The sequence below is a fragment of the Phragmites australis genome, chromosome 9, assembly GCF_958298935.1.
Source record: "Phragmites australis chromosome 9, lpPhrAust1.1, whole genome shotgun sequence".
NCBI lineage: Eukaryota > Viridiplantae > Streptophyta > Magnoliopsida > Poales > Poaceae > Phragmites > Phragmites australis.
Genome location: NC_084929.1, coordinates 26,186,690 through 26,258,778, shown reverse-complemented (window position 1 = coordinate 26,258,778; position 72,089 = coordinate 26,186,690). Strand labels below are relative to the sequence as shown.

At 44.0% G+C, this 72,089-nt stretch overlaps 2 protein-coding genes across 6 annotated transcripts; one reads left to right on the top strand and one right to left on the bottom strand.

Moving 5' to 3' along the window:
- Window positions 1–37,536: 37,536 nt before the first annotated feature.
- Window positions 37,537–42,547, top strand: LOC133928921 (putative UDP-glucuronate:xylan alpha-glucuronosyltransferase 3). Of its 3 annotated transcripts, XM_062375448.1 has the most exons (5): window positions 37,537–37,768; window positions 38,312–38,473; window positions 40,186–40,383; window positions 40,493–41,130; window positions 41,300–42,547. In XM_062375448.1, exons 2-5 carry the CDS (start codon window positions 38,433–38,435, stop codon window positions 42,325–42,327), a joined length of 1,905 nt encoding a protein of 634 aa, XP_062231432.1. In that variant the 5' UTR covers window positions 37,537–37,768; window positions 38,312–38,432; the 3' UTR covers window positions 42,328–42,547. The 3 variants fall into 3 exon arrangements, with proteins under 3 accessions (XP_062231432.1, XP_062231433.1, XP_062231431.1); XM_062375449.1 differs by lacking the exons at window positions 37,537–37,768; window positions 38,312–38,473 and adding an exon at window positions 38,989–39,306; XM_062375447.1 differs by lacking the exons at window positions 37,537–37,768; window positions 38,312–38,473 and adding an exon at window positions 39,338–39,727.
- Window positions 42,548–42,947: 400 nt separating this feature from the next.
- Window positions 42,948–47,679, bottom strand: LOC133928918 (protein trichome berefringence-like 7). 3 transcript variants are annotated; one of them, XR_009911543.1, is made up of 5 exons: window positions 46,388–47,679; window positions 45,358–45,516; window positions 43,965–44,242; window positions 43,480–43,699; window positions 42,948–43,351 (listed from the first exon to the last, which is right to left on the bottom strand). XR_009911543.1 is itself a non-coding variant. In XM_062375445.1 (4 exons), exons 1-4 carry the CDS (start codon window positions 47,230–47,232, stop codon window positions 43,329–43,331), a joined length of 1,305 nt encoding a protein of 434 aa, XP_062231429.1. In that variant the 5' UTR covers window positions 47,233–47,676; the 3' UTR covers window positions 42,948–43,328. The 3 variants fall into 3 exon arrangements, 2 of the variants coding, with proteins under 2 accessions (XP_062231429.1, XP_062231430.1); XM_062375445.1 differs by lacking the exon at window positions 43,480–43,699 and having other exon boundaries at window positions 46,388–47,676; XM_062375446.1 differs by lacking the exon at window positions 42,948–43,351 and having other exon boundaries at window positions 43,695–43,835.
- Window positions 47,680–72,089: the final 24,410 nt, after the last annotated feature.

Below are 72,089 nucleotides of genomic sequence, written 5' to 3'. Positions count from 1 at the left end.
AACTTGGTTTCTCATCCCCAATGACACACCACATTACCAGCTAGCTACCACTAGCATCAACATAAATGCGAGTGTACTAAGGTCAAACATCCTCTGCTGCTGCTGCAAGAACAATTTAGTCGACCGTATTGCAGAGAAATTCAAACCACAAGAATCTAAGGTAGATGTTGTACACATTTGTTTTGTTTGTGTGTGGGGGTGGGGGTGGGGAGGGCAACAAACTATTAGAAATAGCAAGTTGTATTCCATGATGGTGATCATAGGTCATTATATATATATGTACATGTGAGAAATATGCACATAACCCCTTATAATATGAGGATATTATACAGACACAATATATCTCTAACACTCGCCTCAAACTCATGGTAGGGCACACACACTCAGTTTGAAGAGATAGAATCTGTGTTGAGCTGTACTCTGTGCCTTTTGAAGAAATCAGTCAACTAAAGTTATGAAGGAACATACTAAAGATCAATTACCTCATCTTGTACATGTGCCCGCGTGTAAGAAGCATCAATACCAATATGCTTGGTGAGTTCATGTTTCACCAGATCTTGAGCAATACTGATGGCACATGTACTATTGGAGAAAGAGGAGTATGTGCAGAAGATGAAACACCAAAATCCTCAAGTAACCACTAAAACTAATTGAACTTCGCTATCAACAAAACCATGAGAGAAACACCAAGTAAAACACAGTAGGCAGAAAGAGACTGGTGATCAGAGAGATCACTAGCAACTTAGACCCTACAGTGGAACGAGAAATTGCGATATGCCTTTTAGTCATCCAACCAATGAGAGAAACACCAAGGAAAACATAATAGGCAGAAAGAGACTAGCGATCAGAGATATCACTAGCTCAAGTAGCATCAGAATATGCAAGGAGTTGTAAGAAGTTGGAACATGGAAAAAAATATGGCGAGAGATAGTCCCACGAAGATAGCGCAAAACACGAAGAAGATAAATATAGTGGAGCTGAGTGGGAGCAGAGACGAACTGGTTGAGAATGTGCACTGCATGAGAAATGTCAGGATGAGTGACACCAAGGTAAACAAGACTCCCAAGAAGATGATGGTAGAGTGTGGGATCCGAAAGAGTCTCAACATCAGTCAAACGAAGATAAAGGTTAAGGTCCATGGTAGAGAAGCATGATCAAGAAGATCCTGAATATACTTATCTAGGGACAGAAACAAACCCTCAAGTGAAGAAGAAATCTCAATCCCAAGAAAGTAACGAAGCGGACCTAGATCGGATATAAGAAATTGCTTATTGAGATGAGCCTTCACAAAGAAAATATCATCAGAATCATCTCTTGTAATGATTATATCGTCACAAGAGAAGAAAAGTCTGACCATGAGACAAAGTGTGGACAAAAAGCGCAGAATCATGAGCACTAGGAAAAAAAGAGAAAAACTAGTAGCTATGATCATAGAAGAAAAATGCTCAAAACAGGAACAAGGGGCTTGCTTAAGGCCATAAAGAAAGCAATGGAGATGACAAACTATGCCATCATGAGCAGAATATCTTTGTGCATCAGTGATCGGTCTGGCGGTGGGCGAAATAGGCCAGCAATGGGCAGAGCAGTCCGTTTATGGGCTAAGCAGTCTAGCGGTGGGCAAAGTAGTCCAGCGGGTGGAACGGGGAGGTGAGGCAGTGTTGGATCTACAAAACGTAAGCTGGCTGGTAAGGTTCCGCCCCGGGATGATCAAGAAATATAATGGAAGTACAAATCCTGTTAAGTTTCTCCAGACCTACACCACAACCATCCAGGTGGCTGGTGGGGACGAGAAGGTAATGGCGAATTATCTCTCTACAACCCTTGAAGGGGTAGCCATGACATGGTTGACCAATTTATTGCCAGGGACAATCTATTCATGGGAGCAGCTTTGCAATGTGTTCGCCCAGCACGAAAAAGTGATCTCTACCATTGAGAGTAGATGGGGGATGAAACCTTGCGCGAGTTCATATGCCGCTTCAGCAATACTAGGAATACCATCAAGGTGGATAAGAATCCTCAGTCATTACCGTGTCTTACTTGTCTTTCTTCCTTACTTGTCTTCAGATTTTCTTTTTCTGCCTTACTTGTCTTTCTGCACATCCTCATGCCCGACAAATGGGGTAAGTCGCTTCTTGGATACTTCATCCCAAACGTGCACCCAGGGCAACGAAAAGTTTGTCTTGACCCAAGGGCAATATGAGTTTCCTTTACTTTAAAGATGTTTTTACTATCTAGACTGCCTACCTAGAATTTCTATTTCCGAGTAGACAGTCGGGGGCTTAATAATTACTAGGTGCTGGAAACCGAAAACAACATATTGTGTACCCTCTGAAAGCAGATTCCAATAAGAAGAGAAGAATTGTTGCGTTGCAAACTCGGGGTTGTGAAAAGGTTGCTTATCGCATTCCATGGGTGACTAGGGGCTACGACGCCTCCCAATCAAGCGGACCGAATGCTATCAAAATAGTCTAGCACGATATGCTACCAAAATAGTCTAGCACGAAGTACTCCCATCAAGCATAGAGAAAATTTAAGTTCCTAATTAAACTAACAAACTCTACCAAGTGTTTTTACAAACTACAGGGTAAAAGTAAAAGAACTACCCGGCGAAGGTGAAGGAGAGACTTCCCTAACTCTCCTGCCCAATGAGAGGTTAAGGTTAGCGACTCCCCAGCTCCCGGCTGAACTCGCCAGTGTAGTAGCTCAAGATCATTGGCTGCTCCCTCTGACCGCCCTCGCTGAAATAACACGAGGATGGAGAGGATGAAGCGATGGGTTTCTTGCCATCTTTAACGGAGACACTGCCCGATGTCCCCCTTTTCTCCGCCTCGTCCCCTTCTTCTTCTTTCGCTATTTCTGCCTCTAGAAGATCCCAGTCCACCTCATCTTGAACTGGAGATGCTGGGGACTTGCCGTCTTCAACAGGGACACCGCGATTCACCACTTTCTTCTCACCCTCCTCATCGGAGGAGACGTCAACAACCTCCACCACTAATCCAGATTTGTTGGGAGATGATGGAAGGGTGAAGGGTGTGTGCTTAGGGGAAAAAGGTGAGTAGGCGGGAGAAGAAGGCGTGTACTCAAGAGAAGGAGGAGGATTCATAATTGAACTCAAGTTTGATGCAGCCGAAATCCGGCACCCGAAGGTTTATATAGATCAATGGGTCAGGAAGCGAGACACCTTACCTCCCGAGCATTAATTCCTAGCGCGGCTGCATTTTGAGTCACGCCCAAGTGACGCTCGATCATCAAGACTACATCTTTTCACCTGACCGACGTGGATAAAGAGGCAAACTTCGGTGTAGTCATTTACTCGCTAGGTTTTCCAGTGCATGGGGGGCGATCAAAAGGATGGAATGATGATTCCGTCGTATTCATGACAGAGAATCTTTTTCACTACCACACAAATTTTCCACTACCACGATTCAATTTTCGAGCCTAGCCAACGACGAGTCATATCTCCCTTGTACTTGGCAAGGACGCAATAATTGTTTGGGCCAACTAGAAAACCTACCCAGATGGGACAAAGAATCTAGTACTCTCTTGAGAACTCAGAGGCATCCAGAATCGTGAGTATGTGATCTAAGAACCTAGGAAATCTGGTTAAATGTTTCATCCTAATAAAAAATCCGAGTCTACTCAATGACATGATTAAATAAAAAGCTTATCTTTGCTAGCTATATATTTGAACCGTTGAAACCTCATTTCACGTACTGATGGAGAGATTGACAGTGAATAAACCATATCCAAGTACCATAGGGTTTCCCTTAATTTTTGGGGCATACACTATGTAAGAAATCATCAAAGTAGATAAGTCATTAGTGATTGCTGCTCAGTATGCGTCACTAATGCACTATTAGTAACTAGTTAAATGATGACCCGTCACTAATGTGTGACCCGGGTTGGGACTCATCTAAGATCCGTCACTAATGAGGAGTCATTAGTGACGACAAGGGAACAACTCGTCACTAAAAATATTAGTGATGGGTCACCTCAAAACCCGTCACTAATGATAGAGTTATTAGTGACGGGTAGAGAGAGCACACTCATTAGTGACGGGTGACCTCAAAGGTCATCACTAATGATAGAGTCATTAGTGACGAGTACAGAAAGCACACTCATTAGTAACGGGTGATCTCAAAGCTCGTAACTAATGATGAAGTCATTAGTGATAGGTAGAGAGAGCACACTCATTAGTGACGGGTTACCTAAAGGACCGTCACTACTAATGGTTGACTCATTAGTGATGGGCATTTAGGTGACCCGTCACTAATGACTTGTCAAATCTCGAGTCATAGCTGGTCGGGTAAAAAATTCATAACTTTTTTATACTAACTCAGATATGGAAAAACTTTATATGAAAATTGTAGCCCTCATCTACAACTTTGTAGTTGATCACTTTTTTATTTGAAGCCATGTAGATACACAAATAAATATATAAATACTATCAAAGGAACCACACATATGGCCACAAATTAAAGTACTGGGTCTAGTGTAAAACTAGTAGAAATCATTGAAAAAGACACACATAGGGTCACAAAATTGAAAATTGCAAATTTTAAGATTTGTATCATGCGTTTGGTAACTCGGATTGATGAAACGTCTGCGTAGCACTAACTTTCAGATTTGGCACTATATCTCCAAAAAATTTCAGGCAAATCGGAAAAGGTTAATTTTCGACGAAAAACTTCAAAGGTCCTATTGAGGGTCTTCTTAGACTTTTTTGTGGTCAAGAAAGGAACATGTCTTAAGACCTGTATTGTTTTTGGATGCGTCTCCTCGTTAACTTTGAAAGTAGAGGTCAAACGTCGAAATCAGACTCTGTATGCAAAAGTTATGGCTGTTTTACTAAACACTACACGAGTTGGACACAAACTTTTTCATACGGAGTCAGATGGATACAAACTTTATATGAACATTATAGAACTCTTCGAGATCTACAACTTTATAGTTGACAAATTTTTCATTTAAGATAATTTAGATGTTCAAATAGCCATTCAAACGTTCAATTAGAAGATGTCAGAAGGATTGATTTTGCTATTATACTCAACAACGAATGGCAGGTGAGATGGTTAGAGAGGTCACGGGCACGGAGCTCACTTCTAAGGTCATGAGTTCGAGTCCTAGAATCGTGTGACTTGTGAATGGTCGGGTGCGGTCGGGTGAGCAATGACTTGTCGGGTGCTTGGTCGGGTGTCAAATTTTTTTCAGACCAAAACTTATTTTTCTTTTTTTTTTGTTTTCTAAAACACATATTGGTGACGGGTCAAATCTAGACCCATCACTAATAATTGTCATTAGTGACTGGTCGGATCTAGACCCGTCACTAACATGTAGTCATTAATGACGGGTCGGGTCCAGACCCGTCACTAATGACTCTACATTAGTGACGTGTTAAGAGGGACGGATAAAACACCCGTCACTAATGAGAGTTATCACTCGTCACTAATGTGGATTTCTCAGGTGGTGATATATTTATCTCTAGAAAGGGGATCTCTAGAAGAAATGAAATCACCTGTAAATACCCAAGACATCTCATAATAGGGAAGATTTATCTCTAAGAATAGAAACGAGGAGTCTTGATGACGTATGATACCTCCATATATATATTCATTGTGAAGCCTATTACGGAGCTAAGGGGCCCTAAGGAGGACCCGAAGCCCAAACAAGTCAAAAGAAGCCAACAAAAATTAAGGAGAAAGTCGTTAACTAGATTTAGATATATCTAGGCTAACTACAGCCTATTGTAATAGGCTCAGATCAATATAAGATAAATATAACGTAGAGTTATTATTCTTTAGGAGGTCCAAACCTGTCTAAAAATCTATTTATGTTGCCTTATGATTCATCTACTTCAAACATCCTCTATTTTTTCAACAAATTCGTTAGATTGACGATTAACTAATCGTCGATAGGGCCGATGAGCAACGTTGAGAATCTTCTTCGGGTGTATGCACCAATAATGATAGCGACCAAGGAGATGAAATTGGCGGGGAGAGAAGCTGACAAGGAAAATTTTGGGTTTAGATCGAGCTGCTACGTCTTGGAGAAAACTTATTTCTAATATCATATTAGAAATAGTAACTTGTATTTTACAATGAGCAATATGCAAATAATCTATTATAACATGAGTATATTACAGAGAGACACTATATCTCTAACACAAACTACCGAAGGACAAAACATGGGTTAAAAAAACTGAAGGACAAAACAAAATACGAATCAGTAATCACATAGCAGTTGGTGCACAGTTGTGGGCACCGGCAGGCTCATAATCTAGAAGAAAAAAAAAAATCAATGGCCAAACAACATGTTGTGGTTGCTAAAGATGCCTGGCCAGCGATACTACGATAAGAGCGCCATGCACGCACATAATGACACAAATATATCAGATGGCCTCACCAAACAAGAAATGGAGTTGGAAAAAAAAATGACATTTTTTATCGTTGAAAAATCTATGTTCATGTGATTTGTGTTATCTACAACTGTAATCTTTATATGATATCTTGCGTCGGAGTTGTGTTTATTCTGCTTTTTAAAATGGCGATAAGCACTGCTTCAGTGCTTCTCATCATGCTTCAATCGCATGGCCCTTTCCAGACCCTTTCCCTCATCCTCCAACCACCACCAATATGCAGTAGTAATGCACAATAATAATAGGATGTTGATCTCTTTTGGTTAGTGATGGAAGTACTGCTGGCCATTCAGGAAAAAAAAGTACTAAATTCTTGTGATGGAATATCCTACATGCTGTGCAACGCTAGCCAGTAGCCACTGTGCTTGGGTACTCGTCAGTTGGTGCCGCAATTGCTTCTGGACAAATAGAAATTCAATCCCGGGGATATTAGTCACATCATACCAGCATATTAGTGATGTTGTTATGACTTTTTGTTATGAGAAAGGGACTGATGGTATCGACAGTTGGTGTGACAATGACAGGCCGGTACTCGTAATTTCTTTTCCGCCAGCATTTCCCTTATATATAGGAGAAATTTTCTAGCTGTGTATTAATTTTTTTGAAAATGAACTAATAGTGTGTGATTATATTGAATTACTAAGCATGCGGTCAATATCATTTAGAAAATTTCTTATGAATTACTCTATCCATTCCCTTTTATATATCATTTTAGCCTTTGGTATAAAGAATAAGGTAGCAATTAATTCTTCCATCTATGACATGTTTCATCTCTATCGATTTCTCCCACCTTGAGTGAATAGTACATAATCTACTAATCATTCATATTCATTTAGCTAAAACTCCACTTTTCAATAGCTTTAATATGGTCTCTTTAATAAACGCCACCTTGAAAACCGAAAAACAACATCCACTGGAGAACAAAATCAAACTCTTAAAACGACATCGATTTATTTGAGAATGGAGGAAGTAACAGTATGTGATTATATTGAATTTTGTATTTTTAGTATAGTGCCTAAAAAAACTTCTTTTGAATTATTTCCATCAAATTGCAAGCATATGCAAGAAAAATAAAAAGAACACAAAGTTTTATAAAGAAAGAGGAGGAAAAGTATTCAATCCCAATTCCCAAGTCTCCATCAGATCAACAGTTCCGAACATGATACCAGCTTGAGTAGTTAGCATACATTCATGGCATGAATGGAACAATCCACCTTCCATGATGATGTGCACAATCTTGAAAGAATGTATCGAGGGAGATAGATATACTGCACTTTATGAAACATGCATAGCAGATCATGCATCCTACTATTAAAGTTGTAGCATAGGGAAGTTGCTCTTGTGTTCCTATCATGTGTTCTCCCTTTTGCCAATGTCGATTCTTCTTCTGAGTTAACACTTCCACTACTATAAAACCATGTTTATATGGCGGCTCATCACTATCGGTTTCTAATGGATCGGCAGTGATGTGGCATCACTGTCTCGATTTATAAGCCATGCGGGAAGAATCAGTCATCGTGGCTTATGAACCAGCAGTGATAAGTGTCATCACTGCCGGTCGATAGATTGAGCCGGTAGTGATACCTTGCTCCCTCATCACTGCTGGCTTAATCCACTAACTGACGGTGATAGCATAACATCACTGCCGGCTGGTTAAATGAGCCAGCAGTGATACCCCCTTCCCCACCTTCTCTAAGCTCGAGCTAACAGATTGTTCAATCAGAACTTTCTCTCCCCCTCACAACTCTCACATGGCAGCACCCACTTCATTCCTTCTCTCTCTTTGATTCCCCCACCACTCAAGCTCATTTTTGCTCAAGAGGAAGGTCTACATGAGATCTCTCTAGCTATCCAAACAAAATCCCTTCTTTCCTCTCCAATTGCTCATTTGTCTTTTCTTCATTTTTTGGGCAAGTGAACCCTAGATTTTTCCCAAACACCAAGCAAGTTTCTAGAAGCCTCTTGAATTCAAGTAAGTTGAAATTCCTAAGTTAAATCCTATATTTAGCATTTTAACTCAAAATGGTACCTTAAAAACCAAAGTTAATCTTATCCATATATTGATTTTTAATGAATTAGAAAATATCGCCATGATATTTAGGTATGTAGCAAGATCCAATTGTATTTTTGATATTTTATTTAATTAGCAAGCTCTAGTATAGAAACTTTATGTTTGAGATGGCACCAACAAATAGTCATCTGAAGCGGACGTGAAAGCATGCAAAAGTTGGCTCCTCCAACCTGGGCCAATTGCCGGTAGGAGATGACGAGATAATTTATTTGTTGGTGATCACAAAATCTTCTAGATGTTACGAATTTGGATTTACAATAATGATATAATTGTAGATAGATAGAAGATGGATGTACGATGCGAGCCGTGTGAGCGCAAAGTACAAGAATGACGTGGATTCTTTCCTGTTACAAGCCGTGCCATACAAGTCAAATACACAGTCACAATACATGTGATATCCATGCATCGATTGCGAGAACAAGAAGCAGTTTTCCACCACAGAGCAGATACATTCCCACTTGATGCCAAGGGGCTTTATGCCTGATTATACTCATTGGACTGAGCATGATGAAGCTGAGATTATACAGTAAGGGCAATACATTGGCAGAGAAAACAACTTGTGCACCGATATGCCAGCTGACGAATACACCGATATGCCGCCTGCCGGAGATACGTTGGTCGATGATGATCTAGAGGAGATCTTGGCCGACGCTGACTCCGACGCTGACGCCGATGAACTAGAGCAGATGTTGCGTGATGGGGAGGGGAACTTCACCAATGAAAGGGAGTTTCAAAAGTTCCAACGTATGGTAGAGGACTTTAAAACACCGCTATTCTTGGGCTACGAGAAGGAACACACAAAGTTACGTACCGTGCTTTCACTGCTACAATTGAAGGCAAGCAACAGGTGGTCTGATACAAGCTTCACAGAGTTATTACTGTTCTTGCAAAAATTTCTTCTAAAGGGAAATGTGCTGCCAGAAAACACGTACCAGGCCAAGCAAGTTATGTGCTCATTAGGGTTGGAAGTGTAGAAAATACATGCATTTACAAACGATTGCATGTTGTATTGCAGAGAGCATGCAGACTTGGAAGCATATGTCTTCTATGGTGCATCACGGTATAAGCGTGAACATGATGATATCAATGGTGAAGGAAAGAATAAAAGGCCTCCCATCATGGTGATGTGGTATTTTCCTATAGTCCTCCGTTTGGAGCGTTTATTCATGAACAAAAGGTATGTCGAACTGATGCGATGACACGCCGAGGAGTGCAACGATGATGGAGTGTTGAGACACCCTGCTAATTCTATGCAGTGGAGAAACATCGATAGGAAATAGAAGGATCCATTTGCAGAAGATGTGAGGAATATAAGAATTGGGTTGAGTATGGATGGGATGAATACATTCGGCAACATGAGCAGTAGTCATAGCACTTGGATTATGACTCTATGTATCTACAACCTTCCTCCTTGGTTGTGTATGAAGCGGAAGTACATTATGATGCCAGTACTGAAACCAGGGCCGAGGCAACCTGACAATGATATTGATGTCTACATGAAACCTTTAATGGAAGATCTTGTAATATTGTGGAACGATGGTGTGCAGGTATGGGATGTATACAAATGAGCGAACTTCACCCTACGCGTAATGCTGTTCGTAACAAACCATGATTGGACAACCCTTGGCAACCTATCGAGCCAGACTATCAAAGGCTATTGTACATGCATGCATTGTTTGGATAAAATAGAGAGCTTGTGGATGAAGAATAGCCGAAAAATGATGTATCTAGCTTATCGTAAATTTCTTCACAAGGATCACCCATACGACGACAACATGAGAGATTTTGATGGGAAAGTTGAGACTCGATTACCTCCTAAGCATCGCACTGGGAGACATGTATATGAGATGGTAAAGGGACTTAGGGTTATCCTTGAAAAGGGACACAGGAGTACACCGATTTCGAAATCTAATCTCATAGCTCCTATGGTAAAAAAGAAATCTATTTTTATGACTTAGCTTATTGGTCGGATTTGGTGGTTTGACTCGCAATCGATGTCATGCATATTGAGAAGAACGTATGTGATAACTTGATTGGTACGTTACTAGACATACCTGGCAAAACAGATGATACACTCCAAGCACGGATGACCTAAAATGTTTGAAACTCAGACATGATCTACATCCCGAAGATATGGAAGAAGGCAAAAAATATCTTGGTCCCGCTAGCTACAGTCTGAGCAAGGCGGAGAAAATTGTAATGTGCAAATGCTTGTATTGAATCAAAGTTACATCCGGTTACTCCACCAATATAAAGAGACTAGTAAACATGAAAGATTTGAAATTAACTGGCATGAAGTCTCATGATTGTCATGACACAGATGCTTCCAATTAAAATTAGAGATATTCTGTCACTGAAAGTCCGAAACCCACTCATAAAACTGTGTTCATTCTTCAACACGATATCACAAAAGGCCATCAATCCGACCAAGTTAGATAAGCTGTAGGAAGACATTGTCGAGACTCTATCCCAGCTTGAGGTGTTGTTCCCTCCATCAATTTTTGATATCATGGTTCATCTCATTGTTCACATTCTAAAAGAGATATGGATTCTTGGCCCTGTGTTTCTGATCAGATGTACTCTTTCGAGAGGTTCGTGGGAGTTATGCAGAAATATGTTCGTAACCAAAATCGACCAGAAGGCTGCATGGCCAAGGGTTGGGGAACCGATGAGGTCATTGATTTCTACGTCGACTACATAAATCTTAAATCGATTGGTGTGCATGTATCTCTCTATGAGGGGAGACTATAGGGGAAAGGGACAATATGTGCAAACTTATTCCGCACTAAGGACCCTGTTTCATTGACATAAGCACATTTCATAGTTCTTCAACAATCAGTTGTAGTGGATCCATATATCGGAGAACATCAGAAGATGCTACGCACCAGAAACCCAGGGAAGTCTGATGTTTGGATCGCGCGAGAGCATCAAGATCATTTTGGTGCCTAGTTAAGTAGACAGGTGATGTATAAGCAGATAGAATGTGCTCAGTTAACTGTGTTGGCTCATGGACTGTCAACTACAATCCTCACATTCTGAGGATATGACATTAATGGCTATACATTTTATACGAGAGCTCAGGATAATAAGAGCGTCAACTAAAATAGTAGCATCCGTTTAAATGCCTACGACTGGAATGGAAATAGAAAGACCTACTATAGATTCATAGAGGAGATCTAGGATCTCAACTATGAAGTGTTAAAGGTTTCTCTTTTCCAGTGCTAATGGATCAGACTCACAGGGGGTGTGATCGACAAGTACGGTATGAATACAGTGGACTAAAAACTCGTTGGATACAGAGAAGAACCATTCATACTTGCGAATGATGTTATACAAGGCTTCTATGTAAAGGACCTGGACCCAGCTAACAAGGAAGAGCTCCACGTGGTTCTTCTAGGAAAAAAAAGGATTGTCGGAGTGGAGAATGTTGTTGACAAGGAACACTACAATCAATTTAACACGCTACCTCCTTTTAGAGAGGACGTCGATCTAGGTCCCATGGAAGACACCGACGAACCTCCCTATGTACGTCGTGATCATAATGAAGAGCGAATCGTTAAGATAAAGTAGCTAAATTGTATTAATTACTATGTATGAATTTATTTTAGATGCAATTATACCTCACTTTTGTAATGGAAGCTTCAATTTATAGTTTATGGTGGAAGATGTCTTTATTATTGAGCATATTGGTTTTTATTTTTAATAATGAATTAGCAATAGCACAAGCTAGCACTATTGCTATGTATTACTATTTTTTATTTTTAATGAATTACCTATAGTTATGAGCATATTTATTTTAAATTTTTAATGATTTCAAATATTTGTCGATGAAATTAAGATATATGTGAAGCTCCAATTATATTTTTTTAATTAATTAGCAAGCCCTAATATAGAAACTTAGGTATGAACATATTCAGTTTAATTTTTTTTGAATTAGAAAATTGAACCAAGAAATTTAGGTATATACAAAACTTAATTTTGGTATATAGAAAGTTCAAAATTAAATAAATATGTATTAGGATTTTAGGTCAACAGAATATTAATAAATATAGATAATACAAATTCAATCAAAATCACTTGAGTAGCGCAATGGTTTGTTCGGTCTAACTTGGTGCAGGTCGTAGGTTCGAGTCTGTACGCGCGCTCATGAAGCTAAAACAAATTTTTTGCACCCCGCGGCACTAGCAGTGAAAGGGGTTTCACTGCTAGTGGACGGATTGAGCCGATAATGAAACTATTTTGACTACCGGTGGACTTATTGGGCCAACAGTGATGGTACCATTTCACTGCCGGTGGTCATATTGAGCTGGGCAATGAAAGTCCCCCGCTATAAAATGGATCGATGCCTACACCCTTTGACACTTAGAAAAAATTTCCCCTTCCCTGTGCCCTTCGCCGAAATGCCTCCCGACGCCGAGGAGCCCACGCTACTTGACAACCACGAGCCCACACAGATGAGCTAGTGCCCACTATCCATATCCTCCTCGACGTCGTTGTCCTCCTCCCCGACATCATCACCGTCCTCCACCCCAGCGCCATTCCCGTCCTCCTCGACGCCTAGCCCGCGCACCCCACCACCCAGACCCTTGCCGTATTGCAGGTATCGGCCATTCTGAGCTTTAATTGTGTGCTGCATTTGACCGATTTGAGCTCCGAGGGGGTTCCAATGGTGATTGTTAGGGTAACTGGCAGATCAAGAGGACCACATTAGCTTGGAATGTTGGATTAGAAGAGAAGAGGAGAAGGGGTTCCAGTGGTGATTGTTAGGGTAACTGAATCATCTTTCTTATTTTTAAGTTTATTGATGTGCTATGAAATGGTATAGCATCGATACATCATTGACATATTCGAAGAGAGAAATAATGTGTGGATATTGCTAGCTGGATAGAGAGATTGGTTTATTTAGTTGTAAAGAGAGTTCATGTGTTTAATAGAATCAATCATATGGCAATGTAAATCGATATTGCAATGTAATTACACATGCATATCACCAATGTAATATATTGGTTGATTTAGTCCAAAAGAGAGTTCAGCATGTATGGATATAGCCAACTTAAAAGAATGTGTTTTTAATATAGACTCCTGGTTGTCTGCATTATTTCAAGGTTGTTTTAGAATTAGAATTTCTAGCTCATGATTCTGTATGCATGATTTTTGTTTCACAGTGGTAATACTATATGTTGCCACAGTACATAGATTTTGATGATTCATTTTCTAGTAAATTGATCTTTTCTGTAGTTTTTTAATGTTGTAGCACTTTGATGCCAATTCAAACTGAGAACATTGGGCCATGTATAAGGGCGATTATGATCCTACTGTTGGAGTCTATTCTATAGATTTTGTTAGCTTTTGTTATTCATTGTTAGATGAGCAAATGATAAAAGGAGATAATTATCTCCATAATCTGATGCAACTGCTGCTAGGTTTCTAGATTTTACATTATTAGTGAGTTGTTATACACCGTTTTAAGGTAAATGCTCTCTACGAAGAAGCAAACATTTCTTTTGAAATACAATAAAATAGTGGCGATGATGATATATCTCGAGACTATATTTCTTTATTACTTCTAGGACTTTAGTACTGATTACCTATTCAGAGAGAAAGCATTCTTCTCAAGTCAACATTTATGTGCTAGTCCTACTAGTTCAGAGAGTAGCTTCTCTCAAGATGAGCTGGATGCCCTATCTGAGGTTGACCTCAATAAAAGAAAACTCTTGAGATCAACCTCAGGTAGGGAGTCCAACTCGTCTTGAGAGAAGCTGCTCTCTGAACTAATAGGACTAGTACATAAATGCTGACTTGAGAAGAATGCTTCCTCTCTGAACAGGTAATTAGTACTGAAGTCCTAATAAGACCATTTGCTAGAGCCATTGTGCCTAATAGTTTTTTGCAAGAACATGCTTTGGTGTTAATGTGGTTTGTAGTATATCATTTTTGCATATTCTCTGAAATTTAGGACTTCTATGACATGGTATGTTGTTCATCGTGGTCGGTAAAGTGGAGTGCTCTCCAGTTGGGAGAAATCCCACGCATAAGTTAATGGATTCAAAGAAGCATATTACAAAGGATACAAGTCCAAACATGAAACTGATGCGGCATGCAACGGTCCAGTCATCCAAGACGAGCTAAGATTGGGTAACTTCAAAAATAAGAAGTGTGATTTCACGTGTAAAGATGTTATAATCCTAGTTCTGGTTATAATCATCATTATTTTGCTATGTAAGATGATGTGACTTGTAAGATCAATGTGTCAACTATCAGTACCTTTATACCTATTTTTCTATGTAAGATGTGACTTTTTTTTGTTAAATGTGGTCGTAACGTACTCATTTTTAATATTATATGTGTATGCATTCTATCTATCGACTCCTTCATGGTTATCTCACTCTTTCGACAACCTCCCTCCCTCCCTCATCAACTTTATCTCTATCTCCCTCCTTCCTCTGCTCTTTATATGTAGAATACTCAACCACTCATCATCATCGTATGCAGAACTCCCAGGAAGGGATGACATCACCAACCGCCGATCCAGCCCAGGTGCTAGAAGCAGATGTAGTGTCACTGTGAAGAAATGAATAAGGTAGCTCGAGCCACTACCTCAACCTAGACCAAACAAATGCCTATAGAGGCGATGAGGTAATTCATAAGTAGATGAATGCATCTCTTCTACATATTATCGTATAGGTTCTCAATAGTTTTTTACTTATGTGCAAATACTTGATGCTCTAGAGGGTCACGACAATGAGCTATCCCAGGAATGGCAACATGTCCGAGGTCCCTCGAAGATGCAAACGAGACGATTTATGATCACGGAGGTCTCACTAGCAGGGGAGCCAACTGCACCAGAGAGAGTTCTAAGGCCATACAAGTTAGATTGTGGGATTGCTGTTAAGGATCACGTGCCTATCAGCTACAGATTGTGAACTGGCGAACGACGTGATCCGCACGTGGTTCCTGATTCAATCAAGAATGACATATTATGGCCCAAGATATTAGAGAAGTTTGACTTGTCTTAAGAGACAGATATGGAAGTAGTTAAGTGTAAGATACTAATAATCATGGGCCTTTCATTTAAGAACTGGAAGGGGACACTAAACAAAACGTATGTGCAGAAAGGTACAATGCCAGATTTCCACAAATGGCCGCAACTGGAAGATCATTGGCAAGCCTTTGCGAAGTACAAGTTATCAGAAGAAGCACAGAGGTTGAGTAACGTGAACAAAGCATACTCGAAGAAGAACCTATACCCCCACAAAGTCGGTAGTCGTGGGTACGTGAGGAAAGAAAGACAGTGGCAACAATAGTTAGATGAACTGCAAGAGAGGGGTGTCATGCTTGAGATGGAGGGTTAGAGTGAACGATCGACACACTTCCTTCTTAGAAAGGGTGCTTCTTACTCGTCTGATGGAAGTTTATCCTTTACGACCTCCAAAGACCCGAGAGTGACGCACGATCTTGCAAAAAAGCTTACAAAATCCCACGAGCAGTTTGCACAAGGCTCTCTCAAGCCAGACAGGGATAGGTACGAGCTCACCTTGGCCCTAGAAAACAAGGAGCACGGTGGTTGCACACGAGGCGTTGGGGTGGTGGGCTGGAAATATGGATTCTCATGCAATGTCGACAGTTATAGGAGTCAAAAAGAGATCCCAAGCATAGCAAGATGCAGAACGAGAGGCAGAACAAGTTGGGATGGTGGAAATGTTTGAACAAGCCCTAAAAAAAGGAGAGGGAGCATATAGAAGAAAAAAATAGCACAAGTAGTACGATAAGCCCTCATGCGTGAACGGGGTGCCATTGTGAGCGAACAGAAAGGGTTGGCAGCGTCTCCTAATATTGCATGCTCCAGCCCCGGTGGTCGTTGGAGTAGCTGTGCGTCCACGGGAATTCTAGGAGCCGACTCCATCACTTATGTTGTGGACCTCATCACAGCATGGACACCGTGTGAACTACACATTGGTGCTAGGAGCATTACCATCAAGGTGGCTTCCGGCGTGGCTTATCCCCCTGGCTCCCATGAATATTTGCACGGACATATGATATTGGAAGGCTACGCCGTGGTCAGAGTAGACGAGACAGCTGACCAATACCGTCATATTTAGGTGGACTACCCTGCAGAGGAGGGGACGAACACTATAGGAGAGAACGAGTACACATTCATCATTTTGGAGAAGGTCTACATGGTGTTTCCACCAGGGATAACTCTAGAGAATCTCTAAGAAGTCCACCTCCTCATCAATCTCCCAAAAGAAGAAGTCCACCTCCTCCTCAGCCATCACCTCGAAGAAGTCCATCGCTCAAGAAGCCAGCATCATCAAGAAGCCAGCCATCAGCTCAGAAAACAAGATCAGGTTCTGCAACATCTAAGCAGACGATATCATCTAAGAAGTCGGTGATATTTAAGAAGTTGGCAGAACCCAAGGTTGTCTATTCACTCACTACTGAGGAAACCAAAAAGATTATGGACGCCAGTGTCACGTCTCATTTCCATCCTCCACCACATCCACAGAAGCCTATTGTGCCTGAAGATGCCTTGAAATTTTACATGAAAATAGCCAAAGCTAAACAAATGGGGCGGCTTCAAGTAAGCCACTGACTGACTATGAATGCATAAGCAAGAAGCAGGCCAAGAGCAAACTAGGCTCAATCATTAAGGATGTTCTAAGCATTGCGGACTTCCTGAATGATTCAAGAATAACAACAAAGGAACTAGCATGGCTTACTGTGGGAGTGGATATATCAAAGTTGGATGTTACATGACCGTTTGAGTTGAGCAGACCTTTGGTCAAACCAGATATAGAAAGAAACCTTACAACTCAAATGCGTCGATTACATCAATGGTACTTGGAGCAGTCTAGGCAGGGTTTTCAGGCATTCCCCGTAAGATACAGAGATAAATATTTCCTCAATGGGGATAACTTCTTCTGGTTGGAATTCTTGCACTTATATGAACTGTACAAGAAAGATGCCCTCGATGTGGCTATAGTCAGAGCTTTGACTCTGTAAGTGATTTATGCATATAATTCACGTTATATGATCTTGTACCTTGAAATCGCATCGCTAAGTTCTCTCTTTCATAGAAAGGAGATCCAAGCATATGAACAAGACTTAGATAAGAAAGTAGAATTCATCGATCCTAGGCTTGTGAACCAGAAATTTGTAACGAGTAATTCAGACTTCATCGATGACTACTTATTAAAGTGTATGCTTCACCACTAATACAAGAAATTCATACTTTTACCCTACAACTATGAGTACGTGTTTGCATGCCAGGGCGTCCTCATTTTATGGGAAACTTGATTCTAGTATTAATTTGCTATGATGATATATTTTGCAGTTTTCATTAGATCCTCTTTATCATCCACCTAGACTTGAGCAAGATCAGTGTCTTGGACTCACAAAAGAGAGATAAGATGACTTACCAACACCTCATCGACATGCTAAATAGGTTAACTCAATCATTTAATCTTCTCGATGATTGCATCCAAGTTTAATTGGTATTCATATTCACATACAGGGCGTACACAAGATACCACAAAAAGAGTGATATCTACTTTCCGGTACATAATTCATATTCATGTCTTGCATTTCCTACTGAATAAAAAAGTTTAATTCATTCCACTGACGAATCCTTTCCTCTTAAATTGTATGAGGTAGCCACTAACAACAATCTCTACGCATTTTGTGTTCTTACTTTCATGCACGCATTCATCTCAGACGGAGATGCTGTTAGGTTCAATGATCTTGAGGTAAGAAATAATATATTGATGCCTTCTTTTCAATTTCTATACGTGTTTAAGGACTAATTCTTTCTATTCTTCAAATGCAACGCTCCAAACTATGCACAAGTGTGTTACAACCTAAAGAAATACATGTCCTTCAAGAACAGATGGCCAAGTTCTTCTTGGAACATGTTATTAACCCAAACGACGAGTTTCATGGACCGATCGTGCCATCCACGCGTGATAGACCTTCAGATGACACCATACGTTCTAGTAGAGAGTATGCGACAAGGAGGAATGCTGCAAAGGGGCTTGGCAACGTATTATATTTTGCTAATTAACACAATATTAATAAATTCTAATTAATTAATATTTATTAATGAATGATATGAATTACTATATATGATGCGAAGTTGGTATCGTCAAACGACTCTTCGATAGAATGGCCTTCCAATGATGATGTAAAGGAGGAGTAAGAAGCAGCGACTAGTAAGCGTGCCCAGGAGGAGAATGAGAGGTTGGTCTGTCAGCTGCGCACTGCGGAGGAGCAAGAAGCAGCGTCACGTAAGAGTGCCCAGGAGGAGGATGAGAGGCTGGTCCGTCAGCTTTGAACTGCAGAGGAACAAGAAGTAGCGTCCCGTAAACGTGCCTAGGAGGAAGGCGAGAGGGTGGCCCATCAGTGTGCTGCGGAGGAGGCCAAAGGCTCAAACCGTAGAGATGTTTATGCGTAAGAATTTGATGTCTTTGACACACCGGCGAGCCTGGAGCATATGCGACACTGCGGTCGATCAGGCGTGGCCGGGTCCTGCGCTCCACCGCCATCGGCTCTCCGGCGTCCCCGGACATACACACGCTATCAGTCGTCAGTATGGAGACGCGATCCTCATCGCGGGAGAGGTAGAGGGATATTGGACTGGCTCAACTCGACCGACTTTTCAGAGGGTATTGTGTGTTTGTCGATGCCTGACTTGTAATATATGTCCATTACTATGTATTAATGAATGTGTTTTTATTATTGATTTATAGTAAATATATGTATCATTGTATGCATGTATTGAGACAGACAGAGAGATTGAGGAGAGAGAGGGAGTACACAGAGGATAGAGAGAGGGAGGATCAGGAGGGAGAAGAGGGAAAACACTGCCGGCTGAAACCTTTAGCCGGCAGTGATAACCCCTTTAACGCTGGTCCACCGAGCGGGCAGTAATACTCCTCGATTATCACGGTTCATTGTCCACTACCGGTTCTAAAATCGGCAGTGAAAGGGGTTTCAGAGCTAACGGCGAAGGGAATTTCTGCAGTAGTGCCCTTATATGTCATTAAACATTTTAAAGAAAAACTGATCTTGCTAACTAATATTGATCTTTAATTTCTTCAGGCAATAAAAACGGAGAACACATATACAACTTTGGACTCAAATGAACTAAAATTTTAAACAAGATATCATCAACATCCACTTTGAACTCAAATCAATCGAAACTAATAACTACAGGACATTGCCAACTCTGAACTTAGAATTTAATCTTTGGATGTGAATTCAACAACTTGAGATCAAATTAACAATCCAAGCTTTGAAGATATTATGATCAACATTAAACTCAGATATTTGATCAACATTAAACTCAGATATTTAAAGAAATGCAAACAAAATAAAAGAACCCTTAAACTCAATTCTTCTGAGAAAAAAGAAAGAGAGAGGAGACCTTCGCCTAAACTCAGATATTTAAAGAAATTCAAACAAAATAAAAGAACCCCTAAACTCAATTCTTCTGAGAGAAAAGAAAGAGAGAGGAGACCTTCGCCTAGCACAGGCCAGTCCCTCATATCGTCGGCATCGGGACAGGAAACGAGAAGGAACGAAGAGAGGCAGCGAAAAGAGGAACTAAAAATTGTAGAAAGTGCCTCGGTGCATCATTTGCCATTACTTGCCATCTTGTTAAATTGATGTACATTGTTACATTTTCTTACAGTACAAAATATAGCTGCATGGTATATTCCATCAAGGATGTCGCGCGCCTGACATGATTGGACGACTACCAATTTACTATTTACCATTTGCCATCTGCCGTCAGTCGGTGGTGCAAGAAGGTACAAGTGCTTTGATGTTCAAAGCACTTCAGAGTTCAGAGTTCAGAGTTCACTTCAGGCCCGTGAGCTGTCCTGGTGTGCGTGCATCTGTTAAGTTTCTTTGCCGTCGCCATAGACCAGTACACTGGGCTGCCTAGTGTTTCTCGCACAAAAAACCAACGTCTTTTACGACATCAAATCGATGGATTTTCGCATACATCAAATCGATGGATTTTCGCATCTCTGCGTGGCAGTCGAGCAGCATGGGCCTGCCGCGGTTTGCTGCCCAAACCATCTCGGCTTTTTTATCATAAGATTTAACTTGTTCGGTTGGCCGCGATACAGTATAATTGCGGTGAAAATTACTCATTGTCTTTGTGGATGCTTATGTTGTAATTGCAGGAGGCTTCTGAAATGTTAAAAAAAATTAGTGCATCTTTTTTTCAAATGACGGCAAGTATCCAACCGATTTTATTAAAGAAATAGAGAAAAAAACGAGTTATATAGAATACAAGATGGCTCATGTGTCTAAAAAGATACTGCACGACTAAAATAAAGGCGAGAGCCACTAAAGCATAGGTCCCATATAGCTACAGTAAGAAGACAATCAAACGTCGAAGCTGAACTATTAGATTAGGAATGCTCTCCAATATAGATCGACGTCCTCTTAATTTTGAAAACCACGCGAAGAGCTAGAATGTGCTCTCCATAAAAAATAAGTTAATTTCTTTCTTTTCATATATTTCACCAAAAATATAATCAAGCCATTGAATTGTTCCCTTTAAGAACTTAGTGACCTTTTCATTGCTTTCTGCCACTATTGTATAAGAGACGGGTGCTGTGCGAAATCTGACAAGCCATTTAGTCCTAATCAATCCGATATTTGTTTCCAAACTTCTGCCACGTAGACACATTCTTTGCACAGGTGTATAGTAATTTCATTTTCCTATTCGCATAGCTTTCATACCGGGTCGTAAGACCATCCTCTTTTTCATCAAATTGTTAGCCGTGATAAATTTATTTTGCATGAGAACCCTTACAAAAAATCTGCATTTTGGCTGCCTTTTGCTTTGTGGCGCTGCGTTATTCCCATGTTCTGTATCCTATAGGCACTTTGAGTGGAGTATTCACCATTACTGATTCAACGTCATCGGATTGTATCGATCAGCTATGGTCCTATGATTTGTCCTTGTATTTCTTCCCACAGCCGGACGAGCCGGGAGGAAGTTGCTAATCATAAGTTGGCCAGTATCAGAAATTATTTGAATCAGAAAAAAACTGAGCAAGAGAAGTGAACACGTGACGTGTCCTCCCGTAGCATGTGCTCGTGTGCGCATGGCAACAGTAGCAGCAACATTTCAAGTCTTCATCAACATGAGCTCTAAGCGGCTACCCCACGAATCAATCGAAGTAATCTTGATTGCCCTGCTAAAACCATGCAAATAAGCAACTCTGTCGCTGTGGCAAAATTACCATTCTCGAAATAATCTTTTGCAATCCTAACATATTCCTTGCCTTTTCCCATTTCTGTGTTCTAAAGAGACACTGGATGTTAAAAAAAGCATATTGGTTGCAACATGCCAGCTCTTACATTTCAAGTATATGTAGAAAATAGGATTAAAAAGGTACATAGACAAAACAAATGTGTAAGTTTTCAGTAAAAACAAACTGAATTTCAGCAATGTAGCACTACATATATCTGGCTGAACGCCAAATAGACCCCACTATGACCGGCTATACAAGATATGTATTATTTGTGCACTTCTCCCTCATTTGATCCGATAATATCATTCCCAAAATTTTGAATAGCTTGCTACCACTATTTTCTGATGCTTAGAAATAAAAAAGGACACATCTATAATACGACTGTCTGGACATATTAAGAACACAAGCTAATATTACACGCAATAATACAATCTCGTCGAACAAATGAAGACAAGATAAAAAAAAATAAAAGAAAGTTTATGCATACACAATTATGTTTTAGGTATGGACACGGTTCCTAAAACTCAAAGTGGCAAGTAATTTCTACTATAATACATTTAGAAACTATAGTAAAATTATATGATCATATGATACTACTTTTCGAGACACGTCTATCCATACTATTTATAAATATTCAATCTTAACATAACAATTATAAATGTTCCATCTCCGATTGAATTGGATACCTTCTCACTTGGGCAGGCACCAGCCCCACTCACCGAAAGCCCCTGCCGCGTCCCTGCCGCAGGGAAACGAGGGCAGCACCAGCCCCACGCCCAAGAACTGCTCCTCATCTGGTCACCGACCGACGATAGCCTCTCAGCTCTGCTCTCCCTGCTTTGGGCTTTTCCCCTCCACCGCTCCCTGATCTCACATTTCCGGCAGTGATTTCGCAAATCTATACTCCTATAAAGTACACAAGTTATGACAGAAATAAACAATCTTCACCGTTCACCGAGTTGATCAAACGGTGACAATGTAAAGATTCTTACCGTTTCTTTTTAAAAAAATATTTAATATCACATTAATTGTCTTCTATATCTAGATATATAATATTTGTTTTCCAAATATTTAAAAAACATTCAATCTATTATTATTTATCTTTCATATTAAACATTCAATATTTAACTTTCATATATTTCTATATCTGAATTGATTCTATATGTGTGAAATACATATAGGGTTAAGGGACGCGCTGGCTCGGTCGGATCGTTTGGCAACTCAGGACGCGTGGTTCGCGCAGGAATCTCGAAAGGAAAAGGAAGGGTTGCCACAAGGGTTTCCGTCCACGGCAAGATATGTTAAGGAGACGTGGACAGGGTTCCAAACTTCCAATGTAAATCGAGCACTTCCATCTAAGCTTGCACAGAAACAAGCCATGCTAAATCAGCCGTGAGAATCAACCCCGTAAGTCAGCCACATTTCTCCCGCAAGTCATTCTAGGCTACTACCAATAGGTTGTATCGTGTACATTACTTGATTTGCCACGCAATTTTTTTCGTGACATGGCAAGGAGTTAAGGAGCAGAGAGAAGAAAGTTGTATTGTACACATGATAATGCTCGGGCACAAAATCCAAAAATAAGAAACCGTGTAGAGATGCACGGTTGTATCATATGACATAATTTCTCACAAAATATGTAACAATTAATTATCTTGAGAGCCTAGGAAACAACAATATATATGAAACTATTCATTAGATGTGGTAGTTTTGGATATAACAATACGATACGTAGACTTAGTGGTAGAGGGAATCTCTCAGATACACATAAGCTAGTTATAAGAATGTTCACATTCGACTTGTCTACGCGAATAAGCAAGAATACAAGGAGAGATAAAAAAAAAACAACTACTATCAAACAATCTATTCAATGCGCTCTAACAGACTGAGTTTTCCCAAGTAATATTCAACAAAGTAATTGCTTCGAATACTATTATACATCATATCACGCATAAACTTGATACAAGTATACAGCTGGTATGCACATTTCCCCCCAAACTTTGTTTGTATGAACTCATAGATATTCATTAATATTTGGAAAATTTAGGTTTTGCCATCCCTTCAATTATATATTTGCCATAACTTTTTGAATCATTAGGTTGGTACCACTGTTTCACAAAACTTGTCGGGTTCATGGCACTCCTGTCTTGATCCATCGCCCTCTGTTAATTTTTTGTTGAGCTGTAAAAAAACATTTCAAAATCCCCAAACTACCTCAAATCTTCTCTTGTCTTGTTCTCCTTCCTCTAGCCAGGCCCTCTCTCTCTCTCTCACCACCACACCAAGTCCCCGACCGGAGCCCCCTTCCTACAGGCCGATCTGCTCCTCTCTCTCACTGCTCCTCCCCTCCCCTCTGCTCATGCTTCATCCCCTTTCTCTTGCTCGCTTTAGATCTGGACATGACGAGTCTTGGTGGTGCAGATGGTGGTTTGGGTAGGGTGGGATCCGGCACTCAATGGCGAGGGTGTTCGCAGTCTCGCTGCCGCCCATTTCATCTCTCTTAGGCCTCGCGCGGCCCTGCATGCCGAACCATTTGCAGCCACCCCCGCATCACCCCAGCCTCGCACTGGTGACACAGAGCACGGAGGGGTTCGTCTCTGCCTAGATCGTTGCGGCCGTGACGCCTGAGTAGCTACATAAGCGTACACGGAGGTGAGCTGCTGCTACGCCATTGTGCCCTTCATGTGGCAGTGGCACAATGTATCCCTTGCACTCCTAGCGCCACGACAAGCTCCTGTGATGCAGTGGTGGGCCCAGGGTTTGTAACTTGGATGTATTTCCTATATTAGTACATTATATATAGCTAATTTCTTTTAATAATCATAAATATTAAACATCAATCTGCAATGAACCCTAGACCCTAGTGGAACATCACTAACCTTGCCTGCAAGTTTTCACAAAACCTACTCCAAAGTAACACGCAAAACCCAATCAAAATTTTGCAAACAATGAAAGCCAAAAACCCAACCAAAAGTTCAAAGTTAGAGAACACACAAAAAAAGGTTCATATCAGGAGTTCTCATAGCACTACTGGCGATGTCCGTGGCTGCCAGTGTCGGAGAGGGAGTCAAAGCTGTCGTAGTCACTGACACCATCTCGGTCGAGGATGAACCCATGCTGCTGCACCCTGCCAGCACCTCACTGGCATCACCCTGCCACGCCAGCATTGCGGAGGCTTGCGTCGCCGCCGCCATGCTCCAACTTTACTCTTGCCAAGGGCGTGCGTTAGCCGATTGGGCTAATGGCGAGTGGCAACGCATAGGTTGAGTGGTGGTATGGTGACTGGTGGAGTTCTTGATGTTAGATGGGCTGCTCGGGCCATTTGGGCTGGTCGTAGCCATATCTTGGGCTTGACCATTTGAGTTGTTGGGCTCATTGTCAACTGGAGTATGTAGAATATGATATATACACTCATGACCTTTGCTAGGCCCACCACTATTGCGATGCAGATGGGGGTGGCTGCGGGGGTGACTAGGTGTATGGTAGCGGGCGACTGGGAAGAGTGAAGATGAACTTCCATTTCTTTTCTTTATTTTTCTCGACAGTGGAGTCCGTGAGAGGTGATAGAGAAAAAAAAAGAAGGGTATCTTGCTCTTTTTATATAGTCAAACTGACCTAACAATGTTTGTGTCAAAATAGAATGAATTGAACAACTTTCATGACTAGTGGCATGAACAAATAAGTACAAAAGCGATGACAAATATCGAAACGGTGATTAAAAAAGTGATGTCAAATGTCGAAACGATAATTACAAAAGCGCTGGCAAATGTCAAAATGGTAATTGAAGCGATAGCAAAAACCTAAGTTTTCCTTAATATTTATCTACTCCATTTTACATGTGTTGAATTGCTCAAATGGAAAGCCACCATCACTATGTCGCATTGCAACCACTGACACCTCGGACAATCTATTGCTTCCCTTCTTGCCTTCTATAACTCTGGTGCATGGATGAACCCTACCCCTAATTCGAATCTAAACCCTAACCCTGATCTTCTATTGGTCGGGGAGTGTCGCAATCGAACCATAGCATGCTAAGTTGAACAGGCCACCACACACAGCGAGGTATTACCATTTTCTTTTATCTTTGAGTAAATTTTAAAAACCTATAACTATTTTGACACATGTTGCAGAAAATTACAACTTCTAGTGCTCTTTTCAAAAACCTACAACTATTTTTATACATGTTGCAAAAAATTATGACTTTCTCACTGTGGACCCACATGTCATCCTTAGCAATAGGTGGGCCCACGATTAATCCTCCTATTACATACCATAGAGAATGATAAGTGGGCCTACAATGAGAAAGTTGTAGTTTTTTTAACATGTGTCAAAACAATTATAGGTTTTTGAAATGGGCACCAAAAGTTGTAGTTTTTTGCAACATATGTCAAAATAGTTATAGGTTTTTGAAATTTACTCTTTATCTTTTGAAAGGAGGTAAAGGGTGCTTATAGTAAAATAATATAGAAGAGGTGACTAGCTGTTTTCGTTGGAAATTTTGCAGCTAAGGCTTTTCTCCTACCCAAAACGTTCCATCTTCTTATATGTATTGTAAATCAAGAAACATATCTTTTTCTTATCTGTTTTGTGAATAAGGTCCTTGCCAAATACCTTGAGAAACCAAGTGCAAATGTGCTTTGGTTTATATGTGATGAGTGATTGACAAGTATGTTGGTTTGGTTTGATGATTTTTGGATTGAAAATGAATGTAGATGTACTGTGATTATGATTGTGACTAACCAAAGTTGCAAAGAAAATCAAGTAAACGTGTTTATCTCTGAGTCTAGGAAAAATGTACACACCAGATGGTCTAGCGCTCTAGAAGTTGAACACGTCGGATGATCTGGCGTTCAGACGAAGTACACGCCGAAGCATTTCAAGACAGAGGCAAAACTTGAAGTACATGTCGGATGATCCGGTGTTGGGGTGAAATGAACACTAGAGCATTTCTTGTAGAGAGAATGCAAAGTGGCTCTGGTGGATTTGAACACGCCGGATGGTCCAGCGATAGGCATGAATGAACGCGGGACTATTTCTTGCAGAGAGGATTTCAGACGGATGGCTCTGCTAAGTTGCGCTCAGAAGGAGTGTGCACCGAATCATCCGGCATTCGTGATTTTTCTAAGATGTGTTTTGAACTGAGGATCTCGATTTGGACTAACTGCAAGTTGAGCTATATGTTGTTGGAGATGCATGTTTGCTTGTCTGATGATGTGTAGGTGATGGATGCAACTTGGCGGCCGATAGCAGGAAGAACGGGGCTAAGAGGAGAGCTTGGTGCAGGATGATCGAGGGAGCCTGGCAGAGTCAAGGGTGATCCAAGCTATACCCGTAGAGATCAAGCGAAGTATGAGAAGATGAGTGAAGACGACGTGGTGACAAAGTCCGGTGAAAGGGATGCTGGTGCAAGTGACAAGGTGGCCTGAGAGATTGGGAGCGGGAGAGACTTGCCGACAGTCAAGATCGCAAGATGGAGTACATGTGCCGACATCAAGATGCTTGCTTGGGGCTAGAGTAAGCGACAATGAGTCACTCTTTGAGAAGTGTGCAAGGCAGTTTCTCAGTTTGGCCTCAAAACCGTGAGTGGTTGGAGTGCATGTGGCATCATCACAAAGCTAGCATCAAGGCGAAGTTAAGTCGTGAAGAAGCCACAACTGTTCAATAGACGGAGCAAAAAATGGACCAAAATACCCACTGTGGTAGGTAGGAGTATACTACAAGAGAGGAGTTTTGGGAATAAGGAAACTTGGCATCTAAGGAAGCTCCCAAGGTCTATAAATAGAGAGAAAGGGCTATTGGGAGAGGATGAGCCAGCCATTAGAGAGTTGTGTGGTTGAGCTTTTGGAGAGGGAGAGAGGAGAGCTTAGCTTATGTAATATGTGACAGCTTTTTGTGAGGAAAATACTTTGTAATCAACCTAAAATAGGGCTGACCTCTTGAAGAAATGAAGCTCATATTTCCTTCTATGCTCGTGTACATCTCCTTCTATTTTCATTCTATTGTTTTTGTTGCTTTATTGAAAGTTTTCCTTTTTGGATGAGATTTTCGTTTTGGTTTTTAGGCTGAAATTTTTCCACCTTGGAAAGTTATTCTTCTAGTTGCTAGAGACATAAAATTTATATACATATGTGTACAAGTGGGTCTTGAATTCCCTTATCTTTAGATCATGAACTTGGAGAAATTCTTCCACTGGTGATCATTTCTTTGCTTTGAAGGTTTCTTTCCTCAAGTTACTATCATTTGTGACGATGACCCATGAGATGAGTTTCAATGGAACCTAGTGTCACATCCGATTTCAAGAGAAAAACCAAATGCATTCCACATGTATGCTAGGATTAGTATTCATACATGTGGTGACGTCATAAGTGAAATCATTACAGTGTCATTACATAACGATATAATTCATTACAAAGGACCCATATGTCTTAAAGAAAACATTAAGATAACTTCCAGTGGTAGAGAGTCTTCATCCATCCTCAGGCGTTGTTCGGGGGAATGCCAGCCTACAACAATGTCTCTGGGTTGAAGTCTTCATCCATCTAGAACTCAGCTCCATCATCCGGGAGATCATCAAAGTCTTCTCCTTTTGAGTAGCAACAAGAGGTTGGGAGAAAGCAAGCGTGAGTAAATGGAGTACTCAGCAAGTGTGAGAAAATGTGACATGAAATCTTAAGGCAAGAAAGGTTTGACTTAGGTTTACTGCATCTATGTGTGACGACACCAACATTAAAAGAATAGCTCATCGGATTCCATTCGACTACCAGACTCACTAGATATTCCATATCCGGCTATCAACTCATCGGGGTACCACCACTCGACTACCCAAAACCAACCATCCAAGATCCCCACTAATCATGAAGAAGTCCAAGCCCGCTCTTGACCGTGAGCACGACTGATCAATCAGTTTTATACTTTGCAAAGGTCGCACACTTTACTTACGAGTCATGATTCCCGTTTCGCTTCACACTTCTAGGGTGTAGAGCTGGGATCTCACTACAAGGCCTTTACAAAGCACCTCCAAATCCATATGCACCCACTAAGATTTCACCGCTAACAGGGATTTCATCCACTGTAGAGGCCCCCTCTTGTGTCACTCAACAGCTAAATGGTGCATACAGAATAAGGAGGGCATCTAATTAATTGGCCAGGCCGCACCTATATAATCCTCGTGGTTGCGATTTTTAGCTGTGTTACATGCTCTACAAATCGGTCCTTAGGTTCTAAAGCAAATACTTGCACATCACCCAATACGCACACAACAACCATACCAACCAAATCAACCTGCCTAGATCCCTATGGTCCATATTGCTACAAAAGATTACCCAAACTGGTTCATATTGTATAGACCATTAATCAAATTAACATTTATCCCACCCGACTTGCCAGCACAACTAAGCATTTCTACCCTTGACACACAAACTATAACACCGGTGACAAGGATAATCATGGAAAGTACTAATAAACCCTAAACATGGGATTCATATTGACAAAGCATGTAATTAGAAAGTAAAAGACACACTTACCTACAATCGGGTCAATGTGATCAAGGACACTTGCCTTCAACAATGGGTTGCTCAAACTCCTCGAAAGTCTAGACCTACAGATTCACGAACTGCTCATCTTCTAATGCAATCGCAACAACCGGAAACAAGCAAGCACAAACATCTAAGAATAGTACACCAAATAGTAGCAAAGCACTATAAAATCTTACTAATAGAGAGAACTCGCTGCTCTAATAGAGAGAACTCGCTGCTACGATCGCGGGAGCGCAAGAATCGTCTAAAATGGAGCTATAGCGAAAAAGTTATAAGGGTTTTAAGCTACAGGGGTTTTTCTATAAAAGAACAAGGGCTATTTGATAAAAAATCAAAAAGTTTTAGGGACTAATTTTTAAAAGTTCAAGGACCTATATGCAAATAAACAAAACTACATGGGGCTAAAAGTAAAATAACAGGGCTGGCAAGGGTTCATTTGTGAAAATAGAAAAGTTTAGGGTCTTAATGTAAAATTGCCTATTTTCGAGAATAAAAAAGATTTGTTTTTATACTAAAAATACTATTTATTGTGTCATGCTGACATGACTAGCTTACTAGGTGGCTACCTGGGCTCAGTTGCTGATGTGGTCATGTCACGTGGGACGAAAGCGCACGCGTGGCATGCACACGTTGCAGGGCTGACTAGGATTAGGCTATTTAAATCTACACCATTGATCTCAAAACTGACAGCTATGATTTAAAGGGGCGAAGGGGTATCTCATCCTCTAATCTCAACCCCACGTGAGGGATCTGACGGTCGACGACGGTTGGGGAAAGTTCGGCGGCTAGCGGCGATAGGGAAGCGGCGCCGCCACCTTAGACAATGCTAGAGCAACACTAGCGATGCTCGATCTAGCACTACGGGCTACCAAAAGTGATGGGGAACAGCGCAAACGAACGAGGTGGTGATGGGGATTCTCACTGAGAGCTTCACGGCGACCGGCGATGGCTCCCTGGTGGTTAGTGATGGCGAGAAGGCGATGGTGCAGTCAGAGCTTAGCAGGGGCTCGGCTACGGTGACGAAGACTTGAAATTGAAGATCAGGAAGGCTGGCCGGTGGTCCTGCGATACCGAAGAGGTGGTTAGCGGGCCTCGGGGTGCAGCGGGGAAACCAGTGATGACGAAGAGTGGAAATGCTCATCAGAGCTCGGTGGGACATGGCTTGCGGTGGCGGAACGGCGTCGAGGAGCGATAGAGAAGGCTCTTTGTGCTCCTACGATGTCGACGGAGTCCTCAATTATGACAAGGAGGGCTCAGGTGCGGCGGATGGTAAACGGTGGTGCTGTGCACGTCGGCAATGGTGCTTGGCGCAATTGGCGATGGGGTGAGGGAGAAAGGGAGGGTGGTGGGGTGCTACAGAGGCCATTTTATAGCGTGGAGAGGGAGTGGACCATTGCAGAGACGTGGGGCGCGGGGGTGGAGGTGTGTGCCGGCAGTTTCGGGGGGCGGTTGCGCATGCGGCTAGAGGTGGAGGAAGGAGCTGACGGGTGGGACCGATGCGGTAGCAGGACGGAGAGAGGGAGGGAGTGGGCTAGGCTTCGGTTAGCATCGGCCCATGGCGCGTGGGAAGATGGGCCGGCCCGGTGGGAAAACAAAACGGGTGTCACACCTAGGGTTCATATACATCCACGAGAGTCATGTGTTTTTCTAGATATTTCCTTAGCAACTTGATTCTCTCTAGTTTTGCTTCCACTATTGGTTTTTGAGGTGCGTTGGGTGATAAAAGGAGAAGGCCATTCATTTCGAAAGAAATTGGTAAGAAGTCTATTCATCCTCCTCTAGTCGTCATTCTTGGTCCTACAATTAGTATCAGAGCCAGTTTGATCACCTTTTGACCTAAACTGGCTTTATGATCCGTAGGCGACAATGGAGAGAAGTGGGAAGATTCCGCTATTTGATGGTCGTAATTTTTTGTATTGGAAGGTGCACATGGAGGCTTATCTTCTAAGCTAAGGAAGTGCAATATGGGAAATAGTTGATTCTAACTATGAGATTCTTGCTGCTCGCATGACTCAGATTTAAATTGAACAGTATGAAGTCAACAACAAGGTCAAAAATATCTTGTTCACAAGCTTGAGTCAAAATGAGTTTGACAGGTTTCAGCATCTCCGTACTGCTTGTGAGATTTGGACTACCTTAGTGTCTTTCATGAGGATACCAACCAAATAAAGGCTAGACGTCAGAGCACATATAACCAAGAATATCAAATGTTTGTGCAAGAGCTCGGTGAATCCTTGGATACTATATTTGATAGATTTGGTGGAATTATTAGCAACTGACCATAGCATATGGGAAGTTAAGATCTCGAGCATTGAAGAGTTATCCAGTTATGATACATTGACTTGTGATGAACTCTTCAGCAAGCTCAAGTCTGCCGAGATAGCCAAGAAAGCTTGGATAGGTCTAAGAAACCTAGCGTTGGTTTCTGGACCTAGTGGAGGCAATTAGGTTGGAGCTAGAGTTTCTTGTGCTAACACTTTACCGATTGGATTTGCTTTGTCTTCCTTGGTCTCTATCACAAAGGATCAGATGGATGTGCTTGATGATGAGGATCTTACGCTGATTGTGAAGAACTTCACCTGCTTCTATAGCTGGGATATCACTGTCAGCTCATTAAACTAGTCGGCAGTGATATTATGCTATCACTGCAGGTCGGTGGATTAAGCCGGCAGTGATGAGGGAGCAGGGCATCACTGTTGGCTCAATCCATCGACCGGCAGTGATGACCCTTATCATTGTCGGTTTATAAGCCACGATGGCTTATTCTTCCCACGCGGCTTATGAACCGGCAGTGATGGGCCGGCATATAAGGCCAGTTCTGTAGTAGTGTTGCTACCTTGAGAGATTTGGGGTTAGATTTTAAGAGTGTGTCACTTTTGTGTGATAACACCAGTGCCATCAGCTTAGCCAATAACCCAATCCAATACTCCAAAACCAAACACATAGATGTGAGATTCCATTTCTTAAGAGACCACAGTGAGAAGGGAGACATTGAATTGAGATAAATTGCTACCCAACACCAACTTGCCGACATTTTCACCAAGCTTGTAGATGCAATAAGATTTCATATTTGAGAGGAGAGCTTGGTGTGTGCCATCCCTATGACATTGTGTGAGAATGAGTTACAGTTGTACATACTCTATCTTACTTTTGTTGTATTTGCATTACATATCATCTTGTAAGATAATCATAGTAGTTGAGTTTTGACTTGTATGTCTTTAGTATTTTTTGTTGTTAGACTTGAATTTGGACTAAGTTGAGTAGTTGTGTGGCACAAGCTTTTAATCTTAGACTCATCTTGATGCTTTTACATAAAACATTTCAAGCAAGCTAGCTTTCCTAAAGATGAAATTTGACAAATTTTATGAATTATGTAGACTATGAAATGCTACATTCTTAATCACCATGTTCATAATTACTTTGGCTTAGTCAATACTTATGTCAAGGCTAGTTTGATGAATATCTTGTTCTAGGCTTCTTGGTTCAAGATAGTGGATTAAGGAATATTGCATTATGTTTTCTGTCTTTGTCAAATGTTTAGCTCATGATGGACCCTTAGGAGAACATGTGTTTCTTGTGTTGTAAAGGTACTATTTGACTTGATCATATGAAAACTTGATAACTTATGTAAATTTGAATAATATTGAGAAATCAAGTTTCTTGTGCTAAAAATATAATCTAATACGGTTGTCTTGAAGCCTCGAGATATTTGTCATACCCAGTCGCACGATACTTCACTTGGATAAGAGACAACTTGAGGATAAAAAGAAAAATAAAGAAATGTGACTTAATGTTACATCTTTTAATCACTTGATCTAACTAAGTCTTAGTTTCATATGTGAGCGTTTGCAATATTATCATGAATTCTTGTTTGCATAGCTTGAGATTGAAGTTAGCTAGTTCTTAATGCTTGTATTACCTCGGCACGAGTAGATTGTTATGTGGTGGTCACTTTTAACATGATTTGGTTATATGAATTTAAATGCGTCAATAATTCTTTAGGTTTAGTTTGTGTAGCTTCATGCTCTTGTAACACTATATCTTTTTGAGCCTTTGTGCAATTGTAAGATTTACATTCTACTCTCTATAGCCCTTTGATACTTCTAGCTTTTGCAAATACTTTGTGGTATACTTGTGAAAGCTCATTATAATTGCATATTCATGCATTGTATGATGTTTTATCCTTGATGTTTGCATTGCCAAAGGGGAGAAAAATATGCTCTAAGCCACAAAGAAGAATCTTGTACGATGAAAATGGGAGATAATATGTGAAAAATGTGCATTCATTAAGGGGGGCATGAGCATTTGTCCTTTTATTGCGCTTTTTTTTGCCTTGTTTCTACCTCTCTTAGAACTATTGCAATCTTCTTTTGCCAAGTGACATTTTCTACTCCTTCTCGAGTTTTTTGGTCACTTGGATGAGCTTCTCTTGTTAGATTTCTTCAAACCAAAATCTTTGTACTTGAAGGGTTGTCAATGTATTTATCAAGGGGGAGATTGAGAACTCAAGTAGAAATGTGCCTTAGTTTATATGTAATGAGTGATTGACAAGTGTGTTGATTTTAGTTTGATGATTTTTGGATTGTAAATGAATAGATGTACTGCAATTCTGATCATGACTAACTAAAGTTGTAGATGTGAGGATCGGTGACGTCCTAAGAGGGAAGGTAAATTAGGACACTTAAAACTATTTCGGCTCAAAAAAACAACATAAGATAAACATATATCAATTTCTATCTAAATGTGCTCTAGATTTATCTAGTGTGTCTACTCTACCGATCAAAGCTCTTGCAACCTATCTAAGAAGGTAAATTGCAAGTAAGTAAATGCAGAAACGTAAATAAGGTAGAGAGAGCAAACTCGGCACAAAGATTTTTTTTTCTCGTGGTATCGATGGCATGAATGCCACCTTTAGTCCACATTAGAGCTCCACAAAGGATATGCTCCCGATCGGCACCCGGTCACGGCCTTTGAGCCACCAAGTCACAAAGACAAGGCCTCCACCCGGATGAGCCACCAAGCCACCAAGGCAAGATCTCACCACTAGTCTCTCTTCCGGTTCCTCGCCGCTGTGATCACTTCGGAGCTTGAGCCACAAAGGCAAGGGTCTCTGCGTCCCCGCACAATCGGAGGGTCAACACCAAGTCGGAGGGTCAACAAGTTTGCCGGCGATTCACCAAGACTCCAAGATACCGACATACCAAGAGGTACACTGTTGGATCACTCCTTGATCCACTCTCTAGGCAGCAATCACCTAGCAACTCACTCTGTAGGCCTATAAGCACTAATCGCTCACCAATCTTGTGCTTAATCGCCTTGGATGATCACTTTAAGCACTTTGGTGGCTTGAATGTCTTCTCAATTGTATATGAACCTCTCTGGACTCCAGCACCCTCAAATGACTGAGTTGAGGGGTATTTATAGCCTCAAACTCACGCACTAGTCGTTAACCCAACGACTCTAAAAAGTTGTTAACACCGGATGATCCGATGAGAAAAGTAGTACTAACACCAGATCATCCGATGAGTACACTCTCACAAACTAGCCGTTGGAACCCCACTCAAACCTCTGTGAACACCGGATACTCCGGTGTATACTCCATTTTCATCATGGACTTTCCGGTGAGTATACCTTAGCTGTCCGAGCCAACATCTTCTCTGTGTAAATTGCTCCAGTGTATTCTCCGGTGCACATTACTTCATCACCGGACCATCCGGTGCATTATCTTCAGCCAGCCAAGCCAATGCAACCCTCACTGGAAAATATGCTCCGGTGTACAAATCTTCAGAGCACCGAACCTTCTGGTGAGGTCACTGCATTCTCCCCTTTGTCAACAATGCTCCGGTGCATTTCTTCGGTATATTCAAATCAATCACCGGACTATACGGTGAGGTCTCTTTTTTCTTCGTCTTTGCACTATTCATTATCCGGTGTATTGTCCGGTGCACTTCTCTTCATCACCGGACCTTCTGGCTTGTTGACCTTCGATCTTCAACAGCTGCAACCTTCTCTGGTGGAAATGCTTCGGTGTGTATCCTCCTCTAAGCCTCGGACCATCTGATGAGGTCAAATACCACTGGACACAATGCTCCGATGTGTTCAACCATGTAAACACCGGTCCATCTGGTGCAGTCATTTCTCCTGTGACTTCTTCCAATTCAACCAAACTTTATCCTGGCTTTGGTGGCTTCTTCATGTATTGCATCAATGAAACCTACTAATATATATTCTTGACAAACATGTTAGTCTCAATGACTATGTTGTCATTAATCACCAAACAATCATGTTCTAATAGGCCCATTTTCGCTACAGTAGAGAAAATCAAGTTAGTATGTTTGTCTTTGAGTATAAAAAATATACACGCCAGATGGTCTGGCTCTTTGGAAGTTGAACACGCCGGATGAACCAGTGTTCAGACAGGGTATATGCCGGAGCATTTCAAGACAGAGGCGTAACTTGAAGTACACACCAGATGATCCGGTGTTGAGGTGAAGTGAACACCGGATCATTTCTTGCAGAGAGAATGCAAACTGGCTCTGGTGGATTTGAACACGCCGGATGGTTCGGCGATGGGCATGAATGGATGCCAGACTATTTCTTGCAGAGAGGATTTTAGACGGATGCCTCTGCTAAGTTGCACACGCCGGATGGTCCGGCGCTCAGAAGGAGTGTACACTGGATCATCTGGTGTTCATGATTTTTCTGAGATGTGTTTTGAACTGAGGATCTTGATTTGGACTAACTGCAAGTTGAGCTATATGTTGTTGGAGATGCATGTTTGCTTGTCTGATGATGTGTAGTTGATGGATGCAACTTGGCGGTCAACGGCGGGAAGATCAAGGCTAAGCAGGGAGTTTGGTGCCGGACGATTGAGGGAACCAAGTGGAGTCAAGGATGATCTGAGCTGTACACGTGGAGATCAAGTGAATCATGAGAAGATGGGTGAAGACGACGTGATGACAAAGTCAAGTGAAAGAGATGCCGGTGCAAGTGACAAGGCGGCCCGAGGCATCGGGAGTGGGAGAGACTTACCGACGGTCTAGATCGCAAGATGGAGTAAACGTGTTTACATCGAGATACGTGCTTGGGGCTAGAGTAAGCGACAATGAGTCACACTTTGAGAAGCGTGCAAGACAGTTTCTCGGTTTGGTCTCAAAACTGTGGGTGGATGGAGTGCACGTGACATCATCGCGAAGCTAGCGTCGAGGCAAAGGTATGTTGTGAAGAAACCACAGCCGTTCGATGGGTGGAGCGAAAAATAGATCAAAATACCCTCAATGATAGGTATGAGTGTACTACAAGAGAGGGATCTTTAGGGAATAAGAAAACTTGGCATCCAAGAAAACTCACAAGGCATATAAATAGAGAGATAGAGCTACTGGTAGAGGATGAGCCAGCCATTAGAGAGTTTTGTTGTTGAGTTTTTGGAGAGGGAGAGATGATAGCTTAGCCTTTGTAATATGTGAGAGATTTTTGTGAGAAAAATACTTTGTAATCTACCTAAAATAAAACTGGCCTCTTGAAAAAATGAAGTATATGTTTTCTCCTATGCTCGTGTTCATCTTCTTCTAATTTTCTTCTATTAGTTATGCTGCTTTGTTGCAAATTTTTCCTTTTTAGATGAGATTTTTATTTCGGTTTTTGGACTGAAAATTTTCCACCTTGAGAGTTGTTCTTTTTATTGCTAGAGATATCAAATTCATATACATATGTATACAGGTGGATCTTGAATTTACTTGCCTTTAAAATCATGAACTTGGAGAAATTCTTTCACCGGTGATCATTTCTTTGCTTCGAAGATTTCTTTCCTCGAGTTGCTATATTTTTTGACGATGACCCGTGAGATAAATTTTAATTGAACCTAAGGTTCATAGACATTCACGAGAGCTATGTGTTTTTCTGAATATTTTCTTAGAAACTTGATTTTCTCTATTTTTGCTTTCGCTATTGGTTTTTAAGGTGCGTTAGGTTATAAAAGAAGAAGATCATCAGATGTACTGTTACAGTGTAACGGAATAGTAAAATTTGTACAGTAGATTAACGGAACTGTTACTACAGTATTTTACACATGGTGGGTTTCTCTAGAAAAATAAAATCTCGGCAGATATCTCCAAGATACTAGTTTATTCCATTCATTAATTTTTTTTTTCACCAACAGCTAATTCGTGTTATTATTATTCTCTCGAACACAGGTCCCTAAAGATTTGGCCTTGACCCGTAGTACACCAGTACGCCCACAAAATAATAATTTGGAGAGGACCAAGAAATCCATCGCCATTGCCGCGCCTCGTGCGGCTGCCACAGCGCAATCGCATTGCTACTCCCTCTCCCCGCGTGGGCGTATCTGTGTTCTGTGGGGTCACACTACAAGGACATAGTTCATCTTTTCTACATATATAAAGCTTCTTCTCCTCCTGAGGGCAGAGGGCCTTCCTCCTCCCTCTCGCTGATTCAGGCTGCATCGCCTTCCTTCGGTGTACACCACTGCTCTCCCTTTCCTTGCTGCTCTTGTGTTGTTCTTGGCCTTTTGATTTCGATTCGGTTTTAAGGTGTTCTTGTAAATTTAGAGGCTGGTGTTGAGAGGCTTCTGCTCCACTGGTTGCGCCAGCGTTTACTTGATTCCTCGTCCCTGTTCTCCTTTTCTTGTGGCTTGTTAGTCCAAATAATCATTTTATTTCTTGCCGATTCACAGTAGATTGGTTTCTTTATTGATTTTTTTTTTGTTTTCTATGCTGGGCTCGTGTCAGACTCATGTTTGCATTGGGTCTCCAACTCTGCGTTTCTTACCCTTTTCTTTTCTTTTCTTTTCTTCCTCGGCTGTTTACACTGGTACACTTCATCCCTCCCGTGCTCTGTGTTCATGGCCTCGCTGTTTCCTTTGAAGAATCAATGCTTGCATCTCTCTCCCATTCCTTTCTTTTCTTCGATACGCAATATTTTATTGTCGTCAGGTTCTTGGTTCCGGTGGCCTGCATGTTTTACATGACATTGCCCTGCGCTTCGTGTTGCGATTTTTCAGGTGGGAAGCGGCGCAGCGGCGGCGGCGACAGCGTGATTGCCTGCCTTCTCAGGAGAGAGAAGAGAAGATAGAGAGCGAGGGAGAGGAGAGAGAAGCGTGAGGGGAGGCGCAAGAAGCTCCGATGGGCCCATTGGAGCCCCGCTACCGTCCTGCCGGAGTCCCGTAAGATCTCCTCCCTCCCTCTCCTCTCTGAATCCCAACTCGTGTGTAATCAAAGCTGGCTCCTTCTCGTCCTTCTCCTTCTTCCACGGCGTGCTCTTCTTGCGCCCGCACCCGCGCTGCATGCCGCCACCGCCGCCGCATTTGATCGATCCGTCCGACCAACCGGAGGAAGACAACGACGCAGACGCTGACGCGTCGCTCCTTCTCTCCTTCCTCTTAATTGCTGGAGCCGTAGTAGTTGGCGGTTACGCCTTGTGCGATCTCACATTAAGGACAAGAAATTCAGCGGTTTTCTGAACCACTGAATTTCTTCAGCGAATTTCTGAGGCGGCAAACTCGTTAGCTTACCATCATGCGATCATTAACGGCCTGTTTAGGTCGCTTGGTCGTCTTCTCCAGTCCTCCCTGTACTGTTGACTGCTGACCCCATGGACTGCTCACCTTCGTCACCATGCTATGGAATTCCTGGACGCGTCGGATTCGAGTGGATCGCGTTCGGCTTCGTTGTTAGCCTAACCTGGTCGGCGACTGCTGTCCTCTGCTGATTTCTTTCGGCTACACGGCTAACTTGTGGCACCAGACTTGGATTTTGGCAGTGAGCACGCGTGATGTGTACAAGACGTTGGTCTTGGCGTGTGCTGCCGACGGAAGATTTCAGCATCCTTGGATCATCCAGTTATCTGCATAGTATGAATAGCAGTTACTCTGAACTTATCTCGTCAGGCGTTAGTGACGGCTCGTGGATGCCCGATTCTAAAGCGCGCCATCGCAGCGGTATCGAACAGATAATCATGCTTCGGATTTGAAGAATCGATCGAAGGCATATGAGTTGGGTATAAAGCCGCCTTTGCGATTTAGTAATATGTGCTGATGCTTTCTGCTCCTGGAAGATGAGGCTGATGAATGGAGCAGGGAGGTGGTGAAATACAAGTCCACGCAATATTTCTTCTCTGAATTTTCCTCAGTGCTTAGCACTTTTAGTTTCCTTAGACTTTCTTTCTTGATTAGCAAACATCATTTGGTGTGGCTCACGTTCACATCCAACTATCGGATATACTGCATTTTTCTCTTTTTAAAGGGTGCACTTTGGGTGCTTTCAGTTGTCATTAGTATGTATTTTTGCCCATAAAGTGGTAGTGCCTATCAGCATTCCACTTATTTGTAGTCATGGCAATCTCAAAGGATGATATCAAAGCACTGCCTGTACATGAAAATATTATCTTGTCTATCTTCTGAGCTAATCATGAGGAAAAGGTAGGACGGTAGGACCTGAATGTGTTGCTTTTTACTAGTGTAGCTGTTGTATTCAGTATTCTTGCAGTTATTTGTAGAGAACTTTATGCAAGATTCTGATTACTAAAACTTCCATTTGTGCTGCTGACCTTTTTAGTGAAAGCATATGTTACCTCGTGCCCTATACATAATGATTTTCGCTTTCAAGTGATCATACTGTTACCTGTCCATGATTGTGATGCAAATCAAAGTGAAAAGGAAAAAGGGATATATCCCTACGTGTTCAAGAAGGAACTTTAGAACCTCACTTCTTGTGGAATCATCTACTAATAATATATTTTCATTTGCATCCCATGCTAAGACAGATTACTCTTTTGAATTCCTTTCTGAATTCCACTTGTCATGCATAGTTCTTTGATATCTTGTCTGATAAAGGAGCTACTGTTTTGCATGGCTAAGTTTGTTTCTACCTTCTGCAGTGAGGACACAACTAAGAGAAGGACCTCCAAAAGCAAAAGTTTCAAAGATGTTGAAAATTTTGAAGTTCTTGTCCTTGAAAAGAATTGTGGTTGCAAGTTCAAATCTTTGCGGATCTTTATCATAGCTATCATTTCTGCAACAGTCATCACCCTCTTAACTCCAACCTTGTACGAGCATCAATTACAGTCGGCCTCCCGGTTAGTACAGTGTTAGTCTCACTGATATATTTGTGATGTGGTAAAAATATGACAATGCCTATACAGCTATGACTTCTCATATTCTCAGGCGAGTTTATATGCTTTGTAGGTATGTGGATGTTGGCTGGATGTGGGACAAAACAAGTTCTGATCCACGATATGTATCATCTGTCAATGTTCAGTGGGAGGATGTGTATAGAGCAGTGGGAAATCTAAACAGTGGCAATCGAAATCTTAAAGTTGGAATCCTGAATTTTAACAGCACCGAGTATGGCTCTTGGACACAGTTACTCCCGGACAGCCATGTTTCCATTATAAGACTTGAGCATGCCAAGGACAGCATTACTTGGCAGACACTGTATCCTGAATGGATCGATGAGGAGGAAGAAACCGAGATACCCTCTTGCCCATCATTTCCAGAACCTAATGCTCGAGGAGGGGTGCACTTTGATGTTATTGCTGTGAAGCTTCCTTGTACCCAGGTCGGAGGTTGGTCAAGAGATGTTGCACGGCTCCATTTGCAGCTATCAGCAGCAAAATTGGCTGTATCCTTTTCGAAGCGCAACCACAAGGTCCATGTGCTCCTTATAACCGACTGCTTCCCGATTCCGAATCTCTTCCCTTGCAAGAACCTTGTCAGACATGAAGGAAATGCTTGGTTATATAGTCCCGACGTGAAAGCATTAAGGGAAAAGCTCAGGCTTCCAGTTGGATCCTGCGAGCTTGCTGTTCCACTCAAAGCAAAATGTAAGTTTGCTCATTTTTCTCTAAATCCACTGCTGAGCAATCTGCATACCTCGGAAGTAGAAACCTAGAAATGCTTCCCTTACCTTACAAAAAAAAAAATGCTTTTCTCAGTACAGCTATTTTGCACACAATTAGCACCTAGTATTTATTTTTTTTCTTATTGCTACAGCAAGACTTTTCTCAGTAGATCGACGAAGAGAAGCATATGCTACAATACTGCATTCAGCAAGTGAATATGTCTGTGGTGCTATCTCAGCAGCTCAAAGCATTCGGCAAGCAGGATCAACCAGGGACCTGGTTATCCTTGTTGACGAGACCATAAGCGATCACCACCGGAAAGGCTTGGAAGCTGCAGGGTGGAAGGTCAGAATAATCCAAAGAATCAGGAATCCAAAAGCTGAGCGTGATGCTTACAACGAGTGGAACTACAGCAAGTTCAGGTTGTGGCAGCTGACCGACTACGACAAGATCATCTTCATAGATGCTGACCTCCTCATCCTGAGGAATGTCGACTTTCTGTTTGCGATGCCAGAGATCACTGCAACTGGCAACAATGCAACGCTCTTCAACTCCGGTGTCATGGTCATAGAGCCTTCCAACTGTACATTCCAGCTGCTGATGGAGCACATCAACGAGATAACATCGTACAACGGTGGTGACCAAGGGTACCTGAACGAGATATTCACATGGTGGCACCGCGTTCCGAAGCACATGAACTTCCTGAAGCACTTCTGGGAGGGCGACGACGAGGCGATGAAGGCAAAGAAGACTCAGCTGTTCGGCGCAGACCCACCGATCCTCTATGTTCTCCACTACTTAGGCCTGAAGCCATGGCTGTGCTTCAGGGATTATGACTGCAACTGGAACAACCGTGTGATGCGCGGATTCGCCAGCGATGTCGCGCACGCCCGGTGGTGGAAGGTGCACGACAAGATGCCTCGGAAGCTCCAGTCCTACTGCCTCCTGAGGTCACGGCAGAAGGCCGGGCTGGAGTGGGACCGGAGGCAGGCCGAGAAGGCGAACTTTGAAGACGGCCATTGGCGGCGGAACATCACTGACACCAGGCTGAAGACATGCTTTGAGAAGTTCTGCTTCTGGGAGAGCATGCTCAAGCATTGGGGCGAGAACAACCGGATGAAGAGCAGCCCAGCAACGAAGACAACAGCGACGGCGGCTGCGAGCTTGGCAAGTTCATGATCTGTAGATATACACAGAACTTCCTATATGGCACCATACATGCATAGCAATAGCTTGTATAGGCAGCTATGCTTAGGTCTTTCCAATACAAATACACCCCTCCTGTTGCTGCCATGGCTGCAGCTCTATGTCGCTGCCTGCCTGCCTCTTGATGGCTAACAATTCTTTTGGGTTGGCTGACCTAATAAGTTAATGGTACATGTAAATTTCCTTGCTGAAATTCTTTGTGCGTGTATGAGAGAAAATGGTTGGCAAAGATCGAAGCTTTGACCAGAACAAGCCCTGTACGATGTACAAGGCGCAGTTGATAATTGGTTACTGCATGGAACAAATGTCTACTCAGAAACAATGCATTTGTAGGCAAGTCCTAAATTGATGAAGTACACATAATGGAGCACAGAAGCTGATTACAAAATCTACCTTTTAGCACCTTGAAACCGCACATAATAAATATTTTGAATGAATCATCTCACAATCACATACGAGTTACGAGAGACTGCTCTCAATTTTCTCGAACAACAAGTCGAACCCAATGAACAACCATTCAGAGGAATGTTCTAGAGGGGTTCATTTTTCCACTACATTCGTGATATTGAACTAAATGGAAGAAATTCTTCATAGACATGCAAAATTTGACACTTATATTGAAAGGGGGCACTTTTTGACACCGTATCAAGTGAATGTTTATACATACCGGTTCAAACACAAATTTGTTTTTTGACAACATATAAAATGAACTGTTAGTGCATACATACAGGTTGACAGAATGTTGATGCTTTCTAATCCTCAGCAACCAAAAGAAATGATACAAAATCTACACATCAGGATGCATGTTTCACCTTGTATAAGTCAAAGAAAGAAAGAATGTGGAAGTCCAGTGAACCACATAGCAGATATAGCTGCTTCCAGGACATGTTAATCCGCTATAGCTGATAAAATCACAATACACAATTGGGGGAAAATTGAGTATGCTGTGGGACATTCACCCTGCCGTGGGACATTCACCCTGCCATGTTTCGCCAGCCTGTGCAATTTGGACGTGAAAAAACAGGTCAGCTCACCATCCAACTGTAATGAACAAAACTTTTAACTTAAAGGCCGAATAATTCTTTTTTTAACACTGAGGCAATTCAAGCCACATAGGATACTAACACAGTAGTAAAAAGCTACACTTGTTCAGTCGCATCTCAAGAATTGTTGATAAAGTTATATATAACTGGAGTAGCACTTCGTTGAAGATCATAACTTGAGGCATCTCAAGGTAGCATCAATAAGTGCTACTTGATCATTCCAGTTGACTTCCTTGAATGTAGATTGTCAAAGGTCAACATCATAGCCTAAACCATCTCTCTTGGTGCATCCTCAAATTTTCCTTCAAGTAACTGTGAATATCACTATTTGTAATGGAAGAATCTCACTATAATGTACAACATTCCATGTGCATCATGGTTGCATAGAGTTAGCAAGTATTTATGCCTCGTATATGTGAGTCTTGGACTTTCATATCACTGTAGATGAAGTGGAATAACACTGTAAGTTGCAACTGAAAGCAACTGGTGATATAATCTGACTGATGTATTGTTTTCTCATAGTATTCATAGAAATGAAGGTACACATTAGCATACCTAAGAACTCACCATTTGTCAAAAGGTACGAAAAGACTAGTTCATTCCAAGCATCGGGGACTCCAGGGAGACACCAGTGGCTGCAATCAAGTATGGTGGGAGGATAACTCCAATTGCCGACATGAGCATCACTTCTGAACGCTCCCATTAAAGTTGCATTTAGTAAAGTAACAGGAGTGCTCATTTTCACCACAACATCAGCAAGTATAGCCCCAAATTCACTCTTATCGTTTCCTTTGACCTCAGACGAAGGCTGTTCTGTTACTTCACAGGTCCTTTGGCTTGGGTCACTGTGAAGGGAGTTTTTGTCAGTTCTTATAGAATAGCTGAGGCAGAGCAAATGAAGAAAAAAAACTGACAGTGTAGAATTTCAGACCACAAGGAAAGAACTCAAAGTGGAGAACTAAATAATGCTATTTTTGTGGCAATCATGGCCATCTTACACCATATCATATTGATAGGAATACAAGGAATGGAGTACAGTTCAGCAAAACAGTGAACAATATCAAATGAAGAGGTTTAGTAAGATAAGGCTTTTGGATTGACACAAAGTGCTACAGTCACGATTTGATCCTGGAATGGGTAAGATGGTTTAGTAGTTTACTACAGCACACAGAAAAAGAAAGGAAAAACTAGCATGGTAATGAAATGCAAGAAGCAAATCATAAATCAAAATATAGGTCAAATCAGCTCTATACATCCATTACATATGGCTTGGTGAAGCTAGAAGAACAATATATGTATTCACATTGTACAGCAGATGATGAATTTGATATTGAACGGATGGCAGATCATATATATATGGTGAAACTGACCGGATCTTAACCAAATAATACCAAAAAACTCGACCAACCTGAGAGGAACTATGTGGCATTGCATATAAGAATAAATAGGTACCCAAATTCGAGTTTAAGAGGATTCAAACCTAGGTGGTGAAGTTGTACACCCACACTTCCTACCAACTATGCTAGGCTCAATTCCTCAAATCATACAAAAAGATATCACTGTAGTTAAATTGACGTAATTATTAATTAAAATACAAGGCTACAACTCAAGTAAGAGCATAGCAGTACGCATCTAGTAGAACTTAGATTTACATGGACATCTTATTTAAATATTGAGGTACAAGAATGCAGGTACGACTTTTAATATCCAAAATTTATATTTTACATGAAAAGGCTCAAGTGAATATGTTTTATGAAATTCATATGTCAGACAACCATAATAATCTGTATCCTTTTTTTGCACATAACAATTATCACACATTTGTTCATGGTCACTCTGCTTGCATAGCAGAAGGCATCTAAATATTCAGCTCAAATCTTACTCACAAAGAAGTAAAGAACAATAGGCTTTACCCCAAGAGACGAGCTCTCTGAGGGTCTGAGTTTGTTATAAAACATACCTCCAGTGGGATGGCTCATATGTACGGAAGAAGACATGTGTTCGGTTTAAATCAAGTCTTTTCTCCACCCATGAAGCCCAGGTCTCCAATGCCATCCTGAAAGCAGCTTCAATTGATGTACCAAGTTTAAGAGCGCGTCCGGCCTGAAAATAGCAACCCCTGTTGGGAAGATAAAGTCAGGAACAGTACAATATTTCTTAGAGTTCTGTTTCAGTCAGATCAGTAAATGTGTCATGATCTTGCTCAAATATGCCAAGAAATCATATGTACATACTGTTCTTGTATACCAGCTAACACATCACTAAGTTGAAAACAAAAGTAAAAGACTTTGAATGGAAGGCACATAAGGAAATGAGCTTGGTGGTTCGAGTCCTCTTCAACTCGAATTTGGGTGCCTATTTTTCTTAAAAGAAAGCCACCTAGTTCCTCCTTAGGTTGGTCCAGTTTTCATTTTTCTTTTTTGGAATGGAAGACACATATCATCCAGCAAATTAAGAGAACCGTTCGTCAAGTTGGCAGCTGATCAATTTGCCAATTCAAGAATGATATCATGTAAGACTGCTCAACAGAAAGCTGGATGAAGCCTATGTATCAAAACCGGTAAGCAAGTATTGAGGTGATACTCAGGAGTTCTTTGGATACAAAGAAAAAAGTTGAAATACCATATATCAAGGCACCTGCTTTCTTTTCTTAGTTTTTTAGTCCCTGGTGATTTCTGCTATTGTTAGTATCCATGCATGACCATAGACATATGGTTCATGAAGGATATGATAAGAAACGCAACCCCATCTAGTTTTCCCTTTCAATGAATTGCAAGGCTCAATATTAGAAATAAACAGCAGCTATTTCAACTTTTTTAAAACAAAGTATCCAGCACTACCTATTCAATTAACTATAAGTACAGTAGACATGTATACAATTCTAAGAAAATGTGACTGACCACGCAAACAGAAATATATAAGGTACTGAAACTACGAATTTATCATGTTTAGAACTAGAACAGCACAGCAAACCAATGCAGGAAGCTTACGTATCAAACAGTTTTGTCGGAGTCCACCAATGCCCGGTGTTGAAAATTAGCACATCGGATTTCGCCCATTTCCGACTGAAATCATCCATTTTGTCAAGCCTCAAGGTCGACTTGACCCTCTTCGGGGCGTGCTGTGGCGCAGGGCGCTGCTGCACAAGGAACACCGACCGGAAGAACTCCACAGTGATGCTGTGCGACGCGAACCTGACCGCCAGGTGCCGTATGATCTTGGTGATCTCGTTCCCGTTCACCTCGTAGACGGTCTTGGGATCGTCCACCCCGGCCATGAGCATGCAGATGAAGGACTCCCATTGCGTGCGGCTCATGGAGTCCCCCACGAAGACGACCCGCTTCCCCCGCAGCCGCTCCAGCGCGGCGCGGGCGGTGAACCGCGGCACGTCGCACCGCCGCGGCTTCCACCGCCACTTGAGGTACCCCGTGTCCTGCCGCCCGTTGGCCAGGCAGTCGAACCCCCGCTCCGCGAACGGGCACTCGGAGCTGTTGTAGAGCGGGTGGCTCGCGTCGGGCACCCAGGCGCCGTCGAACACGTCGCACGGCTCGACGCCGAGCCCACCGTCCCCGACGAAGCCGGCCACCGCGCGGCCCCGGCCGACGTACCGGAACACGTAGAGGTACAGCGCGCCGCTGAGGACCAGCGCCGCGGAGGCCAGCAGGAACGCGTGGGCCGCGCGCTCCAGCGACGCGCCCGACGGCGCCCACCGCCACCTGCGCTGCAGCGCCGCCAAAGCAACCGCGGCAGCAGAGACGCGCGGGCTCCCGGGCCCCGCACTGCCCCTCGGCGTGACGCGCGCCGGGCAACTCCTGCTAGAGCCTGCGCTCACCATCTCGCTACCGCCGCCGCCAGATCTCCCATTCCCGGACTCCCCGCCCACCAAATCGGTAGTATGCCGCCTCCCCCCGAGTAACCGAGACCAGCCGCCGCTAGAGTCCCAGGACAGGAGATCCGAGCTCGCCGCGAGGCGTCGGCGTGGTGCTTTCCGAGCTGGCCCGTGAGCTGTGAGCTGTGAGCGCGCGTGACGGCGCGAACCGGGGAGATGCGCGGAGGCGGCGGAGGCGGCGGCGGTAGGTGGCTCGCGTCGCGTGAATCATTTCGCGGACAGAGGGGTTTACGCTCACTGACATGTAGGGCCCGGAGTTGGTGAGGCCCACATGTCCGTGTGTTTGTGGTAGGGAGCACGTTTGAGCAGGCTAAACGCCGCTGGTGCTGTGCAGTGCACGGAAGCGCAAGCAAAGGCTTCTGGAAACATTGACTGATTACGGGATGAATAGCCAGGGTACCTACCTGATTTCAGCATTGCTGCCAACTTTTCCCCTTTGCTGAAGATTTTGCTGGTCATCAGGTACCTGTACGGTTAATAGGAATGTCCATGGGGATCCGATTCCTGATTCTCCGTAGGGAATTCCTCTGTTAAGGAACGGGGATGGGGAGATTTTATCCCCCGCGAACTCATATGGGGACGGGAACGGGAAGACGCTCCCCGTTCCCGCTACCCGCTATATCCCCGATATCACATATATACATTTTTTTTTAAGTATATAAATATACAAACATTACATTACGTAGAGTAAATAATAAATTACTCTTATTCTTTTTTTTCTAACCTACAATATTTAATCAATCTTGTATTAATTATCCTCATATACATCAATAAATTACTTATTTATACAACGTACATATTATTAATATATAAAAATAATTAAATATCATTCAATTTTACATCCTCATTGGGGACCCGATCCCCGCAAATTCCCGACGGGGATGGGGATGGGAGAAATCTTCTCCCCGATAGCTAAATGGGGATGAGGATGGGGAAGCATTCTCCGCGGGGATTGGCCCCGTTGCCATCCCTAACGGTTAACCACCCAGAGATGATGAAAGGCGTGTAATGCTGTCAGTAATGAGATCTCCCTCGTTCTGTTCTCCTCTTCTTCTCTTTTTATTTCATACTCAAAAATTGAAGAGAGACTTTGGGTTCTTAGTGCGCTGGAGTAAGAAAGCTTAAGAGTACGATGGGTTATTTGTATAGACCCTATATACATACTGAGAGAAAGTAAATTGAGCGAAATTATATTTGTTAAAAGGAAAAGTATTTAGTTAGTTATATATGTATAAACAGGTTGAGTTGAAATTCTGTTTGGTTGATTGAATCTAAGGTTGTATAATCGGATGCAAGAGTTGAATTTATGATTAATCGCTTATAATAAAAATAATTTTATGATAATAACAAATGGGCTCACCTATATGAGCGGATATAGACTTCCTCTTCTTCTCTTCTTATTCCATGCTAAAAAAATTGAAGAGAGGCTTTGGGCTCAAAGTGAGCTAGAGTAAGAAAGCTTAAGGATATGATTGGTTGTCCGTATGAATTATATATGCAGACTAAGAGGAAGTAAACTGAGTGGAGTCATATTTGTTGAAAAGAAAAGTGTTTAGTTAGTTGTACCACCTGCCTGAACAGACTGAACTGAAATTCTGTTTGGTTGATTAAATCTAAGATTGTATGAACGAATACAATAGTTGAGATTGTGATTGGTTGTTTGTATGAAAATAATTTTATGATACTGACAAGTAGACTCACCTACATGAGCGGATGCAGGAGCCTGTATCCGTCAGGTCAGACTGCGAACGTACATTTGCATCTGTCGGACTAGGTTGAAACTATAAATATGGATAACTAATTACATTTCTCCCTAAGATTATACATATCTGCTGAACCAAATTGCTCTTATGCGAACAACCAATCTCACACTGAACCTCCTTCATCCCTACAGTGGATCTGCCCCTGAATATTGTGAATAGGTTGGCACGAAATTGAAAGTCAGAGATCATCTGTGATTTGGTTCTAATAGTTTACTTCGACAGGGGTTCTCCACCGGGGACAGCAGGCATCTGGTTGCATTAGTCGATGGCAATGCTCAGCTGACTATCAATTATTTTTTCGTTAGCATCTGTTGTAACCACACAATCAGCCAGCGGGATATTGATACAAACAAATGAAAATTGTGCCTGCTTAGTTGCATCGATTCGATAACTGTTTTAAGGACATCATAAGTGGTGATCTTTTAGCAAACAATTTGTGAGGGGAGAAAGGCAGGCATGAGATTATGGGGAAAAAAAAACTGGTAGCCCCTAGAATAACATCTAATCTCATCTCAATAAAAATCGTACATCTGTTGCTAGTTGCTACATTGCAAACAAATATCCGAGCATGTAATCTCGCAGTAAATTTGCTCTTGTCTAGGCCCTCCAGAGCACTAGGCCTGGTGTGCAGATCTCACAAGGTCTCTGCTGAGCATTCACCTAGACGACGCCACAGCCAGCGGTTGTTAGTTCCACAAAACTGGAGTGGATCATGGTCACCATCGAGTCGAGTCACGAGTGTTTCTGATATGGAAATTCACTTCTTCGAGGGGAGCTTTTCTTCACCATAAAAATATTCTTCAGTTCACCTCGGTGGGCAGTGTAGGCGCGAACCCAGGAACAGAAGGCATCCCTGGCAAGCTTCTTTGTTGCAGCCTGGATAAAAATGCCACGGTACATCCGTTGATAAAAGCTCATTTTATGACATCCACAACAAATAATCAGCATAAGTATTTCATGTGTACTAGTTTTCTCATTATTAAAGGGTGAAATATGGTGTTCATCAAACAGCCACTAGAGGTAAAATGTACATATGCATTACCTCCGCTGCAACAAAACTTTCCAACGACCTCTGCAGAGACATTATCCAAGGATGCATATCTAAAGATATTTGCTTCCTTTTGTAAGGTTTCTATCCAATTACAGGAAAACTATCCAAAACCTTTTGAAAGGGGTATTCTGTCAGTGATGCACCATGTAGCTTCAGATCTTCTGAGTCAAATATGCATGAAGATGAGAAAGATGTGGATGAGATTGACAAGCACCTCAGTCAGATATGCCGTAATTTAACTGAGGTCCTGAAGAGGATTTTAATAAAATATGTTGTGATCTTAATGCTATCCTGAGAAGGAAAAAGTCCGGTTCCAGAGGTTGGCACCCGCCTAAGAAACCAAATACGCTATCCAAAATTAATCTATAATGAAATAGATCTTCTGGAATAGCAGAGGTCTCGAGGATTTGGCTAAACACAACTATATTTTGAACGTAGTGAAGGAAAGACAGTTAGATTTTATAGCTATCATGAAAACAGGAAGAAGCATATACCCTGGTTCATTTCTAAGACACATGTAGTGGCTTAAATTTCCTATGACAAATTATTCTGCGCCATGGTAGGTCTGGAGGAATTATCCTTGGTGTGAATATAGCAGCTTTCCATATTGGGACAATTATAGAAGGAGATTATTATACAAAATTCCTTCTTCAAAATAAAGAAGATGACTTTATGTGGGCATTATATGCTGTTTATGGACCTATCCAAGATGAACATAATGCTGATTTCTTGACTAAAATGGCCAATATGTGTAGCAATGAAGGGAACCTCATACTAATGGGGGATTCTTCAATATCATGAGAAAACCCGAGGATATAAGTAGTGGATCCTTTGATTACAGATGGTCTCGATTGTTCAATGCTGTTATTGAAACATCAGACTTTCGAAAACTAGAGTTATCTGGACGTCAATATACCTGGGCAAATGAAAGAGATCCACCAACGTTTGAAAAACTAGATAGAGTTCTGATGAGTACAAAGTGGAAGTTCAAATACCCCAAGGCAACAGTTCAAGCTTTGGATAGGTCAAGATATGACTAAACCCCACTCTTACTTGACACTAGCTCATCTTCCTCTTGTGGTAAACAACCGTTATTCAAATTCGAATTAGGTTGGCTTATCTGAGATGGCTTCTATGATATGGTGGCTGACATATGGCAAAAGGAGCATCAAGGCACTAGTTCCATACAAAAATGGCAAAATAAAATACGTTCCTTGCGACAATATTTAAGGGGTTGAGCCAAACATGTTAGCAGAATGAACCGGAAAGAAAAGAAGATGCTAATATCCAAATTTGATACCCTTGACAAAAAAAAGTTGAATATACACCTTTATCAGCATATGAAATTAGGTTCAAGCAATACCTTAGTGAGAGGTTGGCCCATCTCTTAAGAGAGGAAGAACTCAAATGGTACCAAAGAGCCAAAGTAAAGGATTTACTAGAAGAAGATAATAATACAAAATATTTCCAACTAGTAGCAAATGGGTGACATAGGAAAAAACAAATATACGAGCTATAACAAGAAGAGGGTACTATATTTGGAGAGACTCAACTTAAGAAGTATATCACCAAATACTACAAAGGGCTCTTTGGACCTCCTGAGATAAACAACTTCTCAATAGATGAGTGTCGAATATCTAACTGTAGGGTATATACGCATAAGGAGTACATCATATACAGATAAGGTATATACAATGTATATTCAGCAACTCTAGATATCACGGAACTGAATCAGCGGTACCTGATACACCCAGAATCAAGGAAGTACATACCGAGAAGGTTTAGATTGGTTACCCAAACCGATACGACTTGTATTCAAAACAGATCTATCTACTTGGATGTCAAGGAAGACAACTCCCTATCGACTACGGCTAGATAGGAGTCGGTACTTCACCCCTATATAAGGCGGAAAGGCTATGGGGGGAGAACAATGAATAAGGAACTACGAGCAACACGAAAGGCAACAACAGAGGAGTTACTCGACGACTTTAGCCCTAGGATAGATTAGATCCAATCAACTCCTTGTAATAGTCTTAGACACATTGCTTGTACTTAAGATTATCAATACAAGGCAGTAACACCCCCACAGGATGTAGGGTATTACTCCAATCGGAGGTCCGAACCTGTATACATCATTTTATCTCGCTTCGTGATTAATCCCTACTCTATTTACAGACATATTGTCGGAAACTAATCTTCAATAGTTGGCACACCAGGTAGGGGGCTTCTTCTGTTTTGTAGGATTAATCATGTCTCAAACTCACTCTTGCATCGGATTTTCCGACACCGGCTTCTACGACTGCTTTGAGTCGACGGCAGACGTCTTTTGAGTCCCCTTCTGTGGACTCGAAAATCATCTTCGGAACCATGGTTTTCCCGTTGGACGATCAAGGTGGACTGATCCACACTGGTACCCTCGAGTCCATACCGTTGGATGCATACCGCGAGGTGGGACATCTCGAGTGGGATCCCGCGGAGCCTAATGTTCTCCACTGCATGGACACCGATAGCGACGAGGGTGGTGACAATGACTCTAATGCTAGCCAGAGCAGCCGAACAGATCGATTTGTATTTATGGCTAGATGCAACGACCCCCCATCGGCTGACCCCATGGTAGTAGATCCAAACGTCATGGTCGATAACGGCGTGGAAATTCTTGGAGATCCAGGTATTGGTGTCGAGTTACCACTCAAAACATCAGCATCTGGAGCCGTACATGCACCTGACACGGCCCTCCACCGGTGAACCACGGGAAAGAAGATGCCTCCTGGCCTCTCCCGGTGATTCCTAGTGGGTGTACCTACACCTGCGACAGCCCACAGCTTAAGGGACAAGCTCCCTCCAAACAATCACTGTGAGGCTTCATCGGCTCGACCGCAACCAATCCTCGGTAGTGACATATTCAATACTCCGGATGCTAACATGCAAGGAGCTCATTTGATTCTCAAACCCCTTCCAGAATATGATCCGGCGAATCCACTGACTCCTATGGTCAATCAAGTCAAGATCCTACTCGATGCGGCTCAAAACCGAGTCGATTGAGCAAACAATCCCCGCAACTCCAAGCCCCTTAGTCGGAACTGTCCCGGCCCGAGGAGCCACAGGCGAGAACGCTCTCGAGAAGGGGAATCCCAGACGGGAAGCTCAGGTGGTCGAGCCCAAAAATGATACTGTGGGCCAAACTGTAGTTGCCATATCCATAGACATGGGCATCAGGAAGATTTGAGAAATTGTATTCCTCACAACCGGCGTGACCTACGTATGGCGATCGAAAACCGACATGAGGAACTCCGTGAAGACGATCGCTGCTACTACGACCGCAGATCTACAGGACGAGATGGTCGATATGACTCCCCTGCTCGGAGAGACAGGCGTGGCAGTTCTCCACCACCTCCTCCTGAAGAGTTCGACAGGGGCTGCGAGGCTTTCGTCCACGAACTCCAGTCGATTCGATGGCCTAAGAATTTCAAAGCAGGCCCGATCCAGAAATATGATGGGAAGATCAGTCCCAACGAGTGGTTGCAGATCTACACCACTGTAATTCAAGCAACCGGCGGTGACAATCGAGTAATGGCCAATTACCTGTGTAACCACCCTTGATGGACCCGCAAGGTCCTGGTTGCTAAACTTGCCACCCAACTCGATTCGTTTGTGGGCAGAACTCAAGGCTTAGTTCATAGCCAACTTCTAGGGCACATTCGAGCGCTCAGGAACGGAGAACGACCTCCACCAGTTGCACCAAGGCGACAATGAATCTCTTCGAGATTTCATTCGCAGGTTCAGCGACAAGCGTAACACGATATGAGACATCTCAAATGAATCGGTAATTGTCGCCTTCAAACGAGGTGTTCAGGACACAGAGTTTCGTGGAAAGATGGCTACTCGGAAGATCCGCACAGTCAAAGAGCTTTTCAAGTTGGCTGACAAGTGCGCGAAACAAGTGGAAGCGCAGGTGCGCACTAAAAACCTCCAATCTGGCAAGGACAAACCTGAGTCCTCGAAGAATGGAGGAAAGAAGAACAAACCCGGTGACAAGCGCAAGGGTCCCAATACGACTATAGCCGCAGTCAACAGGAGCAAATCGCACAACACTAGGGACAACAAAGGCCTCAAATGAGGTGGTGGAAAGTGGTGCCCTATCCATCGAAGCAACCAGCACAACTTTGACGAGTGCTTTGTCGTCAAGAAGACACTTGATGAGAAGACCAAGGCAAATGTTGAGCGTGGTAGTAAGCAAGTTAAGCCTAATGTTGAGGGTGACGAGCCCCAGTTCCATGAGGCTAACCAGAGCTTGGCATACATTTTTGGAGGATCCACCATGTATGCGTCCAAGAGACAGTACAAGGCGGTCGAGTGAGAAGTCAACCTGGCCTTAACTAGGCCCACTCGATATCTCAAGTGGTCAGAACAGCCGATCACCTTTGATCAAACCGACCATCCGGCCACGATACCACATCCTGGTCGATACCAGGTCGTAGTTCAGCCGACCATACTCAACATCAAGGTTTACATAACTCTGGTCGATGGAGGTAGTTCACTCAACCTCATTTTCTCCAAAACCTTGGACAAGATGGGAATCCAGTGGTCAGAGCTTAAAACTGGAGTCGTGCCTTTCCACGGCATAACTCCCAACTCATTGACTATGCCTCTCAGCCAGATCGAGCTGCCGGTCACGTTTGGCACGCCTGATAACTTTCGCACAGAAAAGCTGACCTTTGATGTCGTGAATTTCGATACAGCGTACAATGTGATCCATGGCCGCCCAATGCTGGGCAAATTCATGGCAGTGGTTCACTATGCCTACCAAGCGCTTAAGATCCCGGGTCCCCATGGGGCCATTACGGTTAAAGAAGATCAGCATGCAGCTGTTAGATGCAACAAGCAAAGTCTAGATATGGTCGAACACTTCAATCGAGTGGCCATCGCTCCTAAGGACGCAAATTCTAAGCGCCAAAGGCAGCAAGGTGTTGTCGAGACCAAAAACTCTAGGCTCCTAAGTCTTGCTAGCACTACCAAATCTGACGACGCCAAAGGCAAGGCCCACGACAGCGTCAGTAACAAAAAAACCGATGGTTGCGTCAAGGCATTGCCCCTTGACCTATCTGAATCCTCCAAGACGGTTAAAGTTGGGGCCAACCTCGACCCCAAATAGGAACTCGAGCTCGTCACCTTCCTCCAGGCAAACCAATATGTGTTCGCATGACAACCGTCCGATATGCCTGGGGTCCCCAGAGAGGTGATCAAGCATAGACTGGCTGTTAAACCCGATACCAAACCTGTGGTGCAAAAGCAGCAAAGATTTGCGGAAGGTAGGAAGCGAGCCATCCAGGAGGAGGTCGATAAGCTCCTAAAGGTGGGCTTCATTCGAGAAGTACATCATCCTACATGGCTTGCGAATTCCGTCCTCGTCAAGAAGGCCAATGGCAGATGGAGAATGTGCGTCGACTTCACCGATCTCAACAAGGCTTGCCCCAATGATCCTTTTCCTCTCCCGCGCAATGACTAGAACGTTAACTCTACGACAGGCTGCGAATTGTTATCTTTTTCTAGATGCCTATTCAAGGTATCACCAAATTAGCATGGGATTAGAGGATGAGGAGAAAACTACTTTTACTACTCCTTTCGGTGTATTTTGTTATGTAAAGATGCCTTTCGGTTTAAAAAATGCTGGTGCTGCATATTAAAAGTGTATTCAAAACTGTTTGCAACCCTAAATCGGGCGCAATGTAGAAGCGTACGTCGAAGATGTTGTAGTCAAATCGAAAACTGGAAACACATTGGTTGACGATCTCAAAGAAACATTCGACAACCTCAGAAAGTATCACATGATGCTCAACCCTGAAAAGTGCACGTTTTGCGTGCCAGACGGTAAGCTTCTCGGCTTCCTAGTGTCAAGTCGAGGCATTGAGGCCAACCCACGCAAAATTGAGGCTCTCGACTAGATGCGGTCACCTCGAACACTGAAAGAGGTTCAAAAACTGATAGGTTGCATTACAGCTCTTAGTCAATTCATTTCCAAGATGGACGAGCGAGGGATGCCTTTCTTTGAGCCGTTGAAGAAACAAGATCGGTTTGAGTGGACGGAAGAAGTGGAGTGCGCCTTCCAGGATTTAAAAAGGTACTTGTCGTCTTCATTAATCCTTATACCGCCTAACGGAAAAGAGGAGCTCTTTTTGTATATTGTAGCTACCCCAGAAGTTGTAAGCACGGTACTGGTGGTCGAACGGGAGTGTCCCGAGAGAAAGGCCAAGGTTCAGAAACCTGTTTACTACGTGAGCGAGGTTCTACACGATGAAAAGCTATGGTACCCGCAAGTACAGAAGCTGATATATGCAGTCTTGATGTCTTCCCAGAAATTATGGCACTACTTCCAAACGCACAGGATCACCGTCATGATGATGTACCCGCTGAAGAATGTAATATGCAATCGGGAAGCTACTGGACGAATTGCGCAATGGGCAGTACAACTAAATGAGTTCGACGTAAGCTACACACCACGTACGAGCGTGACATCCGGAGTGTTAGCGGACTTCATCGCCGAATGGACAAGCGTTGAAGAAGTAAGGCCAAACATGGTCGAAGATCACTGGATGCTCTTCTTTGATGGATCGCTCACGCTCCAGGGCGGAGGGGCTGGCATTATACTCAAATCTCCAACAGGCGACGGACTCAGGTACGTTGTTCAATTAGATTTTAAAGCCTCAAACAATGTTGCAGAATATGAAGGACTGGTAAACGGGCTCTGCATAGCTGCGTCGCTTGGAATTAACTGACTTCTTGTGAAAGGGGATTCATAGCTAGAAGTGACACACATCAGAAGGAGTGATAACTCTGTTGCGGATAAACTTGCTAGACTCGCTTCTTCTCGAGCACCGGTACCTGTAGGAGTCTTCGTTGAGAAACTCCTTAAACCATCTGTCCTGACAGTTCAGCGAACAGATGCTACCCAACCCGACCAGCAGTTTGGCCAGGTCAGTGAGACAGAACCCGTAGACACGGATGTTGCACTACTCGAACGCCACCCGACTTGGATGACTCCGTAGCAAGCCTATCTCGAGGGTCGATACATCCCTGATGATGATGCGTCTGTAGAGAAATTTGCTCGTAAATCCAAGCTCTATGTTTTGGTAAATGGCAAGCTCTACCGAAAGGGGAGTAACAGAATCTTGATGAAGTGCATCACTCAGGAAGAGGGCAGTAAAATATTGCTCAATATCCATAGAGGCATGTGTGGTAATCATGCGTCTTCTCACACCTTGGTTGGAAAAGTTTTTCTCCAGGGATTCTATTGGACGACTACCCTCCAGGATGCTTCTGAGCTGGTCAAAAAGTGCGAGAACTGCCAATTTTTTGAAAACCAGACCACTTGACCAGCCCAAGCTTTGCAAACAATTACTCTTTCTTGGCCTTTCTCCGTCTGGGGCTTGGATATCCTGGGACCGTTCCCAAGGGCCTAAGGCGGTTACAAGTTCCTATTTGTGGCTATCGACATGTTCACCAAGTGGATAGAGGCCGAACCCGTAAGAAAGATAACCGCAGAAGCGGCCAAGAAGTTCATGAGGAGCATAATTACTCGATTCGGTATTCCACATCGGATAATTATGGATAACGATAGCTAGTTCAGAAGTGGGACCTTTATTGCGTTCTACGAAGAATTCAGTATCAAAACTTGTTTCGCCTCAATAGCTCACCCGCAGAGTAACAGTCAAGTTGAACGTGCTAATGGAACTGTCTTACTGGGCATCAAAACTCAGGCCTTCGACAGGCCAAAAGCCTACTCGAAATGCTAGGTAAAAGAACTTCCCTCAGTATTATGGGTCGTTCGTACTTCAACCAATACAGTCACTGGTGAAACTCCGTTCTTCTTGGTTTATAGAGCGGAAGCGATGCTCCCGACTGAGTTGCAGTTTGGATCACCTCGAGTGGAAAGTTACTCCAAAGAAGGGCAAGAGCAACTACGAGCGAACGATTACATTCAATTCAGTTAGCTACTTGATTACATAATCTTTCCCTTTTTCCTCTAATCTGTATTGCTAGTGCAAAATTAGCAGAAAGGATCCGCCTAGCTCTGGCAAATAGTGAAGATCCACCACCTCTGAAAGTTTGGAAGCGTATGGACCCTTATTTGCCCTTGAACGAGTCAAGGAACCTTTTTATACTCCTCCCTCGGGTGGCAGCTGATCACCCTAGGAATCGACCACTGACCAGCATAAGGGCTAGGAAACGTGGCCGAGGTGAAGGCCCTGCTGGAGCTACTAACCAGTGCTGGTGATGCCGAGTGGTCTTCTGCCTGGTGTGAAGGAGATCTGGCGGTTGTTGACGGAGAAGGCAACCGTTCCTCCTTCACCGGTGATGACTCGGGGGCTCCACCGCCAAAGACCTCAATGGCGGCATGGTCGATGATCCGGTCGAGATCACCACCATCCTCATTCCTCTTCTGTGCAGAGCGCTCCACTAAAGAATAGGTCTTGATGTAACGGCGAACACGCTGAGTGAGGGGACGATGGCGATCTATGGTGGATGCTTCTTCCCTCTCCTTCTGAGGCCACTACTCGAGTCCTCATCATCAGAGGATGTGATGATAATGACCTCAGGAAGTATCATGGCGAGAGGCCTAGGGGAGAGGACTTCTTGAATTGGCTCAAGAGGCGGAGATGGAGTGGAGGCCATGGCTTCAAGCTCTACGAGTCTTAGGAGGCCATAGGCAAAGGAAACAAAGGAGACAGTGGACAAACCGCTTTGAGTCCCCTCTATTTATAGCGGGGAAAATGGGTTGTACTGTGTAAACGTAGCCATCAAGATCCAAAACAATGGCATTGCCTCGGGCGCGTAGTACGTTTGGTGGAAGGCATGATGGCGTTATGGCTTGTCTCATCTCTGCAAAGAGGGATGGGCGGCCATTATGACGTGTCAGATCAATATTATGGTGAAAATGAGTACAAATGGGAGTGGGATCTTTTAATACCCACCTGCCCAGTGGTTTGAGTTCACTCAATAATCATATTACAATCAAAACCATAATGCTCGAGGGCTTGCATTCTCGAGTATTCAGTCGAGAACGAGCCTTACTCTTCGGCCGACTCCGTGGTCGAGTACATGGTCGAGAATGAGCCTTACTCTTCGACCAACTCAGTCATCGACTACATGTTCAAGAATGAGATTCGGTCGAGTACAGAGTTGAGAGCTATAACACTGCTCTCCGATCAATGGTACAGGTATGTCCTTTTATACTCTCTGATCGAGTAATTTCTTCCTCGACCATAGAGTCAGGGGTTACATCGTAATACCATATTTCTTTTATACGTTTTTTACAAAATTTTATCTGGCTCTGCGTTGATCACGATAAATAGACCCAACGGAGGCATGTGTTGTGTCAATGACGGATAACTATACCTCAGGAAGCATAACGGCACATAGATTGTCAAACATCTCACGCCTAACGACCAAAAGGGTTCTAAAGTCCTAGTCTGCCTTGCGTGTACTCTCTATCGAGTTCATGTTTGTATGCTGATCAAATGCGCAAATTGATAAAAGTTCGCAAAAAAATCGATATGTTTTTTTTCTAGCTCCGTATTAGTCTTTTCCTCACTATTACGGTCTTCTTGAGTACTCGAGGGCCGTTCATCTAATACCCTTATTTAGTTAAAATTTTAGGTGTTGACAGATGCGTAATCATATGGTCTTGAGAACGATAACAACATACCAGTTATTGCATCTACTTATGCTAATCTTATTTCATCGACAAAGAAATAGATGACAAAAGCATAATAGATTGGCAAAATGTAGCCTTGCTACGTGCATTCTCAGGTCATAAAATGTGTCTTACAAGTGCCAAAATAGGATGGACCATCAGTCCAAGAGACTTGCCTCGCTATCATCACTAGGCACTGAGCATCAATGACTCGACAAAAGCTAGAACTACCAATTGGATGCTTTCTACAAGCTTTGCGGCCTCCTCGCTAGTGGAAATAAACCCGACTGTCACGAATGAGGTATCGAGCGTAGGGTTATAGCTCTTGAGAATACCTAGCAATGTGGCAGCGCTTGCAGAGGCTACTTGGGATATGAGGTCGAGGGTCTGCTCCTTCAACTCTTGAAGAGCCAGGACAACAGCATCCCTTTCAGACATCATCGCCTTCTTTTCAGCTCGAGCGGTGTTCATTTTATTCCTAAGTCTCTCCCGAAACTTGACATCGTTGTTAACCTTCTTCATTGCGTTAGCAAGAAGCTTTTCCTTGTTGTTGCAAGAGGACTCAAGGCTTGAAAAAGGTAAGCCAAATAATAATTCTTTGCTAGTCACCCAATAATCGAATCACACACTTGTGATCAAGAACAAACTTAATTCAATTTTCTCCCTCTTAGCTTTGAGCTTCTTGTGGTGGTTGGCCTCGGCGGTAGCTACCTGAGCGCTTGTAGCCTGGAGAAGAGTTTTTATCGCCAACCACGGATCATCAGTCGGGATTGATATTGAAGTTTCACTTCCCCTGAGCTACGGGTCTTCTTCGGGCGCGCTCGAGACAGGATCTCTAATTGGAGCCGAGGACAAGTCAACCAGGGAAGTTAGCCCCGGATGGCTGGTCGAGACACTGGCAACCTTGGTTTGCACCTCAGTCGATAGTCTGCAATCAACAGAATAAGAGAAGAGGAAAAGAAAGGACTGCCAATCGACCAGTTGAGATCAGAATCCAGGACAAACCTCTTTGAAATTGGAAAGTGTGAAATGATGCTTGACTTTAGCCTTTTTGTGGTCACCTTCTTTGTTCTTGGTCCGGTAGGCAGAGCAGGTGGAGGAGTTAGACATGGACAAGGCAAAGTCAAATCATCAGTAGCCTGCAATGAACCAGATAATAAGAATGCATTGTTGAGTGAAAGTATGACCAACTAAAGAGCGATAATTCGACTGAAATTACCACTCTAGTCGAGTCATTAGGCATGTCAGACCCTCAAGTTGGCGATTGCGAGGGCGCGCCAGACGTCTCCTAAAATAGAGCCATCCATGCAACTCATCATTAATAGAATGACCGAAAGAAAATCGATAACTCGAGAAGAGTTACCTTTTCGGTTGGGTCATCGAGAGCGGCGGTTGCTCAAAGAGGTGATTGGGCTGGTACGCTCGTCGTTCCCTCACAAAAGGCCAACCATCCAAACCAAATGCATTCAGGTATCTACTTGATAATTTGAAAGGAAATAAGAAGACAATAAAAACTTCAATCAGCATACCCGAGGGCTCATTTGCTTGCGCTTGAGAGGGCATGGATCCGGCAACAGATGAGAAGACAGGGATGATCTCTTCGATCGAAGAGACCCCTCGGCCTCCTCGTTGGTCGATCCTTTCCCCTTGTCGACGACATCAGCGGAAGTAGCACCATTGAGATCAAAGACCTCGCTCGAAAGGGCATGTTCTTGACGGAAAACTGGAGCCTGCAGTCACACAGACAAGTCAGAACAAATAGACAATAACAGGTCTTACTGTTCCATTAAGAAAATCCTTATGTCTGGTTGAGGATTTTCTAAGGAGTAAGGCATAATGCCACACTCCGATGTGCCGGAAGAAAAAAGCTTGTTCAGCCGGGCAGTGACGTCCTGAGTAGGCAGGGATGAAAAAGAAAAGAAAGGTTTACTTGACAAAGCTCGAAGATCACAGCCAAACGAAAAGGGCAAAGTGCTAACTAAGCCCTACATCCGGCTGCATCCCTGGAAACATCTTCCTCCCCACTGTACTCCCAAGCCAGGCACGTTTGCGCCTTCAAGGGACTCAATCTATTACTAATGAAGTCTCTGGCCACATGCCACCGAGTAAGACCAAATTGCCTCAGCATGCCAATCCTGTTGGCGAAGTAGGTGGTGTGGTCGAACTCTTGATGCTCTTGCGTCCAAGAAAGATTTTGGACAGGAAAAAGATCTCTATACACTAAAGGAAAACCAATCGGGTCGGGATTGGAGACGTAAAATCAATGTTTCTTCCAAACCTTCGACTAAGAGGAAGTTAGGGGAACCAAGATATAGGAGTTTCTCATCTCACTCCTCAATTGGAAACCACATCTCCCGACACATTTATTTTTGGTAATCTTTTTCAGTTTATAAAAATACTAAAAAAGATTCATACTTGGCTCGATACCAAGGAAAGCCTCATAAAGATGAACAAAAACACTCAACATGGTGACCGAATTGGGGTTCAAATGGTGGAGTTCAATCTGGTATCGATCGAGCACATTGAGAAGGAACTTGGAAGGAGGGATGTTAAAACCACACAGAAAAAAGACTAAAAACCTATGAACTCATGCTCGATCTTGTAGGAGGAGAATCTCTCACCCGATGCCATCCTCCATTCGATCAGGCTGCGGGGCGGCACCACTCCTTCTGCTTCGAGTTCCGCCAGCTGAGTTTCTTGCATAGCTGAGAGCGTCGAGACCTCAATCATAAACCTCACCTCATCATACTGATTGGGCAAGGCACTGATGGCTGCTGCGTTCGACTGCTTCTCCAGCGAGGAGGAAGTCAGAACCATCGAGGAAGAGTTGGAATCCATGGATCTAAACTTCTTTCTGGCGGTGATGCGTGCCGAGGCAGAGAAAGCTGAGAGGTTTGTGAAAGAAGACTGGTGGCAAAGGACGAAGAATGGACGCTGCAAGTCTGGGTCTTACGGGTAAAAACCAAAAAGTTACCGCAATTTCAGCCACTCCCACCTTTACAACGCTTCGACCGGTGTGAAAAAAGGAATGATGATGATGTGAAAATCTCTCCACACCCTTCTGCTCGCATTAAGTGTGCATGTACCCACCGTTTCAAATTTCAAAAGGTTTTTTAACTCTACTCAGAGTCGGGTGTCGATCAGTTGAGTTCTTTAAATCTTTTTCTTCAAGTCTCGAGTGCGGTTAGACACAGGGCGCTCGACTGACTGAGCTTCCACTCGATACTAGAGAAAGGATCCATCCATACTCAATTCTTTGGACCATGAGCCTGGTCTACTTTACTCGACCAAGCTTAAACTTGGCAGTACTCGAGTGGGTGCTTATGGAAACATCTCCTCCGAAGTTGAGTTAGGGGGCTACTGTCGAATATCTAACTATAGGGTATATGCACATAAGGAGTACATCATATACAGACAAGATATATACGACGCATATTCGGCAACTCCAGATATCACAGAACCGAATTAGCGGTACTTGATACACCCAGAATCAAGGAAGTACATAGCAAGAAGATTTAGATTGGTTACCCAAACCGATACGACCTGTATTCAAAACAGATCTATCTACTTGGACGTCAAGGAAGACAACTCCCTATCGACTAGGGTCGATCAAGTCAAGGACTCTATGACCACAACAACGACAAAAGCCCATCAAAGAAATGAAAAAACTTCATTCGAAGTATGATGCAAACCTAAGATACAATCTGATATTTACTCTTCAATGTTCTCCACCTGGAAGAGACCTTACGTACTCCATCACCTCCTGGCACTCCGCCTACAGCCTTACCTCGGCTTTGGGACTGGTGTCCATGACCCCCTCCCAGATGGCCTCGAGGTTGAAGTTGGGGTCGCAGCTGATGTAGCATTGGAGCACGTACCATGCCACATCTTTCGCCGCCTTCGCAACGTCCTCCGCTACCCACACCATCACGATGCCCGAGAGCTAGGTGAACTTCTTTGCCAGGACATGGATGGAGTAGGCCCAGCCCTACACGGACTCTTCCTTCAGCTCATTGGCTTCCAGCTTGATGCTCCTTAGAGGCCCCCGCATCACCATGAAGGCATCCCATAGAAAGTCGCGGGTCGTTCGCTCATCCTTCATCAACTTGGAATGTCGAGCAACGAGCATGGCCTTCTCCTCTTGAAGTACGGCTCTTCTCCCGCTGAAGCAAGCACCTCGCCTCCTATTTTGGCCACCAGCATCTCCAGCTCTGTGCATCTACGACCTGCCACCTCCTTCTCAGCAATCATCTTGCTAACGAAGGTGGGGAAGCTGGCAACTAGGGAAAGCAAGTTGGAGGTAGGAGCAGACCCCATGATAGGCTCTGCAGATGAGGGGGTCATGGCCGGTACTTCTGGTGTCAGGGCCACTGTGGGCTCGGGTGCTATAATATCCAGCAGAGGCACTGGGGAAGAAGTCACAACCAGAGTAGAAGACCTACAACAACAACAAATTATGGAGTCAAGAAAGAACTTGAAGTACATACGCCTAACAGGAAGACATACCGCGTGGTCAGAGGGGTGAGTACAACTCTCAACCTTGCAAAGCCACTGAGTTTATCCTGTGAGGAGGAGGTCATGTCTACCGTCAAGCCAGAAGCGGTTGGTGTCCTACAAGCACGCTTTGGTACCTCTGCAGAAGCTGAATCCTTCACTGGTCTCTTTTCCCCTTGCGTGGAGGCTTGGAGAGTAGTCTAGTCACCCTGGCTGGCTCAGGGCAAGACTGCTCTTTCCCCTATGGGCCGGCACCACTCGCTAGACCTCCTCCGCCTGGGGTCGATGATGGCCTACGAGTAGTCTGGTCACCCCCCGATTGACTCAGGGCGAGGCTGGTCACTTCTTTACTGACTGGCACTGCTTGCAGAACCTTCGCCTGTGGTCGGCACTCGGCCCAGGGCAGACTGTCCATCGTCGCTACCATACGGGTCGAAGACATGACCATATGGGTTAGGAGTAGGCGAGGTCGTGCTCTGCTGGGCACCAGGATGGAGGTCGCGGCTATTTTCTCTCCCTGAGGCGGCCTGAGCGAAGGCCTCTAGAACCTCGTCAATGATTGGGCGCAGAACATCAACCTAAGGGAGGCCCTACAATAGGCGTCAATCGTGATAATCTAACTCCTAAAAAGGTTCAATGGCGTGAATATTGGAAATACCAAACTTACCTTCATGTCTTGTACTCTCTCTGACGGGGTGAGATCACATAGTGGAAGTGCGTCTGCTGGAGGACCGTCTTTCCTGGGGGAGACCGACATTAGGATTCAGACCCGCGAGTCGATGGCGTCATCAGTAAGATTTGAATAACAAAATAGACGTGAGAAGTTGCACATCTAACCAAAAAGGCAACACAAGGAAGCGACAACATGGTTACCTGTATGGCTTTCCTAGGTGACATCATCCAACCCAAAATACAGAAACGCCATATGTGCTCGCCTCCGCATGGGGCACAATCGGCGCTTGATGAAGTCGCGCATGATGTCCGACCCCATCAGCCTAGCCTCTCAAAGCTATCCAACACACTTAGCCAGGCTCAGCAGCTCTAGGGTAGTCGCGAGTGAATTCCCTAGTTGTTTGTGACATGCGTCGGTGCACTCGGCATGCGGAGGTTGTTCAAGGAGCTATCGTCTGAGAGGTAGAAGCAATCCACCCTCCAGCTCGACCACTACAACTTGAGGCCCACCTCAATGTAGGAGTCCATGGTGCCATGGCAAAGGTGGAACCCGGAGCTTCCGGTGGCCGCCTGGTCACTGACTGGCAAGTGTAGAAGAACAGGAAATGGTCAATGAAGGGCTCAACCCCGATGAAGTTCTCAGACATATGAGCTAAAATGGTCAGCATGAGTATGGAATTAGGGTTAATATGGAGGTGGCAGATGTGGTAGAAGGAGATGACGGTGATTAAGAACTCGGAGAAGGGCGACACGTGACCTGCCAAGAAGAAGGAGATGAATAGCATAGTCTCCCCTGGCAGGGAGCAAACGCTCTCTCTCCGGAACGGTACTCCAAGGAAAGGTGATGGGTGAGCAGGCTGGCCTTGTACATCACCTTCAGCCTCGCCCCGTCGCACTTGGATCTAGGGAAGGTGGGCTCACTGCCGGTCTGCACCATCAAACGAAATAAAAGATGCGGTGGGGCAAGAACAGAGACGGAGACGAAGGGCTTTGAGTGCAAAGGCTTGTATACTAAGGGAGGCGATGAAAGGATTCTTGGGAACCATGGGCGCTCCAATTTAAAGGGTTACCACATCATCTAAACCATTGCGAGGTCCAATCCATACAAAATTTGAAAGGTCACGCATGGGGAACCAAAATTCCCTCGGGTCCAGCGGCATATAATGTTTCCCTCTCCCACGTTTTCCCCCTCTCTCTCTCTCTCTCTCCTGACATTTAACCTCCCCTCAGGAAGTGAATTCCTGAGTCGACCACTAATGTGGGCTGCGTCAATGGCCACTCCCTAGACGAACTTATGATCACCTGGGGCCCAAGTGGTACGACCAGACCCGACCATGACCACATGGCATGCAGTGACAATGGACCCATCCAGTGAACCACTTAGTCCACCACATCCACGAGGGAGCTTGGGGGCAACTGTCGATGTAATATATAAGGGAGTGCCCCATGAGGTGGACCTCGCATCACCGAATGTCAGCCGCCAGTAGGTATTTGTCTAGACCACGACCTCATCACATGACCAGGGCGAGGCTTGTGTGACCAACCCCTGGTCACAGGGCATGTACTCATATAACTAGTCAAGTCTCATTTATTGCTGCATACTCGAGTATTTTCCTTCCCAGGTGCTCACTTTCAGTGAGGCACAGTCATGGGGCGGTGTGGTGTTGCAGTGACTTGTTCCGTAGCATTTAATGCCACGGGATGGCCTAACGGGTGAGCGTGACAACGTTCGGTGATGGTACAAGGTGTGTAGGATGACCAGAGAAGGGTGGACGTGCTTATTCACCGTCATGATGAGCTAGGAATAGCTAGGCTTTATCAGGCGTAGGTTTGTCACCTGTTTTGGCACGATCCATTTGTATAACATCTTTTCCCCTTGTATATTAAGAGGTGAAGATTCAGCTTGTAGGGACACAGAAAACACTCTGTAACAAGTTCACCCAATTCATAAGGTAATACACAGAACATAGGGCTATTATCCCATAGACGGCCTGAACTTGGATAAATCCTGGTGTTCCTGAGTCCAGTTTGGTATACATCCACAAGAAACGTAGATCAACACGTCCATTGTCCGGTATATCACAGATTCATTGTCTGGGATTATTCCCCGACATATACCAAAGTTGATCCACCTTTGAAATGTATATCTATACTCTTATAAAATACATGAGTTATACTAGATACAATCGATCATCATCGTCCACCATAGTTGTAGGATCAAATATGCGTAAAATACCCAATTAGAAGGGAGTGAATGATTACAGAAACCAAATTCAAAAATTAACTTACCCAAATTGAAAATTGATTTAAATACGGTATTCCACTTATCGGGGGAAAAATCTCTGACAATGATTTCAGGGTGTACCGGACGACGGGAGCGTGATCTTTGTTCGGGGAGTGCCTACTAAATTTGTTTGTGTGTGTGTGACTCAATAACACCGAGGATTATCCAGGTTCAGGCTCCCCCTTAGGGTAATAGCCCTACATCCTGTGTATTCTTTTCTTGTGGTCTCCATTGGTTACAGATGATGTTCTTCCCTCCTCTCTTTATAGCCTAGGGGGGAAAGATCCTTACAAGTGGGCCCATCCAACTGACTTATCCCTATCTAGATGGTCAACAATAGGCTATCATTACGGAGCATGCATGCGTCGCACCAGCTCTAGAGCGCTGCAAGGCCTGTCCCATCCATCAGCTCCTTCTGTACTTATCCGTTCAGGTCGCCCGGGCTACTCCGTCCCATCACCGGTTGCCCACGCGCGCCTGCCACACCTTAGTGACGTCTGTGAACCTATCCTGTAACAATTAATGCCATGGGAGGAAACATGGAAGCTCTGCATCCGTCCCAGTCGTCTCGGCCGATGGGATGCGCCTGGGACAGGAAAGCTTCATGGGCGTTAGCATTAAATGAGAGTTGTTTGGTTTAGACGAGTATCTGCCTCACGACCAGTAGGGACTAGTCGCTGGAAATCCAGCAGGGGTTGGGTGTGTGGTCGTGCGATGCCGAGTGGTCACGCGGTGGACCATGTTTTTAGAGAAAAAGAACTAGTCCCGCAAAAACCGGTCATTGGTGTCCGTTCTGGCAGGGGACCCCCATATACTTTACACCGACAGTAGCCCCCAAGCTCCCCCGTGTGTATGGTGGCCTGAATCGATCCTTACACGGATGCGGCTGGGTCTGGTCAGGCCATTCGAGCCCCAGACGAACTCAAGCCATGCCCGAGGAGTGGTTAGCGACGCAGCCCGTTTTAGCGATGGGTTCAGAAAATCACACCCCAAGGGGAGATTAAGAGTCCATAGAAAAAGGATAGTGGGAGAGAGAAAATAGGGAAGCGTGCACAAGGGAGAGAATCATGGGAGAGAGAAATCTTAATGGACACTGGATTTTGAGGGAATTTTGGTTCCCCAGATGGATCCTCGAGAGCCGGGGCGGCAGAACCAAATCGATCCTATAAATGGGAGGACAGAAGCTCCCAGAAATCTCTCCGCCTTCCGAGCCCTTGCACTAGAGACCATCGCCTCCAATCCCCACCAGAGTCTTTCAAAGAAGAACCACTACATTCCCATGGTGCCACGCACCGAAAAGGAGGCCGATTTCCCCAAGTCCAAATGCACCACCACGAAGCTGAAGCAGATGTATGAGAATCGACTGCTTCCGTATTGTCTGTCCTCTGAATACCGCCCTGGGGAGAGATTGTAATCTTCGCCTCGTTTTTCTTGGCGGGTCTCATCCCCTCCTTCTCCGAGTTCTTCTACACTATCATTTCCTTCTATGATATCTGCCATCTTCATCTGAACCCCAATTCCATTATCATGCTGAGCGTCTTTGCTCACATGTGCAAAAACTTCATCGGGGTTGAGCCATGTCTCGATCTCTTCAAGGTTTTCTATGTGGTCCGGCTGCAGCCAGGGCCGGCCACCGGGAGCTACAATTTCCGTCTCTGAGATGGTGTCGCCAGCTCCTACCTGGAGATAAATCTTAAATCGTCGTGGTCGGGCTGGAGGGAGGAGTGGTTCTACCTCACAATTGACGACTCCTTCCACAACCTTTGCGTGCCGGAAGCGTCAGCGCACCTTGCAGAGAGTTGGGCAAGCTCTCCCACTCCGACCGCCGAACTGCTATCCCTTGCCGACTGGGTCAAGGCGCTTGCGAAAGCTGGTCTTTCGGGGTCTGATGTCGTCCGTGACTTCATCAAACGCTGGTTGTGCCCCTTACGGCGAAGGGCGCGTCCGGTCTACCTGCACACCGGAAGCGATGAAGATACCCGGGAGAGCTCCGCAGGTAATATTATAGCCATCCTCTTGCCTCGAGAGCCTTGATCGAGTGGTGTTTTACTATTATTATTTTCAGATCTTCCCGAAGAGGTCATCGACCTGCGGGTCTGATCGTTGATGGCAGCGGCCGCTAGGAAAGATGGCCCTCCGAGTGTCCCTCTGTGTGAGCTCCCCCCAACGAAGAGGGCCCGGGTTAGGCTGGTATGTTTAGCATTTTTCCAGAATTTTCTATTCCAAGTTTTTTCGTTGGTCAGAGTTTTATTTTTCGAGCTATCTTCAGCATCTTCCTGAGGTCGATGCCCTAAGGCCAGTAATCGACGATGTCGATGAGGGCCTTCGGGAGATTGATCGTGAAGTGTCTACCCCCGCCCCGGACGTCCCCCATCCTGGTTGTGCTTCGCACCTGACTGGGTCGGAAGGTAGCCAACCTTCGCAGGGTCGGGTGATGGTCGAGGGCGGTGGCCTCGTGAGTGATGTCGATTAGCAGGAGGCCGACCAGGCGCCCCGTGACCGGTCCAGGACCAACCAGGCATCTCGTAACCAGCCCAGGACCGACCGGGCGCCCCGCGACCAGACCCATCCCGACCAAGCACCGTCCGACCCCACCGCCGTGGGCCTAGCATCTACATGGCGTGAGAAGAGGGCGGTGGAAGAATCATCAGATACGGAGGAGTCAAAACATCCCCGCGGGACCCCGAGCGCCGGTGGCCCACTCGCGGGGTTGTCTCCGATCGGCCGATCTGGTGGTTTCATGAGGGCCAAGCTAGTGCTCCGTCCCCTGTCGCTAAGGTAAGCTTTTCTGGGCAGATGTCGATACTTTGAATGGCTCTTTTCTTCTTGATTCCACAACTTTGCTCGTTTATCGTAGGCCCTCGGTGACTACCATGATAACCCCTCCAATGGTGCACCGGCCAGATACCCTAGCCCCTCTGCCTGCGTCGACCTTGACCCTTGGAGCATTGACGGTAGCTCAAGGCCCTACGGGCTCGGTCGAGGAGTCCATTTCGACTCCTAACTTGCTCTCATGGGTCGGTCATTTCTCCGCTGTCATCTGCAAGCTGGTCAAAGAGAAGGAGACGGTGACCAGTAGATGCGCTGACCTGGAGAAGCAGCTGGCTGAGCTGCAGCAGAGGTACGCGAGCTCTCCCAAGAGAAGGCCGCGTTGACCGCCGAGCGCTCTCAGCTCAAGGAGGATGAATGCACTACCCTCAGCATCCTTCGGGAAGCCTTCGGAGTGCTGGTAGATCCCCTAGGTAGCCTCGGGCTGGGGGTTATCGAGCTGAAAGATGACCGCACCTCCCGAGCCTAGGCCTACACCCTCAGGGTCCTTGCAGAGCACTTCACTGAGCTCCCAGCCACCCTGGCATTGAGGGGCGTGGAAGACATCTCGTAGGCGGTGAGAGCGACCGCGGAGTATATCTTCCGGTGCTATCGCAGCCGTGACCCCAACTTCAACCTGGACTTGGTCTGGGAGGGGGCTGTGGCTGCCAGACCTGAAGCCGAGGATTGACTATAGTGGGAGTGCTAGGGGCGATGGATCACATGATGCGGGTGGAGGCTGCCGAGGAGTAAAAAACTTGATTGTAACTTTTGTTCTACAACCTTTTTTAATGGAGCCCCCACGCTTTTGTTTTCTTACAAGTTTGTGTCATTATGGTCGTAGAGTTCCCAGAGTGTCTGAGCCTTTCACCCGAACTGATCCCCAGCCCTCACTGAATCCCTGATCATACCCGTCAACCATCCTTCCGACCGACATTTCTTGGAGGCAGCGGCCAGATGTGTGTGGGGGGTCTGTGGCCGAGTGGGCTTGTCGAGCGACCTTCAAGGTGCGTTGCACTGACCACTCGTATCACGTGATGGTCCTAGGTTACACATGTAGGATTTGACCGGCTGACACCGATGTGGCTCACGATCTGTTTTTTGACTAGCCTGCTGGGAGGAGTTACTTGGGGCGCACAGGGACCTAGAAAGGGTGACCAGGGAAAGCGCCCAGTAGAGAGAGGAATTCTACGATCGGGAAGATCTGCATGTGGTGCAAAAAGAACTCGAGTGGCTAACCAAGGAAAGGGACTAGCGACGAGTGGTGTTCTACGACCAACTCAGCTGAGCTTTTACCCCTTTTGACTCATTGCTTCGGTCCGCCGGTGTCCAGGTTCGCCCGACCCCTAGGAACATCGTGACCGGTCATACCGAGTGGTTTCTGGCGGCCTCTGAGGAGGCAAGTGGCCTCGAGCAGAGGATTTGCGAGACTGTCAGAGACCATCTTTTCGAGGTTGGAATCTCCTGCGCCTACCTTGCCCTTGCCTGCGTCCGGGACCACTTCCCTGACCTAGACCTCTTGCCGATAGTTGGCGCTGGTTTTGAGGGTACTCAGATGACCATGGAGGAGCTAAGCGCCCGTGCTGATTCATTTTTGTATGTCATTCGTTCATGTCTTTAGACCGTCCGGTTCGACCCTCTTAGGGGTATTTTTGGGTCCTAGGAAGAATGTCTTATATTTGTCTGTAACCAGCCCTCGAGCTTTGTAATGACAGGCACTGGCCTTTATGTGGGCCTTTTCCATGTTTGGATGATGAATAGCCTTCGGAGTGCCTGTAGCGCTTAGGGAGGATCGCATCAAGTTGCTCTCAAGCAATGTTCCTGGTGCTGAGGGAGACCCTTAGCACGACAAGCCTTTCGGTGGCGACCAGCTCGACCCGATTTAGGACTTGCGGCATTGTGGTCGTTAACCCTCGGGTGTCTTTACCCTGTCATCGTGCGAGCGGGTTAGCTTTGGATCTCATCCCATCAACACGAGCGAGCGGGGCTAAACACATCTTGGAATTTAGCGGGAGACCGCGTTTCTTCATGGAGTCCTGC

Coding starts and splice junctions, on each gene's coding strand:
- LOC133928921 (XM_062375447.1), top strand. CDS start 39,657: ATGATATCAAAGCACTGCCTGTACATGAAAATATTATCTTGTCTATCT. Junction 40,384..40,492: donor CAATTACAGTCGGCCTCCCG/GTTAGTACAGTG, acceptor TATGCTTTGTAG/GTATGTGGATGTTGGCTGGA. Junction 41,131..41,299: donor TGTTCCACTCAAAGCAAAAT/GTAAGTTTGCTC, acceptor TTATTGCTACAG/CAAGACTTTTCTCAGTAGAT.
- LOC133928918 (XM_062375445.1), bottom strand. CDS start 47,232: ATGGTGAGCGCAGGCTCTAGCAGGAGTTGCCCGGCGCGCGTCACGCCG. Junction 45,517..46,387: donor CCGACAAAACTGTTTGATAC/GTAAGCTTCCTG, acceptor TCTTCCCAACAG/GGGTTGCTATTTTCAGGCCG. Junction 44,243..45,357: donor TATGAGCCATCCCACTGGAG/GTATGTTTTATA, acceptor CTCCCTTCACAG/TGACCCAAGCCAAAGGACCT.